The sequence below is a fragment of the Humulus lupulus genome, chromosome 5 (genome assembly GCF_963169125.1).
Source record: "Humulus lupulus chromosome 5, drHumLupu1.1, whole genome shotgun sequence".
In the NCBI taxonomy this organism is placed as follows: domain Eukaryota; kingdom Viridiplantae; phylum Streptophyta; class Magnoliopsida; order Rosales; family Cannabaceae; genus Humulus; species Humulus lupulus.
In genome coordinates, this window is record NC_084797.1 from 6,039,022 (window position 1) to 6,111,110 (window position 72,089).

Sequence of the window (72,089 nt, forward strand, 5' to 3'; positions counted from 1 at the left end):
AAAATTATCATAGATCCAATAAACTGTTGTATTACACATAAGTTTATGAATATATACAATCTTGGTCTTACTCAACATTATTAATTAGTGTTATCGATCATATGATCGAATATTATTCTTTTGTTAATATATATATATATGTACGTTTCATTATTGATAATTTCTTGAAACAATAAATAATTATTCATTTTTTGAGGAACAAATAGATAGTTGATCATACCACTGATCTTTTATTATCATCAACAAGAATTTAAAGTAATTTTATTTAATGTGTAAATAGATAAGCTCTTGTGATATATATAGGGTAGGTTCTATGTAATCAATTTTCATCAATTTTTAGATACATTTACTATTTTATTATTAATTATGAACATTATAAACAGTTCGATTAAACCGTAACTGTTAAAATATTCTAAATGTTAAGTAGTACTGCTAGTTAACATATTTTGTTGGCAGTGCCTGTTTCGATCTCGTTCAATATAATACCCGAAAAATAAGTTAAGCATATCAATTTTTAGATATATTTAGTATTTATTAGTAATTATGGACATTATAAATAATTCGTTTAAACTGTAAGTGTTAAAATATTGGAAATGTTAAGCAGTATTGATAATTAACCTAGTTTGTTAGTAGTGCATGAATGTTTCGATCTCATTCGATATAATACTCGAAGTTAGTATTACGTTAAGCATTTGAATTATTATTTTTTTGTTTAGACAATAAAATGATTCAATTATTGTGTATGAATAATTGAAATAATTTTATTAATTAAACGAGAATATATATATATATTTTTGTCGGCGCAATAGTGTGCCGATGAAACAACTTTTGCTGGCGCGTTTGACGAAGTGCTTCGGCAAAAGTATAGCGAGAAAATTCTCGCCTTCGCATTTTAAAACGCATGTGGTAGGTGAAAACTTTTGTTGGCACGTTTCGTTGCGCCAGCAAAAGTCCACTTAAATGAAACGACATCGTTTTGTACTAGGGTAACAAAAGTGACTTTTGCTGGCGCAACGGAACGTGCCAGCAAAAGTTTAATGATATTTCCCCAGTCGCCCCTCCCTTCTTCCCCATTTCTCTTCCACGACTTCTCTCTCTCTCTCTCTCTCTCTCTCTCTCTCTCTCTTTGCCCCAGACGCTCCCCGACCACCACCCCACTTCGACGCCGCACTCCGAGCCCACCCCACCCCGACGACACCCCACCCGAGCCCCCACCCCACCCCGACGGCCACCACGAGCCCACCCCACCCCACCCCACCCGAGCCCCACCTCGACACCACCGCGAGCCCACCACTGTCATCCCCTCCTCCTCCAAGCTGCCCCCTAAGGTAAGTTTTATAATATAGTTTTGTAATTTATGTTATTTATGTATTGAACTTAATTTTTTTTTCTATGGAGTCCCCGAGCCACTACCGGAGCGGAGCCACTTCACCCACTGTAATATTTTAATTGTTGTAACTTCCCTGAAATAACGAGCTCGAAGTATTAGACGATCTCGAAAGCGTGTTAACCTTGTGTTTGAGGTCAGCAACGCTTTTTGCACATAACAGTTGTAGATCCCTATTCCTTAGGGATTTGTTGTTATCTGATATTAAATCTCGATTATCATGAGATATTATGTATTTAATGTATTTATTTACATTTATTTCAAATTAGAATAATTGGTTGTAACTTCTTTGAATCAGGGGAAGATATTCTCCCAACTAGGTTTATAAACAACCTGGTAATTTTTATTTGTATTGATGCACAAATTGGTACTGAGAATACCCTGTCAAATTTCTTTGAGAAAGCTGAGAATATTAAGATCAATAATATTGACTCGTGGACTAGGCAGATTTTAACTGCTGAACCACGTAAAAGTTCTGTTGTTCTTTTCTTCTTTCTTGAAATATTATTTAGTGCTCTTCAAATTCAAGTTGACGAAAAATCTTAATTAATTTAATTGTTGAAAATCAATTTGTATTGTGTACTAAATTTTTACAAATAATTAATTCTTGTATAATCATTAATTTTAGTTTATATATAATTAAAATATATGAAAAAAATGAAATACAATTATTAAAATATGAGATTTCTCTCTTTTTATTATTTTTCATTGTTTTCTCTTCTTTATCTCTATATTTCATTCAATTATTTTATTTTTTTATTTACTTTAGGTGAACAATATCTTTATTTTTTCATTCTACTTTTTTTTTTCTCTTCTCACCCCTTCATAATTAATTAATTATTTACAAATATAACATTGTATAAATTAACATAAATATCCTTATACAATTTTAAACTATAAACTTTACTTCTTAATATACCTCATTTCAACACATTAAATATAAATATTCACAAAAAATTAATTTATTAATTTGAAAAATCAAAATTATGCAAAGTATAAATATGGATAAAAAACTATAAATGTATTTAAAAAAAAATCTTAGAGGGCTAATTATTGTATTTAAAATTTTTTACGGGACTTTCTTACTATTAATTTTACATTAAATTTACTTTGCTGATTTATTATAATATAAAATTACATTGGAAAATTTTCGTGCGATAAAAATATATATAGAATAACACGTGTACCCTTAATTAATAGAGGTAAATCACAAAATTATCCTAAAAAATATACAAATTAAATTTAAAGACTAAACACTAGTTTAAAATTGTAAAAAAGTCATACTTACACATAATTTCCACTTATCCTTATAAATGACTCTCACTCATATATTTTTTTATTATTTTGTTTGAAAAGAAAAGGCTATAAATCTTATAATTCCTTCTTCTTTTTTTATGAGAATTGCTAAAGAGCATTGTACTTAACACAACAAATATGTGACATACTGCTATTAGTGCAATTTAATATCAGATCCCATTTATTTGAATTTAATAAATATTATGGAGTATCGTTAACCAATCATGTGGTGTTGGGCACCTTAACGTGCCAAATAACAACACTTATATATATCTTTATATATAATAAGTGTGTAGATAACAGAAATTCTTGGTTTTAACGGTTTTTAGTTTTTAAAGGTTAATTTTAATGGAATATTCTTATATTTAACAGAATATTCTTATATTTAACGATAGTTTGTAAACACTTAAACTTAAATAAAATAAATAAATAATTAACAAAATTAAAGTAAGATATTTTTGAGATATTTTACAATAATAAATATTTAAAAATAATAAATAATTAAACGAATTAATATATGATATTTTTGAGATATTTTATAATGATAATTATTTAAAAATAATAAAATCATATATTTTATAATTTCAATAAAATTTAATTAAACTTAAATTCACTTATTATAATAATAGTATATTAAACATATAATATAATCTACTATGAATTAGCAACAAATTGTTTTTTTTTTTAAAACTAGCAAGAAACTTAAATTTAAAATTTACATATAATATTTAATAATTACATTAAATATGTAATATATAATATATTATTGTCACTTCCATATACTTAAACAAAAACTAGAACAAACATAAACTTAAACAAAAATAAATAAATTATTTAATTAAAATAACATATTTATTTCAAATTTATATGGCATTAATATAAATTTGATAAAAATAATTAATAAATTCTATAAATTAAACTAAACAAACGTGTATATTGCACGTTATTTGTATCTAGTATATATATATATATATATATATATAAAGTTCACCACACTAAGAAATAAATAATAAAAAAAAAGGAGGAAAATAATTAGTGGATGGCTGTTGAAGAGGTCGCGTGGCTAAAGTGAGTCCATCCTAAGAAGCCAATGAAAGGCTATCTGGTGGCAATGCAACCATGTCCACAACTTCAAAAGCCACACTATCTAACACACTTCAACTCTCTCAAAAATCCCTCTTCTTCATTTCATAAAACAAAACAAAACTAGACAAACCATACTTAGTTCACTAAGACAAAGACAACAATGTCTTCCTCAGCTGTAGTTGCAGCAGGCTCATCCTCTTCATGTACCTTCAACAGGCACCACAACTCCATCAAAACTCCTCCAAAGCCCTCATCGATCCCCCACTTCACCCAGGTACGTATCTCAAAAAACCACATCACTTGTTCCACTAGTCACTTATTGTCACAAATTATTCTGACCCAAAATCTTGTCTTTCTCTTTTGGGTCTCCAGAAAACCAGTTTCCAGGGCTTGTCACTCAAAGAGGCCAAAAGGGGTGTGGCTGATTCCTTCATTAAAGCTGAGAGTGAGGTTGTTGGTTTGAGTAGCCTAAGAAGAGGGCTTAATGTCACAGCAAAAACAGCTGGGGCTGCAAAGTCCATTGAGGTCGAGGTTGACAAGCCTTTAGGCCTCACTTTGGGTCAAAAGCAAGGTGGTGGTGTTGTCATCACAGTAAGTCCTATATTTTCTTCTATGTGATATTTACTTGTAATGTTATTTGCAAAATGACCAAGTAATTTTTTTGAGTGTGTGTTGAGAAAACTGAATGTCCTATAAGTTAAATTGTGATTATGTCTTATGATTTAGGCAGTGGAAGGAGGTGGAAATGCAGCAAAGGCAGGACTAAAAGCAGGTGACCAAGTATTATATACAAGCAGCTTCTTTGGGGATGAATTATGGCCAGCAGACAAGCTTGGTTTCACCAAAACAGCCATCCAAGCTAAGCCTGACTCTGTCTACTTTGTTGTTAACAGGTTTTACTTCCTTTCTTTTCATTATCTTCATTTCAGAATGATATGAACTAAATACATACAATGTTAACAGACACAAAAACCTCAAGACCTAATGATCATAAGAACAATTATTTGGTTTGTTGATGCAGAGGTGGTGCTGATGTAGATGTAAAACGACTACCAAAGCGCCCAGCTCCTCCTCGTTTCGGAAGAAAATTAACCGACGCTCAAAAGGTACGAATACGAAACCCCAACACCATAAGTAGGTGGCATACCGCTATTAGTGCAATCTAATATCAGGTCTCACTTATTTGAATTTAATAAGTATTATAGGGTATTGTTAACCAATTTTGGGGTGCGGTGTTGGACACCTTAAAGTGTCAAATAGCAGCACTCAATTGATAATGGTTACGTCTCCACGGTGATTAGAGATGACTTATAAAGTTTTCTTTGTAAATATATGTTGTTGCAGGCTAGAGCAACACACATTTGCATTGACTGTGGATTCATATACACATTACAGAAACCTTTCGAAGAGCAGGTAACATAACAAAAACCAATCATTCTTGAAAATATCATATTATTATTATTGTTGGTGGTTAAAATGGTATTGTGTTTGTTGGTGCAGCCTGATGGATATGTATGCCCTCAATGTAGAGCACCCAAAAAGAGATTTGCTCGTTATGATGTGACCACAGGGAAGGCTATTGGTGGTGGTTTGCCTCCCATTGGTGTCATTATTGGCTTGCTCGTTGGTGTTGGTGGTGTTGCAGCATTGCTTTTGTATGGTCTTCAATGAGACAACATAAATACTAAATATATTCATTTCATTTATCTGAGCTTGTATCATAATAATAACAACCAAACTCCAACATTTTCGACTTTTCACATCGAAATATGTTCTTGAGAAAATTATCATATATCTTAACACTTTTTTCAAACAAAAATGCTTTTGTAGTCCGATGACCCAGTTGTCACAGGTATGAAATCATTACAATTAAGTTATCCAAATTATATTTACAAAAAATAAACAAAATTCTTTGCAACTGATTCCCACAAATTGTAGGACAAAGCTCTCACTATTTTAATTTCCTATCGGTTACTAACTCCAACGTGATATTTCATCTAAAAAAAAAAAAAAACTCCAACGTGATATACTAATGTTAATTAGTTTCAAGAAACTTAATACTTTGATACTTTTAAAAATATGTCTTATTGTTTTGATAACATTCGTAGCTTCATTACTTTAGTAATTTATTATTTTAATTTTACTTATATTTTAGTAACTTAATACTTTGATATTTTCCAAAAGGTAACTTATTATTTCAGTTACATTTTAGTTACTCTTTAGTAACTTATTGTATCCATTACTTTTCGAAACCTGCTTTGTTTTGGATATCATAATTTCATTACGTAGTACCAAATAAAGAAAAACAAACAAACAGAGTGATATGTCCAAATGTAAAAAAATAAAAACACATGTTGATTACTTCAAATGTGTTCATATATATATTATTGTACAGTTTGGTAAAAGATATATAATGTAGAAAACATGAAGAAGAAGAAACTATATAGATCATCCTAGTTTCTACACAAAACAATAACACAAAGAAAGATTATAACATCAAAACACAGTGAACTCAACAAAGCCTTTAAAACTTCCTCATCTCATTTCAGAGGAATATGATTGATTCCTGAGACTATTGCAAAGCATTTGAAATAGAATAAATAAAGTCCAAGAAGCCTGTTCCCTTGAGAATACCTTTACCAGTCAATAGCTCAAAATCCAACAACAGCAAGAACCCAATTACAGCTGCCTTCCCATTTATAATCTCATTCTTCCCTGTGAAACCAAACCCACCTGAGCTCTCATCAACCACCATCCTTACCTATCATGCACACCAGAATTTATAATCAATTTGCATGATGGCTTATGTATTTGATATTGCACCAAGTCTAGAAGCCATTTTACAAAATATCATCAAAACAGATCAGTTTGCAAGATAATATTACAAAAATATGTATATTCCCAAATCATATGAATATATTAATTGGTAAAAGTAAACTATTTTTTAATGTAACTTTCTTTGGCAAAATGACCTCAAGACAGTGTCAGGAATTTTTGACAAGGTTATGAAATGTGCCAAAAAAAATTGCTAAGCTAAGCTGGAGAAGGAGTGAAATGGCTTACCTCCTCAACATTGACATCAGAAGCAGTGACACCCGGCTGAGCTTTACCGCTAAACACAATTTCGGCAGAGACATCAGGTTTCACCATGCCCCCACTGATACTGATATATATATTTTGTTCATCAGTTTTCAATGGATATATATACAATTTCCTCAAAACCGGTGTTAGAACTCTCAGTACTGGGTTTTTGGGATACCATTCCTTCACTTCTCCAGTTCGAAGATCAAATGTGCTCTCAGTTGATGGGCAAACTATACAACCATCCTTTAAAACATACCCAAAAACAAAACAAAATTTATATATATAAACAACTAATATCGGAGTCAATTACTTGAAAGAATGAAAATTGGGGAACCTGGGTAAGCTTGGCATTGATCAAACCCTCACTGTAAGCACCCTCAGCAGGAGACCGGTTCTCAATGGCAAACAACTGGTTCTTATACCACAACAACAGAATGGTCTCCCCGTCTTGTATAATCACTCTTCTCTCCCCCTTTGGCAGCGCAGAGAGAGGTACCACTGGCACCCAGTTCTCTCCTCCGCCGCCCGAGGATGAGGACTCTTCTGCAACCGAAACCTCTGTAGCCTTGCACGTGAGTCTTCGGGGCTTTGCTGCAGCCACACCCCTTTTGGACTCTTTGAGTGAGAAGCCCTGGAAAGTGGTTTTCTGAAGACCCAAAAGAGAAAGAGAGGATAAGTGGGGGCAAGTGACTAGAACAAGTGATATGGTTTATGAGAAGAGATACGTACCTGGGTGAGGGTGAAGTGGGATAAGGGCTTTGGAGGAGTTTTGATGGAGTGGTGGTGGTGGTGTCTGTTGAACGTGGTAGTGGTACACGAAGAGGATGAGCTTGCTGCAACTACAGCTGAAGAAGACATTGTTAAGTATAGTTTTATCAGAAGCAGAAGAAAGAAGAAGAGGAAGAGAATTAAGTCGAAAGTGTGGATTTTGAAGCTGTGGACATGATTGCATTGCCACCAGATAGCCTTTCGTTGGCTTCTTACTTAGGATAGACTCGCTTTAGCCACGTGACCTCTTCAGCAAACTAGCCACTAAATATTTACTTTTTTAAAAAAAAATTTGTGTGGTCGACATTCTTAGTTATAGGACTAAAATAAAAATTAAGACTTGTATTCTGAGTTAGTCAATTATAAGCGTAAATGTGAAAAACAGTGCTATGTATTTTTTTCCAAGAATGAGTCTAGTACATAATACCACTCGGGTTGCAAAGTATTTTTCAAATGTAAATGTACTTGAATATGAATGAATAGTGGGAGTTTATGCTTTATAGAATTTATTATTTATTTATTTTTTTGGCTGATTTCTACCGAATGGCAATTTTATGCATATTTACTTGTCCAAGATTAAATGATGAGAGAGGTATTTGATCTTTCAAACTACCATAGAATACATCTTCTTCCAAGTTTCTTTCAAACCCACTTGAAAAATTCTTCTTTGTCTCTCTATATTTCTCCAACACTTAATGGTGAATTTTGTTTGAGTTAACTCATAGTAAGTTCTGGCTTTCTTTAGAAACTTCTCCCTTTCATTTTTCTTCTTATTGTTGTTAAAACTGTTTCATTTTTCCAAATATGGATTCGTCACATCAATTTTTTTTTTCCCCTATGAATATGAAGTGAGGCAAGTGATTCATGGTCATAATCATTTCACTGCAAATGGAGCATAAGTACCTACAAAAGACTCGAACCTCACTCTTTGTGGGAGCAAATCACATGTCTGATTGTTCCAGCTACTCCTCTCAGTCTCTTCAGAATGCCCTGGCCTCAGTTGCAGCATACCATGGATGAGATCCACTACATCTGGTTTTAAAATCTCGACCCTGTACATCGGTTGAGTAGACTAAAAAAGACCCCTAGAGCCGAATTCAGCTTCAAAAAATAAGTATTTGATATTCTTCTTACTATGTCTATCCAGTTTATAGTCTCAAAATCATCAAGGATATACAAACTAAAACAAGAGCATTTAGGAGCATTATTACATACTCTCATACAGACCCAGCTGAACAAAGGAAGAACTGCTTATATCAATTAAATAAACAACAACATATCTCAAACTTACAGTGTTTGACTGGGCTTGATAAGCAATGAATTGCAAGAGGGATTCCCCCACACTAAATATGAAATGAACAATAAAAAAATTTATCAATAAACAGAACACATCTATCTGTTTATGATTGTAAGGATCATAAGCAAAGTTGGCCAAAAATTAGCAACAGCACTCTCTTTTGTTTCTGCTTTTGGGATGTTCTTTCCTATAAAGAAAGAAAAAGGGATAGCATATAGGGTCCTTTTTAAAGAAAGAAAAATACATATATTATATTTTTCTATAAATACTTGTACAATGTATGGATTTTCTATATATTTTTCCAGAGAAAATGAGGAATGCTTTTGTCCAAATGGATCATCATAATACATGGATTTGGCTTACTTTTATTGTCTCACCAAACTTGTCAGAAGGCCAATCTGCATGTGAACAAATAATAATTTTCCCTTGGTCCTGAAAATGGCAAGTTCATAAGACAAACTGAAAAAAGATATTTCTTAAAGAAAAATATATCTACAGACAGTCAAACAAAGCTTTAGAGAAACATCTAAATCAGGTGTTTTAAATGAAGTTATTCAAAGGGTTTATACCTCAAAAGACAGTTCAGAGATTAGTAAGTTGTGCAAACATTAGCACATTTGGGTCGTAGCCACTAACTAGCATTTTCTTATAAACTGCGTAAGCCTGGTCTGGATTCCTTGATGTGCTGCAGGCTCAAATTGGAGCATTGTAGGTGAAAACATCAGGTTTAAGACCCTTAAGCTGAAGTTGTTCATAAACACTCACTGCTTGATTCACCATTCCCATGATCCCGAGATTGAGTATTAGTTTGTTGTATGTGCAAAGATTAGGAAAAATTTCTCTGCTCTGCATTTCTGTGTGTATTGAGATAGAGCTTCTTCTATCTATCCTTCTTGATCTTCCAAGTGCCTCAATCAAAAGTTCATAGCAAACTGAATTAAGACTAAGTCCAGTCTGCTTTAGTTCCTGCATCATCAATAGTAGAAATTGATAGCCTCATCAACACTTTTAAATTTCACTAAACTGGAAATGATCATATTATATGTGACTTTGTTAGGCTTGTAATTGGAAGAGTTCATTGATTTTATATGCCAAGGAAACTGGGACCTCATCATTTTCACAGAGGCAATCCAGGATAGTGTTGAAAATTCTTGTGTTTGGAGGACAACCGTGCTCTACCGTACTCACAAATATGTCAAATGATTTTCGGACTTGACCTTCTTTCATTAAACCAACAAGTAACGTGTTGAAGATATCAACTGAGGGAGTGAGCTTCATGTCTTTCAATCTCTACCATTCTTGAAAAGCATGTCAATTAAAGAATTAGCTATGAATAAATTAGGCTCACACCCTTGTTTCACCATCTCAGAAAGTAACTTAATGGCATCATTATGTTGTTAGTCACCGAATCAGGAGAAAGCCCACTAACTTTGATCCCATTTAAAAACTCTTTTGCTTCTTGAACTCTCCCTGTTTCACCAAGACTATAGCTTTAATATTTGGAATAATGCCTTTACTTTTCATCTGCACAAAGGTCTCAATAGCTTTAACAGAATCACCAGACTTTCCATAGTAGTCAATGAAAATGGTGTACGAAGCAAAAACTTGTCTAAGTATTAATGATCATTCTTTCAATTTAAGTTGATTTTGGTAAGAACTTAGAACTGAAAATAGTATACTCTTTTAACGGTATAAAATCATTATGATGGCAGAGATTAAATAAACTACCAATTCGTTATACATAAAATCAAACCAAAAAGTGCCACTTGACATATGATCGAGATTCAAAACCATTGCAATATTGAGAATTTGGGAGCAAAAAGAGAACAGTTCTTTGAAAATGCCCAACTCAAAAGCCATTGCCTCGCCCTCTGCCATTAAACAAACTGAAAAGCTCTAACGAAAGATTTCTTTGATTATCTAAAAGTTTCACATCAAACTGAGCAAAGATTAACTTTTCGAGGATCCCTTAAGCCTCCCAGTACAAAATAATTCCACACCCACTACTAACCTCTCCTTTTCTATTTATTCTAGCTCAACAAACTAGAACATTCCTAACAAATTAAAATCTATATACATTAGAAAAAAACTGAGTCAAAATTAATAAATGGAAAAGTTGTTGTAGTTTCAACAATAAAAAATGAAAATAAAATAAAAATAATTTAAAGAAATAGAAATTTAAGCTTGATAGTCTAAGTTTGAAGCTTAGGTGGTAAGTATCCGAGTTCATCAAATATCTCAAATCTTAATAGTATCATTTTCTCCCAAACATTCAATCTTTTTCTTCTTCATCTTCATCTTCTTGGATTGTACGGTCATGTGGTTGGAGATACTGTGCGGTCTCATCCTTTACAAAGTCTTCAAGCTCTTCTTCTACGATGACGATATTTTAGATGTCGAGACCTCCGATTCCAATGCCCTCTTCTCTGTCGCCGATCGGTACTTCTCTCTCTCTCTCTGTAAATTTATATATATATATATATCTCTGTGTGTGTGTGTGTGTGTGTGTGTGTGTATGTATATATACAACAATTCGAACACCGATTCCCTTCCTTTTCAATTTGCTGCTTCTGGGTTTTTGTTTGCAGACTTGAAAAGCTTTATGGTGGGAAGGCCTATGTCGGCCTTCGGATACCCGATGCTGACACCGGCACTCGACAAAACATCGATCTGGTTCTCCTCACCAAAGGGTATGCAAATTTCTTTCCCAAAATTATAAATCATAAATAAAAACCTCATCTTTATGTTCTCAACAGTGCAACTACGATACTCTCAATATATAACCTTGTTTCATGAATAAGCACTATTTCTACTACCTATCCAGTACCTGTTATCTAGCTCAACATAATAGAAGAAGGGTCAAATTTGTCTACTTCAACTCAATTTGCTTTGTGTTTCTGCTTACTAACTTGTTACTTTTCTGTTTTTGGTGCAGAGGGGCAGTGGTTGTATCTGTCAAGAATCTTGTTGGATTTGTGTTGATCAATGCGGATGGTAGCTGGTCGTGTGAGACCAAAAACAAAACAGAACATCTTCCTAACCCAGTAAGTAGCTTTAAAAATCAATGCTTTCTGAATGGAGCTGTGAGGAAAAACAACCAGACCGAAGCACCTGCACACACAAGATTAGATAATACCCATACACACCAGCAATAGCTTTTGAATAAGAAGATAAGCTTTAAATGTAAAACAGAAAGATTTAAAAGAGATGAACACCACAGTTTACTTGGTTCAGACCAATTAATGGTCCTACATCCAAGGTTGGGAGTAAAACTCCCTAGTCTTTTCACTATGTAGAAAGTTCAAGTACAACTTAGTCTTCTCTAAGATCTCTCAAATACACCCCGGGACTTTTCCTTTCAGTACTACTCTGTTTCTCTCTTCTCAGCTTACACAAATTTTTGTTACAGCGTACAATAAGAACAAAAGCCTTTATATATAGGCTTGGAACAGAGAAAAGAAAGAAAAGGGTAAAACAATAAGACTAACTAATCTTTAAAACGGCAATAACTAACTATGTCTCAGTGAAATCAAGACACAAACTTCACAGGAGCTTTTTAATTTCAGTACTTTTATATATTAAATGCCTTTGCTTATTGCTGCACCCTTGATATGCTTGGATAAGTTATCTTTGGTTTAGTTTAGTTTGCTGTTCACTTTACTTAGTTGTTCATGTGATACTCATGGTATTTGACAGCAAAAGCAAAAGTAATGATTCAAATGGGGAAATAAATGATGTATAGTATTAAGTAATGTCATGGATATGCATGCATAACCAAATCTACAGATTCCAAGTGTTTTTGTCTGGAACTTGTTTCTTTCATATTGTTTATTTTTAGGTGGAGGAGACTAGAAAACAAGCTTCAATTCTTGAATCATATCTTGAACAAAGAGGAGTTGCTTTGCCTGAAGGATACTTGTCTTGCAAAGTTATACTTCCCAATCCGAAATGTTGGTATGCGATTAGTTTGAATGTTTCGTGATTCGACCTTTAGTATCTTTACTTCACAGATAAATCTGTAGCTTTTGTTATGGTGTTTAAATTTCGTAAACTTACATATTGCTTTTATGTATGTATACGCGTGCACATGTTCGTGCTTATGTACCTATGTTTATTAGGAACTAAAAATCTTTTTTAGAAAAGAGGCAAAGAACTTGGCTGAGGACTATGGATTTTCACCTAGCTACAAGAAAATAAAACAAAAAAACTTAAACCAAATTGTTTTAATTACACTACATTTGGTATTAAAAAAAAATAGAGGCAAAGAGCAGTGCTTCCTATTTCCTAAATACTTGGTGGAGGAAACCATGAAGAGACAACTGTAAATGTTCTCTCTCTCTCTGAAAACCTTGACTACAAAAACACAAGATCTTCTTGCCAACTCTAACAAAGCTCCTAGAAAATGGCCAAAACCAGGAATCCCTACAACACCCTCTCTGGTAGCTCCTTTGACTTACTGGAACCAAAGTCTCAAAGCCAAAGAACAATGCATGAACAATTGATCTATGTTCTCATCATTCCTTTCACATAGGATGCTGAAACTATAACTTAAAGCCAGAAGGACATTTCTTTTGCAACCTATCCCAGGTATTAACCATATCACATGAGCAATATATTTTGACTTTACTGAGCGCGGCAGACTTCCAAGTTCCCAGAGAAGGCTTAAAAATCCACACAATAGGTTGTCAAATCGACGAGTCAATGACCATACCCTTTTACCATCTAATTTAACTCTCAACTGAAACCCCTCAAGAAGATTTAACAATGAGGAAAACGCAGTAGTGAATCATAGAAAGTTTAGAAATATTATCACCCCAAGATAAGAAAATACCAGGGAAAGAGATTTTAAAAGGAGAAAAGCCCCTCCATTAAACTTCCCATAACCTAACTCTAAACACATTTCCCACTTCCAACTTAGAAAGAAAGAGAAACTTTGGGAGAATACGAGGAATAGCATGGGCTTCATAAAGGACCTCTAACAGCCATATTCACATTCTACTTGTTAATTTGGATGCCATACTTGCTGCCCTGTTGGTTACCTGGCACAGAGAAATTTTGATGTGTAAGAAATTGCAAAAGCTATTTACCCATCAATGCTATGTTTGTATTGAACTTTACAGAAAGGAATTAACCTTGCTAGGTTTTTAGAGAAGAAATAAATGGGGATAGAAGTTAGTACAAACTGTATCAAGGTAAGTCTCCACCTCTATGATGACCCCCTGGTTCCCGCACATCTAAGTTTTTACACTTTTTGAACTACTGGCTCCAAGATATTTGATTTGTTAGGATTGCCACACTCACTTGAGAAGCCAAGTCCCCACAACACAACCCTCAAACAATGTTAAAATTGTTCAATTGAGCTCTTATCTCAAGGCACAAAGCAGGAGACTGCAACAGTGAATGTGATAGACCCTGGATATTGATAGTATATAGGTTATTGTAGTGAGGGGGTAGTGGATGAGCTAGAATAAAGTAATTGAGTAGTATACATAGGCTAGTTAGAAAAATGAGGGAGCATCATGATAAATAATTTAACTATTTCCCTAGGGAGAGTTGAGGTCATGCAAATACCTCATGGTTCTTTTGTTCTAGTATGTTCTCATCAATATGTTCAATTAAACAACACTTAACAGATTGGCCTAATTTTCCATTTTCTTTGGCCCTCAATGTCTCTATGTTTCTACCTATTGTTATGGCTATTGAATCGAGGATCCCTACTTGGGGTCAATCAGAATGATATCTAGCAAGACTAGCATAATTTAGTAAGTACATTGCAACAATGAAAACATAATTATTTTGTATTCGAAGTGAATTAAAGAGTTATAATGCGGCCATTTTAAGTTAGACACTAAACCACTGCACATGCCTATCTCAGTGATTTTGTAGGTTTGTTTCACGTTGTAGTTGTTGTTGATAGTAACATCTGTGACATTTAGTTTGTCTTCCCTTTAATTTCGCCGAACTTCTTTTCTTGCAGTACCATTCAGCCAGGCTCTTTTCCACCTGAAGTCATTACCTATGACCAGTGGACTCAACAAAAACCAGAAACAAAACCTATGTTTTCTGGTTGGCTTAAGGGTGCATTTGGAGGTGGAAAGAAAGAGATGCAAGAATCTATACAGCAGAACCTCAATTTTATTCTCAGTACTGCTCCAATTTGGGATAGGTTTGTCATTTATCTATACTATCAAGTATAAATACTTATTTCCTTTTTAAGGTATAAGAGGTTGTTGGTTTAGTTGTCTGAACATTAATGAAGGAAGTATGAAGTCCTTATTTTTGAAGTCATTTCAAATGACATTTAGATACTGCTTTCCAATTGCAGTTTTTTATGCTTTGAACAAGTTTCTTAGTCTTCTTTAAAACTACCTGAGCATTATTATTGCTTTGTTAAGGAAAGGAGCAAATGCCATTTTTATTGAGGGAAAAAAGAATATTGTTTCTTATGTAATTTTGAAGAAAATTAAAGAAAAGGGGTTGTCAAATATAGTCCATTTGTTTCCATGAACTTTGTTCATTGGTTTCTCCCTTCTTTTTGTCTTAAATAGATTTTACTATTTTGTTTGCACACAGGGTGGAGCTCAAAGGTAATAAATATGTACTTGGAGAATTTCTGGAGTTCAAGGGAAAGCCAGAAGATCTCCATGCCTTGAGAAATATCAAAAGATCGAAAGTCAGTCGTCTGATTATCCAGAAGACGAGCATGCTTGGATTAGGTGAAAATCCATTTCCATTTCTGAATAAAAATTTGCTGTGGTTGAGACATCTAATCTACACACTAACCTTTGTATCTTTTTCTATTAACTTTTTTTTGAGTCTTCAGTTTCTCTAATTCATCATGTGCATTTTTCTTTCGAAATCACAGCGCATTCGACGCTCCAAGTTTTGTACTCGCCTAGGGATTATCGAAGCGAAGGAGCTTCAGCTTCGGAGTGGAAGGAGGTATGCGTGAGGTCGAGTACAGAGGTTGTCTTCCAGCCTCAGAATTCTACAAAAGTTCGCAAGTTCAAACTCTCTTCAGTGACTTCTATTTCACTCAGTGCCTGAACCTTAAATAATATTGGCTATGTTGAATAAGTAAGTACTCCATTCTCTCATCTATAGCCAAAATGGCATAAAACCATATGTCTAGATTATTGTTTATGTCAGACTATTTGTACATATGGATATGACAAATTAATTTCATATTAGAGACAGAGAGATCTCAAAATATGAAGATAACAACAATGCATATTATAGTATTGAGTATTTTTTAAGTATAATAATCTATAAAGGATATAGGTAGAAAAAATAATTATTTTATTATTAATTCATAAATGAGAATTTAAATTTCTAAATTTCATAAAGGATTTATTTAAGAAAATGAAACACCCTAAATTCTAGCTTTAATTGTAAAAAATAAAGACGTTGAACAATAAACGTACTAAATCGTAAAAAGTGTTGTCTTATTTATTTATAATTTAAAATAAACATAACCTGGGTTTAAGAAAAATAAATAATAATCTTTACAATAAAATTAAATTAAAACTAGGCAACATTTCATAAAGTTCATAATTTCCTAAGAAAATAACACACGGCTATATGGCCCCCACATACTCACACCAGTCTTGCTATTGGGAATATGCTCGCCAGTGGTCTTTTAAGGTTAACTTATTCTGCAAAATTAAAAGAAGGTTAACTTATTCTGCAAAAATAAAAGAAAAGAATGAGTTTTTAAGCCTAGCAAGGAAAATACACAGCAATTCTTACAAAAATCAATTATAAACTCACAACGAGTAATTTCACATGCAATACTATATTCATAACAGAAACCAAGGTCATAATCTATCCTATATCAGTGTCATACTAAAAATCACACATATACCTAGATCATAAATTATATCCCGCAATCATAACATTATTCATAAACACATCATAAATAACAAATCATATAATCACATAGTCATAACAATCATACCATCAGTTCATACAAGATTTCATAACAACATTAATTTATACTAATCTTACAAGATCAAAATATATCATAAGTCATAGGTCATAATCATAAATCATAAGTCATAAATAATAAGACAGATATAATAAAAAGATAAATGCTTATACAGGGGTGGTAATTAATAAGCCCCGGACATAAATCCGTCATATACTGGACATCAACTTAGGTCCATCATAAAATTTTGACATCCGAGCCTACTAGAGATAAGTCTGTCATATATCATTGGACACCTTAGGTCCAGCCACACTTACCCCTTTATTGTACCTAAAATGTTAGCTCATACAAAACATAAACTAGGTCATAAACTAAACTACCTAATTTTCCTTACCTTAAGTGTGGTGCACAGAAACTATACTTGAGTCATTTATATGCTAATCCCGCTTAGAACCCTGTTTCATAAACATGATACCATTATTAAAACATAAACTAATAGATCTAAAACTAAAAAACAATCAAAACTTGATTATACCTCAACCTTGATCTTGAGAGAGAGTGTGTGTGTGCTTGAGGGTCTCAAGAAGAGCAAGAGTGAATGAAAAAAAGAAGAAGGAATAGGCGCTATTTATAGGCTCTCAAAAATCATAATTTTATTCTAACTATAATTCAAATTTAAATTTAAATGAAATAGAATCCTAACTTCTATAAAAAATATCTCTAAATTATCTTATTAATATTTTTATTAAATAATTGAGGAATAATCTAACTTCTAACTTCCTAAATCTCGTAACTCTGGACTGATAGTAAAATCAACATAACTGAAGTTATAGAAGTCCGATTTAAAAAATCATTATATCGTTAGAAAGCTAATTCAATTATCTACAACTTTTTAGAAATATTACTTTTCCAAAATCATAATATAAATGAGTCAAAAACGGGTCCGAAGTTACAGTATCCTAAAAATTTTAAGGCTTTATGTAGACTCGATCCATAACAATTCTTAATAATACCATAATGAATTTATTCTTACACAATCTCCTATTTTCCCACAAACAAGGCTACTAATACCATAAATATATACTATGCTATAATAATTATAACCACTAAATATTTAAAAAAAACTAAATCTTATTCTATCACCACAACTCAAGTTAAATCTATTCTATAAAATAAAGACAACATATAATCACATAAATAGAGAGGTCTAAGAGAAAAGTAATCTCGGTTACTACATAAAAAGAGGGAGAATTTTGAGACAAAAAAAAAAGGAGTCTTAGCAATTAATTGCACAGTTATCAATATTATTATTAGCTTTTAAAAAAGAAATAATTAAAATTCTTTCATTTTTATAAGGAAAAAATAACAGGTTGACCTTGTGTTTTTTCCGAATACACGATTGGCTACTGTGTTTTGTTAAATAATATTTTGGATCTATGTTTTGCAAAATAAATCAAAATAAGACATTGAACCTGGTAAAAATTATTTTAAACAACTCATATAGATTGTCTTCTTATATGTTTTAGGATCTGTTAACTAAATCAACCTAGGGAGACAACAGGACAGTTAAATTTATTATCAACTGTCAATACAAACAACTCCTTCTACGAAGATGGATATGGGATTGATTGTATGTGCCAAGGATTTTGAATTAAGTTATGGGGTTATAGTCATATATATAGATATATATATATATATTCACTCAACAATCTATTTTTAATCATAAATACTAATACAAATGTATAGATTTTCCATAAAATTTTCCAGAGAAAATCAGGAATACTTTTTTGTCCAAATAGACAATCATAATACATGAATTTGGCTTACTTTTATGGTCTCACTAATGCCTATACAATGGAGGAAATTAGAGTAATTGTCTCATCAAATTTTTGTGGTTCACACTACAAAAAAATAAAATTCCCAATACAATCTACAAGAAAATTAGCACAATCCATCCATACGATATTCCTCTGGGAAAGTCACTAGATTTGGGTTACTTTTATTGTGTCACCAATTTCAATCATGATTCTTCATATTCAAGCTAAGCCAAAATCTTGGATTGGTAAAATAAAATGGAGGGAAAATTCGGCTAATTGTCTTATCAAATTTGTGTGGTTCATATAAATAATTTTGCTATCATAAAAATAAAATAAAAAAATCCCAAGAAAATTAGCATAATCCATTCATATAACCTTCCTCCATGCTTAAAAATTTGAAATGCGTGTTCTTAATTTGTTAAATTTTCAAAGAACAAACAGATAATTTGAAAATTTTCAGATAAATATATTAGTTACCGTGTTGTGGTCGAGTCGAGGCAGGTAGTGACTGAGTGGGGGAGAGAGATAGCTTCGCCGTCGAGGTATCTGAAACTGAGAGTGTCACCGTCGTCCGTCGTCGAGAGTGGTCTGAGTAAAATTGGGGTGACTGAGAGAGACGAGTGGGTCAGTTGGTACTCAGCAACTGTATGATTTAGGAAAATACCATATATATATGCATTTTAGCTAAATGTGATATATTTTTTTTACCATAATTTATCCAAATTAACATTCTATTTGATTTTAGTCGAAATTTTTATTTAAAGATATTTTGACAGTATTTTTGTAATAAGAATTTTTTTTAAAATTGTAACAAGTTTTGTAATAAGAATGATCAAAACTAAATATATAGTTACTTTTGTAAATGCTAATTCATAAAGTGGTATAAACCAACTAAAATGAGTAAGAACATAATGGGCCAAAATGAGCCTTTCACAAATGTAGATCAATATCCCTAAAGTCCATTCGATTAAAAATCTTACTAAAATCACCTTTTTTTTTTTAATTTATCTTTTGTTTTTTTATTATCTGTTTAGATTTTATATTTTAAAAATTTTATTTTTTGATTTTATATTTTATAAAATAGTTCAAATAAACTCATAAACTCAATTTTGATAAAGAAAAAATTAAATATAACAACACAATTTTTAAGCAGAATAATTTTATTTTTGTTCTGAATCGTTAGTTTGAAATTTTTTTTGACCAAAATCAAAATTTAGAATTTTATTTGAACAATTTTATAAAATATAGAATCTAAAAAGTAAATTATTAAAACACATGTCCAAAAGTAATGAGACAAACACAGGATCAAAAAAAAATATAATATTTTTTAAAATTATTTAATGTTTTTTTAAAATATCACCGGTTAACATTTCCCTAGTTCCAAATGTAGATATTATTCAATTTCCCAAGACAAAGTATCTGAGTGAGATGCTTTCTTATTAAATTATGAACATCTTTACATGAATCACCCTTTAACGCTCAATTATTATACTATTTTTTGACACTAATTAAAGCACAATAATAAAATAAAATAAATAAATAAATAACATGGATAAATAAATAACATGGACTTTTTGTCTTACCCAAAAAGATAGGCAATTGGGAAGAACTCTTCCCTCTCCCATCCACCGTCCATTTTTACGAAATTTTATTTTATTTTCATATAAAAATCAAAATATCAAAAATGGGTCAGTCCACGTAGGATTAGTAACTGTTTATTACACATTTTTTTTCTTCGGAAAACGGATATTCTAAGGCATTTTGGTATTTTTTTTATCCAATTAATTAAATATTCAAAAAGTCAACAAAGGAGCTCAATCGAGAATTCGGGAGTGTGACCGTCCTCAGTCACCACTCACCAGGGACAAAATGGTCATTCAACTTAAATTAATCGGCCATTCCCATGCAATGTTTTTTTAACGGCGTTTTCAATTCGATTAAGCAAAGGGACAAAATGGTCATTCCCCTCAATTCCATCGGCCATTCCCATGCAATGTTCGTTGGTTAGCAAAGGACAAAATGGTCATTTACTTTGATTCCATCGGCCATTCTCGTGCAATGTTGTTTTAACGGCGTTGCCAATTCCATCAACCAAGACAGGGACAAAATGGTCACTCGAGTTAAATTCATCGGCCATTCCCAACCCATGCAATTTTGTTTTTAACGGCGTTACGAATTCGATTAAATAAGCGGAATATTCCATTCCCATTTCATGTCCTTCAAACGGCACTGTCAGATTAAAGAAGCGGAGTATTCCATTCCGTGCTATCCCGTGTTCGCCTCGCGTACGGTACAGTTAAACGACCGTGAAAAAGGCATCTAAACGACGCCGTTTTATCAGTACTTGAATGCGTACGGGAGTTATTCTGGTTAGGTGAGGAACCAGGGAGCGAATTTCTTAGGCAGGTAATAGATAAAGACACCTTACTACTCATCTAGTCACCTCTTTCTCTCTCTATAAAAACTCTCCCAAAAATCATCACAAAGAGCCAACGCATTTTCTCGCTCTTACTTACGCACAGTTTCTCTCTCTCTAGATTTTCTCTCGCTCTTACACTACTGCTACAACTACTACTTCTCGTTCTCAGTCTCAATTGTATGGCCGCCAATTCGAGTAGCCGAGGGATCACCAACTTGGGGAAGCGATTCGTTGACCAGATCTGGACTCGCGATCCTTCTCGCCTCTCTGCTCCCGTTCTCAGGTATATTTCATTTTCTTTGGATTACTTTTCTTTTACATTTTCCCAGGAAATCGTTCACTCTGGATTCGATGAGCTATGAGTTCGTTGTTTTTTTATTTAACTTAAATTTGTGAGTGTACATATCTGTTGATAAGGTTTGTCTGTAACAGTTAATTAGTTTTCTTGATATATATATCATGATCCTGTTCCATTTCTTGCTTGTTCTTTGGAATTTAATTTGCTTGGATCAATTAGGGAAAATCATTTTGAGAAGATTTTGATCTGAGAATGAAATCATAAATTTATGATTCAGAATAGGTGTATGCGTAGTTTATTTGTTTTTCTTTGAGGAGATTGGTCTGTTTTATGGATGATTGTGACCGATCGGTGTCTGAATATAGACAAATTCGTTTTCAACTAATATTGTTTGGATGTTACGAAGATTTCTTTTTAGACGGTTGATATTTATTCATAGAAAGGGGGACCGTGGGATTTAGAGAAAAAGAAGACTTAGATTGCCGTTATTAGACAGTTGTACAGTACTCATTTATAATCAATCTCTTTCACCGAATTTTTTTTCTGAAACCATCGGCATATTTTTGTTGCAAGGTGTCACTCTATACTGCAAGAAATTTTCTTTTGTCTCATCAGCTACCTCTTTTGGTTTCTGTACAATTTTAAAAAAGTTAGTACTGTTACTTTTTTCAGGAATAAAGAGTAGTAAGCATATTAATTACAGGTGAATATAGCTTATTCCCCCAAAAGGGAAACAAATTTTGACTATCTTTGACTTGCATAGTGCATGTTTTGTTTATTTTAACCCCAACTTAACCTTCAAAGATTTACTTTGTTTAAGGGGTTTCTTTTAAGTTTTGATTGTGAATAACTTGCTTCTGTGATATATAATAGTTTACATTTGATAAGAACATTAGGAAATGATATTTGATGAGTTGGGTCCACAAATTAAAGTTATGATTGCCAGCTAACTTATATGTGTTTCATGTTATTTGGTAGCAGAGTCTAGATTTTATTTACTTTAGCATGGAAACATCTTAGTGAACATTTGTACTCTTACTAAAAGTGAAATAATCTAAGTTAAACAACAAATCTTTAGCAATGTTTTTTACTTGAAAAGTTCAAATGTTTCATGCTCTTGTAATTTTTTGTTAATATTCATGCTGACTTTTGCTTGTCATCAAAGTCTTTCTTGAATCTTGACCTTGAAAACAAAATAATATGGCCCATGTGATTAAATCTCTCTCTCTCCTTTAGTTTTCAAGTATATCTTTGTTTATTATTATTTTACTATTTAGCCAGTGTGACAAGCACAAGTAGTTAACTTTTCTTCAAAGCCGTCGCTTTTACAACACTATTGAAGATATTTTTCTTTTTCTTTGTCTTGAGCGAATGCATTCACCTTAATGTTAGCAACCTTTTATTCCATTGAGGCTTAAACTTTAGGATAAGGATGCTTATGTGCAGACAAGCAAGAAATCAGTGCCAAATAACTACATTGGCATTTAGCCTCTTGGATGTCCCAAAGTTTGTCTGGTAACCTCGTTTATTGAAAGCGTGGGCGCAACTAATAGTACTTGTTTTTTTTTTTTTTGGAAGAAAATGTTGGTTGAGTCAGTCGCCAGTCATTATAGTATCATGTCACGTATTACGCACGTGATCACCCATCTCATTCTGGTAGGGACTAGACACTTTCCACTTTGTATCTATATATAATTATATATTAGAGTATTGCAATTTGGCAACTTAAGTTCTTAAGTTGTCCAACAAGACCCTAAATTGGTTAGAGATTCCATATTGTATTGCAATTTTTTCTATATATTATGGTGATAGGTAACACCTAACCCATGGCCACGTGTAGGCATCTACCTTGATGGTTTGATAAATTAAATGACCTTTACGCTTTTGGTATTTGATTTTGATTTTGGATAAACATTATTGTCCACATTATTCAACTTGTTGGATAAGAAGGAAGCAGCAATGACAAGATGGTGGGGTGTCCCTGTATTGGTATAAATTAAATGATGGTTTACAATGAATAAACTAAACCATTAACATGGGCAATGGCCCACCTCTCATCATCACGATAGTCAGTTCAAAGTCCAAGTAGTGGGGTCTTATCTTATCATAGAGTTTCATAATTTACTTCCACTCCTTTTATTAGCTCTCTCTGGAAGGAAATTAGCTTTGCTAAACCATATCCATATGATTACTTTGTTTTTTTGTCTATTTTTTTTTCTTTCCATAAACCAACTTAATGATTTGTGAGCAGGAGTAGGAGAGCTGCACATACGTCAGCATACGACAAGAACCCGGATGAGCAGACACAGTCGAGCGTGGTTCCGGATGATCTGATCGAGCCGAAGTCAGACAAGTATTGGGCTCCACACCCCCAAACTGGGGTTTTTGGGCCTGCCACTGGGCACACTACGTTTGCTGGTGGGCGTGGCGCACAGGCCGCGCCTGCTGACGGTGGCGAGGGGTCTGTGCTGGAGCAGACGGCTTGGTTTCGTCCTACCAGCATTGAGGATTTGGAGAAGCCTGCTGCGCACTAAAGTCAAAGATCGGAATTATTAGATATAAATAAAATAAATTCTATACATATAGTGCGGTTGCTATCCTATTATATAGTCCGTAGTTTCTATATATAAACACATATAAGCTAAGTGGAAGTTGTTATATATTTTCATCTTTAGCTGTATTATGAACCCTGTTATGCGGTGGACTAAGATTCATCACTATCTTGTCACGGAGTTGCATATTATAATTAATGCTAGCGATTTCATATATAGTTGGCGTTATTTGAATTAATAGGAAACTAAATTAATTGTTTTTAGTTACTAAACTGGATTGTATCTGATTTCGTATTTAAAGGGCAGATCTTTTACCTCAAAATCAATCTCAAATCCTGACCTAAAAGAATGACCATGGTTTTTTTTAACTTTATTTATTTTTGTTTTTCTTTCACATCTAAACATTTCGACTCTTATAAAGATAACGATTGCATTTCAGTATAAAAGACTAGTACTAATAATCTATTTTTGAGAAACTCTTACTATGTAATTCATATCAGACATCTAACAATCATCAATTGACTAAACATATTGTTATATATATATTTTTTTGGAAAGTGGACACGTCCTCGATAAAACTTCTCATATAAGCAAATCCAAAAAAAAAATCATTAGATAAAATAAGAACCTAGCACATATTGTTACATTTGATTGCTTTGAAATAATCATAAAATTAAAAAGAAAAAAACTTGCAAAGAAATAGTCCATGTAGTTTTGGTTCAGCCCAACTTATTTGAACCGTACTTGTTCATGAGGTAGTAATGAGATCATGTAGTTTGTTGATGAATCCATCAATATAAGAGTCCTCAAGCCCTTCACTCAACAAAAACTCTCTCCATTTCTTGTGATTTGCCCTCACTTCCTTCCCCACATGGCCGTCCAACTCCATTACAGTCTCCACAGCTTTACAAACACCTTCTTTGGTAAACAACCCATCTTCATTCCCTTTCTCAACCTCAACTCCAACTTTAAGATCACCACTCATAATCCTAGCATTGACAACCTGATCTCCAACATTTGGTAGCAAAACCAGTTGACACTCATTCACCAAGCCCTCCAGCAACGACCCCGAACCACAATGAGTCACGAAGCACCCAACCGAGCCATGGCCTAGTATCAATTGCTGCTGGACCCAACCCCCATGGACCAACCCTCTACTCCCAACTCTCTCCGTAAACCCATCTGGCAAACCTGACTCCACTGTTTCGCACCCAAATGGGGCTTTCAGAGCCGCCATGAACGGTCGTCCTGTTAGCTCCAGACCCAGAACGAGTTCTTGAAACTGCTCTTTTTTCAGAACACATTCGCTTCCGAATGCGCAGTACACCACGCTTCCCTTCTCAAAACTCGAAAGAAACGCCGCCGTTTCACCCTCCAACACCGAATTCGGTGATTCAGGAACCACCGGCCCTGTCAGAAGGACTGTCTTCCCCCACTGTTCGGCAACGAAATCGGAGTAGACTCCTTCCATCTCTTTAGAAGTTTTGAAAGCTATGGCGTCGCAGTCGTTTAACGAGAGTTTCTGTCGTTTCATGAACGAGATCCCGCTCCCGAACTCATTCGTCGATACCTTGGCCAAATCTCGAGCTTCGTGAGCCCGGAACGTAATGGCCGACAATGGGAAACCGGGTGGAGGCTCCATCAAATCATGGGCTTGGTCAGATTCACTCCTCTCGGGACTGATCAGGTATCCGAGTGTTGCAGGGCTGATGGTGCAGAAATGGATGGACTTGATCCGGAAACGACGGACGGCTTCAGGTACCCAATGGGTGAAATCGAAGAAGATGAGGTGGGGTTTGAGTTTTAGGAGAGAAGCTTCGAGCTGGGGACGAGTGAGATCCATGGCGGTCATGAGGAAGGTGAGGAGAGGGAATGGAACGTCGGCGGTGGTTTCGGCACCGAGAGGGAGGCCGTCCACGTGAGGCACGTGGATGGGGATGAAGGAGATGAGGTCTGGGTGGTGATTAAACGACATCAGTTTGGACTGCGTTTTGGTTGGTACGAAGAAGGAGATGTTGTGGCCTCTCAATGCTAACTTGTTGGAGATGTGGAGAAATGCTGTGAGGTGTCCCATGGCGAACCATGGATACATAGCTATGTGAAGCTTCTTGTTTTCTTCTTCCATTTCTGTGTTTTGCATGGCTCGACTCAATTTCTTTTTATACACTTTCGTGTAACGCAGGTAATCTATAAATAGATTTCAAAGCTACAAGTAAGCATATACAGAACACGTGGCAAAAAGACATTAATATATATATATATATATGAACCTTATTCATGGGATCTCCAATCACAAAGGTTGGGTTACTACCACCACTAATATCTTACCTTGGCTTAAGTCCCATTCCCCTCGAAGTTTCATGAATTAGTTCTCTACTTCAGCTTTATATGATGAAAACATAGTAAAAGCTTCATCTTTATTTCTAAGTAAATATACTCAGTGTATCTAAAAAAGTCACCAATAAAAGTCACGTAACATTTCTTACCGCCTCTTGTCATAGTTTGCTTTAAATCTCCCAAGTCATTGTGAATATTAAACTTAACAATTCAGTTTCTCTTTGAACGGATCTACAAGAATTTTTAGTTAATTTATTAGCTTCAACACAAATATCACATTTATTTAATCTCGTATTATTAATTCCAGAAACTAGACCAAGAGAACTGACACTTACATGATCTAGCATGCCACGAATCAGCAGAGTCAATCAAGTAAGAAAAAGAGGATGCATTATCATTAATAACATCAGAAAACATTGAGTACAAAAAGACCCTGATTATTACAATAGCCTTTCCCAACAAACACATTATTTTTTGTCATTACAATCTTGTCAGGTTCAAATGACAACTTAACTCCAACCTTTTCTAATAGCGCCACAAAAATTAAATTTGCTCTAATGTTGGGAATATGAAGTACTTCATTAAGAGCCAAAGTCTTGCCAGATGTGAGTTTGAGATCAACTTTCCCTTTACCAAGAACTTTTGCAAGTCGAGAATCACCAAGATACACATGTTCTTCTCCATCCCCTATTGGATTGTAGGAGGAAAAGGCATCTTTCACTACAAAAAAAATATAACTTTTTGTGACAACTTTTTAGTCACACAAAACTTTTTAGTCACAACATATATTTTGTGTGACTAAATGTTACTTTTAGTAATAACAAAAAATTACTTGTGACTAAAATGTCATACTTAATCACAAGTTGTCACTAATGTAGTTTTAGTCAGAACTTATTATTTTTAGTGATAAAGTTTGTTGTGACTAAAAATACATTTAGTGACAACAAATTGTGATTTTTGTGACTAATACTTTTAACCACGGACTTTTTAGTGATAACATAAAGTATGATGATTTTTTTTAGTCACAATTTTTTTGTTTTTAGTCACAAAATTTATTGTGACTAAAACTAAGATTTTTTGTAGTGTTTGTTCGCACAAATATGCCTGGTAGCAACCTGAATCTACCACCCATTCTTTCACATTGGCCACAAGATAGGCTTGAGAAATGACCGCAACTATTATATTATCTGCTTCAACCAAATTTGCTTTTGGATTAGGAGGATTATCATTGGTCACATTTTTCCTGCACTGAGTTAGTTACTTAGTTAGTTCTAAGTTTGGTAAAGTTGTTAATCTGTTTTATTGTTACTTAATAGCGTTGTTAGCTCTGTTAGTTTCCAACTACTCCTCTGTATAAAAGGTGTTGATTCCTCTTAATCAGTAACAATCAATATACAAGTTTACTTCTAGCTATTCTTTCTTTCTCTCAAAACTTAATATGGTATCAGTGCCCTTTCTTTGAACTTTGTTGTTCTCTTCGATCCTTCTTCTTCTTCATCAATGACCCAATCTTCTGATGCCACTAATGGTGGTTCTTATTCTTCCCAAGCTTCTTCCGCAACGTTTTCCCTTCCAAGAACAAGTCCTATTCATTTTTCACACACTCTTTCGATTCGATTGGATGAGCATAACTATTTCCCATGGAAACATCAAGTCTTTCACGCCATCAGAGGAAATTGATTACATAAATTCCTGGATGATTTGAATATTACAGTAAAGTTCTTGACTGAAGCAAATCGCACAGCAAATCGGCTCAACCCAGAGTTTCAAGATTGGGAGCAACAAGATAGCTTGCTCATTTATTGGCTTCTTTCTTCCATGTCCGAAAAGATGATCAATCACATGATTGGGAGAGACTCTACTGCTCAGATCTGGTCAGCTCTTGCAGACTACTACACATCACAAAATCGTGCAAAGATAAGTCAATTTTGTACTCTTCTTCGAAATACCAAAATGATTGGTTCTTTGAGTGAATATCTACTCAAAATCAAAACTATTGCTGACACCCTTGCTTCCATAGGCCATGTGACCTCTGAACAAGATCAAATTGAAGCTATTTTTAATGGCTTACCCAAAGAATATGAAGTATTTATCACTTCTGTCACAGATCCCTATACATTGGCTGATATTGAGGCTCTTTTGATAGCTCAAGAGGTTAGAATTGACAAAGGGGCAAAAGAATTGGACATTGTTGTTGTTGAAGCTAATCTTGCTTCTCACAACCGGTTCACTAACTTAAGGGGTGCCTATCCTACTGGTGGTTCTCGTGGTGACTATTCTAGAGGCAATTTCCCACCTGAAAGCCACAATGCTCCTTCGACACCTTCATTCTCTACTAACAATCACTACTACAAAAAATGCTTTTTAGCGAGCCTTAAGAGTCCTCTATTTGAGAGCCTTAAAACTTAGATTTTTTAGGATTCACGTTGCGAGTCCTAAAAGAATATTTTTAGGGCTCACAATGGACGCAGGCCCTAAAAGAATGGCCAGAGTAAGTGGCATCGCCACCACTCCACAGTGGCCATTGGGTCTTAATTTTTTAGTGGGTTTTGAAGCCCAAGATGCAAGGAATATGGTGGTGGTGGTGGTGGTGGTTGCGGTTCATCTCGTGGAGCCCGAAAACTGGTTGGAAAGTTTGGGAAAACCCAAAATCGTAGAAAATTCGACAAGCATTTTGAGGGCCATAGGCCGGGCGTGAGGGGCTGAGCTCTAGGGGTTGGAGGTTTCGGGGGGTGGTGCGTCGATTGGGGTGGCACGTGGAATTCGGCGGCGACGACCATGCAGTTTTTTGGCCTTGGCAGATACAAGCTAGAAAGAAAGAGGGGGAGCTTCGGGAGAGAGAGAGAACCGAGGAGAGAGAGATTGATTATTTGAGTGATTTTTGTGTTTTATTTATATTATTGAGTGATTTGAGGGATTGGAGGGAATTTGTGATTTTTTAAAATTCAAACTTTTAGGACACACATAAGTTTTTAGGGCCTGCACCTCGTGTCCTAAAAAAATTCTTTAAGGACTCGCAATGAGTGTCTTAAAAAGTCCAGGAGGTGTTTGTTAAAAAAAAATTCAAACTTTTAGGACACATAATTTTTAGGACTCGCTCTGCGAGCCCTAAAAAGTCCAGGGGTTGTTTTTAGGGCTTGCATATAGGTGAGTATCCTAAAAATGTGTTTTTGTAGTAGTGAGTGGCCGACCAACATACCATACTCGTGGTGCTCCAACTGTTCCATTTGGCACCTCCAGAAATTTTCCAACTGCTGGTCATGGTTCATATATGTCTTGGGGTCAGAAATAGCAGTGCCAACTTTGCCATAAATAAGGACATTATGTCAAGCAGTGTTTTAACAGATTTGACGAGTCCTTCCATGGTCCTGAATCTTTTCAGTCTTTCTCTTCCAATTCCTCAAGTGGTGATATGCAGGCCAAGTTAGCTACTCCACAGACTGTCGTTGACAACAACTGGTAACCAGAAGTGCTACACATCATTTGACTCCGGACCACACTAATCTCATGCATACTTCAGAGTACTTTGGTGAAGAGCAGATTCACATGGGTAATGGTACAAATTTGGAAATTAAAAATGTTGGGCAATCTTCTTTTCTAACTCATTTTCACTCTAAACCTTTTTATCTTCGCAATCTTCTTTATATCCCTAATATTACTAAAAATCTTCTTAGTGTGGGTCAATTTGCTGAAGATAACAATGTTTTCTTTGAGTTTCACTCTGGTTTTTGTTGTGTGAAGGAACCAATTTCAGGGAAGGTTTTGCTGGTTGGGAGGTGCCACAAGGGTCTTTACTAGTTTGACCCAACTCAGCTCAGTCTCATTTCTCATTCCTCACGAACTGAGCCATCCACTGCCTTCACACCTCAGTCTCATTTTCACACACTATCTGATATTACTTGTTTGAGCAGTACATCTGATGTATTTTTTGATGTGTTTCGTCTATGGCACAATCGCCTAGGACATTCTTCAGCTAAGATTGTAAAATTTGTACTTAATTCTTGTAACATCTCTTATCATAATAAAAAATACTTCAGAATTGTGTAACGCTTGTTGTCTTGGCAAACATTAGAAACTCCCATTTCCTCTCTCTACCATTGTCTATTCTACTCCATTACAACTCATACATACGAATCTATGGGGTCCCGCCCCTGTTGTATCCTCCAATGGTGATAGATATTACATTAGCTTTGTTGATACCTTTTCTAGGCACACTTGGATTTACTTACTAAGAACCAAAGATGAGGCTTTTCCAACGTTTGTCAAATTTAAAACACAAGTAGAGTTACAACTTGGTTTCACAATAAATGCTATACAATCAGAGTGGGGGGTGAGTACCGCTCGCTCACTAATTTTTTAGACACACATGACATTCTACATAGACTTTCATGTCCCCATACACAAGAACAAAATGGTATTACCGAACGAAAACATAGACATATAGTGGAGAGTGGTCTAACATTGTTAGCTCAATCATCTTTACCGTTGAAATATTAGGATGAAGCCTGCAGAACAAAAATTCTTTTGATTAATAGAATGCCTACTTCTGTTCTATCTAATGTCTCTCCTATTGAAGTATTATTTCAGGTGAAACCAGATTATTTTATGCTAAAAGTATTTGGCTGTCTTTGCTTTCCAAATCTAAGGCCTTACAACAAAAACAAACTCAACTATATAGGTCCACTCCATGTACTTTTCTTGGCTATAAATTGACACACAAAGGCTACAAGTGTTTATCAAAGGAGGGTCGTTTATATCTCTCGCAAGATGTTTTGTTTCAGGAAAATGAGTTTCCTTTTGCCTCTACGTCGTCCCAGGCGCTTTACTAGGCCATGGGTTCGTGATCTTCACCGAGCGGGTGGATTTAGCACCCTAGGAGGGTCTTGCCCTAGCAGCCTGCACTCAATGTTTCTAATGCCGATCCCGACCCATTGCCGTTCTCGGCTTTCGTCGTTCCCGACCTTCACCATTCACTCACAAACATGCATAACATAGCATAATAATCACAAATATCCACACATACATTAAGCATAAAAAATAGGGTCGTGCCCTGAAACACAAACAATAGGGTCGTGCCCTTCTCACGGGAACAACAATTTTCTTACTTGTGTCCCGAGTTGATAATCCAATGCGATCCCGAGCACAGTCTCCTAATTCGAGCCTCGTTGATAACCTAGTCACAATGCATTCATAATAACCATCCATCAAGCCTTAATCTAGCCTCCGGGACTTTGGATTCTACTAGTCCGGGTAGTAGGTTCCTTCCCGAGCCTTAACATTTGGGTTCCCGAGCTAAAAAATCCTCAATTTCCCTTTTCTTTCCATTTTGGGACATGACATGCCCTCTAGAGCCGCAGCATGCCCACAAGTCAGAGAGCAGAACTCTCTCTGCTGAAGGACACGGGCTGCGGCATGTCCCCTTAGGGCCGCGACGCTTGGGAAAACCAGAGGCTCCTCTAGCCCCTTCGAACACGTAGGTCGCGACGCTTGAAGAACAGGGCTACAACTCGAGCCCTAGCAACCCAGAAATCCACCATTTTACTTATGTTTTCCCCGAGTCTAAATCCACAATTCATACCCCAAACATCAATTAAACCCAGCATTAAGCCCATATTCTCTCTCCATACAACCTAAGCATCCTAACCATCCCATGAACAACCTCATAACCTCTCCAAACAGTCAAAATCAAACAAAAATTCAGCTCACATGGAATTTCCAATTCCCAGCAGAATTAAGCAGAAATAACTCAAATTTAAACCCTTACCAAGCAACAATGAAAGGAAGAGAGAGCTGAGAATTCCTATTTTCCTTCCAAATGATTCTAGAGTTCCAGCTGCCCAAATGCTTAAGCCTATCCTTTAGCCAAAAAGTCCAAAATACCCTTAAGTCATTCTTAATCCTATAGTGCCACCAATAGCAATCCCGTCAATTGCCACATCCCGCTAAATCCTCAAGTGTTCCTATAGATCCTCATTTAATCCCGACATGTCAAAATAATTGGTAAATTACTACCCGTTACTTGGTAATTCCCGAACACATATCATATTCTCAAAATACCCCTAGGCTCCTCCCGATTAGGGTATTCGACCCCGTTGTGACTATTTAACTAAACTTCTCCCTAGGACCATCTCAGATCGTGCATTACAAATATATCATCACACTCTCGTGGTCTCAATCACAATACACACACATATCACATTTATGCCGTCAACGGGCTAAAATTATAAATATGCCCTTAATAACCAGATGGGGCCCACATGCATATTTAATTCACCTAACACATGTATTTCTAATCACATAATCATTGAATTCACATATTAGCACAATTAAATCGATTATTGCTCTCCTAACACGCTAATCATGACCCTAAGTCTTATTAGTAAATTTGGGATGCTACAGACTAATTTTATATATATATATTTAGTAAAGTTAAGCAAAGATAGTAATATGAAAAAAATGAAGATGGAAGAAGAACTACATTACTCAAATTTGTTTTACAATCAAAGCATGGTGAATCAAAATAACAAAATAACTTTACTTTATATTTGGTATCATACCTAACCTTCCAATAAAGATTAAACCATCATGCTCATCATTCTCACCAAATTCTAAAAAAAAATTGGAGAAGAAAAGAAAATATTAAAGACTTGAGAAAATGGTGAGATTCTGATTGATTCTTGGAAACGTGTTCAAATCAGGCAAGTTGTGAATGATGGAGCAGAGCTGTCAGTTCCACTTTGCACATGGGATTGAAAAAGATAATTTCGGAGCTGGCAAAAAAGCTGAGAAGAAATCTGAGCGGATTTGAATCAATAGCAAAAAGTGGCATTTTTGTCAACGTTTTGAAGAAAATTGTTATGGGCTTGGAATGTGAAAGAACTAGACTGGTCCGTTACTGTGCTAGCACGGAGCCCACTGGGCCCTTCTATCTGTTGCAGGTGAAATGGGCGAGACTGTAGCAGGCCAAAATTGGCCTGTATTCTTTCCATTCTCCTTCAATTTTACCACTTTTTTTTGTTTGTTTGTTTCTTTTCAGCTTTATTTCTTTTATTTTTCCTTGATTTTTCCCATGCAAAAATGCATTTTAGTTCCTTCAAAATAACAAAAAATTAAATAATAATGAAATATTTTCATTTATAAAATATATCATATTAATTTCATAAAAATATTAATTAAAACTAAATTTATTTTTCCAATTAAAATCAATAAATGTGCGCATCATGATTCTAGGCTATGGATCATTGTCGCTATACACTAAAATTTTAACTGCTCACTGGATTAAATGTCTCTATAGCGAGAGTGAAAACTGACAACCAACTTTTGGCAATCAAGTTCCATCTGTATCCTATAGCGACGACATATCGTCGCTATAGACAAAGATATTAATAACACAAATCTAGTAATCAAAACAATATTATATTCTTGAACACAGTAACATACGTGTACTATAACAACCTATAGGCAAGATTATTTTTGTATATTAATTAGATTTGTTGATTTCTATAATATTTATAATTTATTTCATCTTAAAATAAATTATAAATATTATAATTTGTTAGTTCAATGGGTAATAATGATTAAGTTTTTTTTTATACCATGACTACAACCGCGCAAACATTATTTATATTTTATTTACTAATTAGAGAAGTTGAAAGAGAAGTAATGGATAAAAAAACATTTGATAATTTATATAGTGACGCCATTGCATATTGTTGATACTTATATAACATTAATGGAAATGTTGTACAATATTATTGGCTAATGTGTGGTCAATGAAGGTAAATAATAACCAAACTATAATGTGCCATATATCATGACATCATCCATGTAGAACACATAATATAAGAATCAATTTCATTACACCCTACCTATTAAGAAAGTTAGTAAGTTGGAGCATCTCGCTCAATTCAAAAATCCAAGATTTAAATTAATGTCCTTTCATTAAGATTAAATCCTCTCAAATTGCAATGATCTACCCTAAAATTTCATTTCAATTGAAATTCGGTTATTCACCATGCACGATGATTCCCTTTATGCATTCATGGATGAATGGTTAAAATGTCCAACTCATCCTACTTGATGCATTATTCTAATTATATAGTAATTATAGTTATAAAGGTTGAACATTTGCTATTATATGTTTATTATATTATAATGTATAATGTACAATATTCCCTTGATAAAAAAAAAAACAAGTTGTCTACTTGAATTTTAAAATATTCTTATTTTTTATTATTGCAAATGGATAATAATCCCTGTCATCTATGTTAGGTGTTATATGAAAAGACACAAAAGGACAAAATAATTAGGCCAATGTACTCTACAAAGGACAACATATATGAACGAAAACAAAAGTGTGAGTGAGTGAGATTTTTATTATATACTAGATACAAGCAACATGCAATAATTAACGTATACTTAGTTTTATTTATAAGATTTGTTAATTATTTTAATTAAATTTATATTAATTTCATATAAATTTTGAAATAAATATCTTATTTTAATTAAATAATTTATTTATTTGTTTAAGTTTATTTTTGTTGTAGTTTTTGAATTTGACAATGACAACAAGAGATTATATATTATATGTTTAATGTAATATTAAATATTATACGTGGATTTTAAATTTAAGTTTCTTCCTAGTTTAAAAAAAAAAAAACAATTTGCTGCTAATTCACATTAGATTATATTATATGTTTAATATGATATTATTCTAATAAGTAAGTTTAAGTTTAATTAAATTTTATTTAAGTTATAAAACGTATGATTTTATTATTTTAAAATAATTATTATTAAAATATCTCAAATATATCATATTTTAATTTGTTTAATTATTGATTATTTTAAAATAATTATCATTGTAAAATATCTGAAAAATATCATATTTTAATTTGTTTAATTATTTATTATTTTTAAATAATCATCATTGTAAAATATCTCAAAATATCCTATTTTAATTTTTTTTAATTATTTATTTTATTTTATTTAAGTTTAAGTGTTATACCCAGATTTCGAGCCATGAGGATTGTGACCTCGAAAGCTGGATTCATAATGAATGAACTCGTAAAATCTGGAATATGTTCGAAATCTAAACAACGAGCCTACGAAACAGAGACGACTTCGGAGATGGTAGCCTCGAAATCCTCACGAGCTCGAAGGATAAGCCCCGAGGTGCATCTGTTTTCTGGGATGACCTCGGATCAGGGGCTCCGAGCCTGATGCGCTTACGAGATCGAAGCCGTGTGGCCTCGGGATATACTATAACTTGAAAGTCAGAAAGGAACCTGGGAGAATATGGCCTTGGTGATATGAGATGAAAATTTTGAATATCCTAATGAGTCATTAAGAACAGGACGTGGGGTGCATTTATTACTGAAATCTCCTACAATCAGGGGATATTATTCGATTAGTTATACGCCCCCTGGTCTTCAGGGGACGTTTCCTTTTACATCGGATTGCAGGCATTTAATGCCATTTAATCTATTTGCAAATATAGAGTAACTACCCGAAATATGTGGGATAGTATTCTGCATTCTTCTTTATAAATAGAGAGGTCATGCACCATTGTAAAAGGGGGGAATTTTTGTGATCTTGAGGAAAACTCTGGAGAATTCATCCTTGAGGGATTTTCAGAGATATTCTTAAGTCTTAATAAGAAAGACTCATAGACTAGGAAGATTTAACTGCTGAACCACGTAAAAAATCGTGTTTGTATTATAATATTTTAGTCGCCCATTATTGATTATTACTTACGTGCTCTTCTTTCACTGTTGACGAAAAACGGCGTCAACATTAAGTGTTTATAAACTACCGTTAAATATAAGAATATTATAAGAATATTCTGTTAAAGTTAACATTAAAAAAAATAAAAAATCATTAAAACCAAGAATTTCCGTTATCTACACACTTATTATATAGAAGAGATATATATTTTATATAATAAATGTGTAGATAACGGAAATTTTTAGTTTTAACAGTTTTTTTTTGTTAACTTTAACGTAATATTATGATATTTAACATAATATTCTTATATTTAACGGTAGTTTGTAAACACTTAAACTTAAATAAAATAAAATAAATAATTAAAAAAATTAAAATATGATATTTTTGACATATTTTACAATGATAATTATTTAAAAATAGTAAATAATTAAACAAATTAAAATAAGATATTTTTGAGATATATTACAATGATAATTATTTATAAATAATAAATAATTAAACAAACTAAAATATTATATTTTTTTAGATATTTTAAAATATGATAATTATTTTAAAATAATAAAATCATATGTTTTATAACTTAAATAAAATATAATTAAACTTAAACTCACTTATTAGAATAATATCACATTAAATATATAATATAATTTACTGTCAATTAGCAACAAATTACTTTAAAAAAAATAGCAAGAAACTTAAATTTAAAATCCACGTATAATATTTAATATTACATTTGTTATACCCAAATTTCGAGCCATGTTAAATGTGACCTTGAAAGGTGGATTCACAATGAAATTAACTCATAAAGTTTGAAGTATGCTCCAGGATTAAATATCGAGCCTACAAGACTGAGACGACCTCGAATGTGGTGACCTCGAAATATTCACGATCTCGAAGGGTAGCTCCCGAGATGCATCTATCCTCAGGGAAGACCTCGGATCAAGGGTTCCGAGCCTGACACTCGTATAGTCTCAAAGCCATGTGACTTCGGGAGATGTCATTAGCTCGAAAGCTGATGAGAAACCTGGGAGAATAAGGCTTTGGAGATATATGATAATGAGCTTGAATATCTACAAGTGTTGTCTATAAGGGACGTGTTCTGCATTTATTATTGTAAATCCCATAAAATCATGGGATATTATTCGATTAGTTATACGCCCCCTGGTCTTCAGGGGACGTTTCCTTTTATATCGGATTGCAGGCATTTAAAGCCATTTAATTTATTTACACAAAAAGAGTAACTATCCAAAATATGTGGGATAGAATTCTGCATCCTTCCCTATAAATGGAGAGGTCATGCACCATTGTAAAGGACCGAGATTCTGAATCTTGAGAGAAAACTCTGAAGAATTCATGCTTAAGAATTTTCAGAGACAATCTTGAGCTTAATAACAAAGACTCGTGGACTAGGCAGATTTAACTGCTGAACCACGTAAAAAATTGTGTGTTATATTGTCATATTTTAATTGGCCATCACTAGTTATTGTTTGCGTGCTCTTCTTTCACTGTTGACGAAAAACGGTGTCAACAGTTTGGTGCTTTCATTGAGAGCCTTAAGCATTCATTCCTGAAAAGTCATGGCCACCAATAATCAGAACACACTTGAAGAAAATTACCCAAGACGTCCTGGAAAACAACCAATGGAGAACCCGGATCTTGAGGAGAGAAGTGGGTCTTCTGATTCCCGGGGACCACCTCCTCCACCAAGAGATGAGGATATGTATTACAATCCTGAGCGGTATGTTCCTATTGTGGAACTTGAAAACTGGCAATTGAAGCAGTAGTTGGCAGAGGCCAACAGACGGAATGAGGAATTGGCAAGGATAGCCGCAGAGGCGCAGGTGGCTCAGCCCCCGCCTCCGCGCGAAAACCAAGTCCCTCCTCCAAGGGACGTGCATGTTCCTCCCCGTAGACCCCGTGGGCGTCCACGAAAAGACGCTGCCACAAGGAGGCCGACTCAACCTCCGGCACCAGCAGAGCCATCCGCTCCACCTAGGCCCCAGAGGAGTACTCGGACTCGGGCTCGGGCCCCGGCTAACCCGCCTGTGGAAGTGCCTGCAGGAACTGAGAATAACCGAACCCCTGCAGAGGCTCGGACTCAGATACTTGGGAGCGCACCAAATGCGATCGATCCATCTGGGGCAAATTCTGGACCCTCTAGGCCGCGACATGGGTTGCAGCCACCGTCACCTATAAGGTTCCCTCCATCACCCATAAGATATCCTTCGTCCCCCCGCAGGAACGCTCAACCCGTTCGAGATCAGGGCGAAGGGCGTGCGGGGGGAAGACAAGGAAACGGGGAGGCTTTCCAGGAGCGGAGGGGCGCCCCATCTGAGAAAAGTCAAATGTCTCGGTCTCGCACGGCGGAGACGAGGCGACGTGGGAAGAATCCGTCACGAAATAACCAAGCAACGAGTTTTACCAGTGACGATTCCGGAGATACCAGGTCGGTTAGTAAGCATGATCGAGGTCATAAGAATATTGGAAGCCGCAAAAATCGTCCCGACCTGCGAGATCACCTGAATCAAAGTCGGGGTAATGGTGACCAAACAAATCCGGACTTGAGGAATCGCTTGAATAGGCGTAGAGATCCCTTGCAGAGGCGCGAGCCTGGGATTGTGATCGATGACAGCCGATTCCAGACAGTGCCTCTTGCGGACCCAGTCCAAGAGAGAATTGACCAGCTTGAAAAGGCTTTTAAGATTTTGAAAAATGAGCAAAGGAATGATCGATATGAAGATTCAGACGAGGAGCTCGAACCGTTTGCTCCTCATATTTCCAATACTCCTTTTCCTCAAGGGTTTCGGATCCCTCATGTCCCAACATTTGAAGGAAAGACCGACCCGTGCAGTCACCTGAGCACGTTCAACACCATCATGAGAGCCAGTAACGTGGGTTACAAGCTTAGGTGCATGTTGTTTCCAGCATCATTGACAGGACCTGCCAAAAGTTGGTTCGAAAAATACAAGAGACACTTGATAAATTCTTGGGAGCAGTTGTCGAAAGACTTTAAGAAGCAGTTCAGAGCAATGATGGGAGTCAGACCAGAGGCATCAACCTTAACTAACGTTCGGCAACAGCCGGTCGAAACACTAAAAAGCTACTTAACAAGGTTTAATCTGGAAGTCGCCCGAGCTCGGGACGTTGATGACAGTGGGCACCTAATGGCTGTCCGAACCGGCGTAATGCCGGGAAGTGCCCTTTGGGAAGACATGCAGAGGAAACCAGTAAGGTCCATAACCGAGTTTAACAGATGAGCGCAGAGGTTTGTCAATGTAGAGGAAGCGAAGTCGACACTTAATGCGACTTCCCAGCCCGAAACTACAACGATAAACGTTAACTCTGCCTCAACCTCGGCGGACCTAGCAGCTCCAACACCTGTCACGGAGAACCCCTCCAAGAGGAAAAAGAGCGAAGGAAGTAACCCCGAAGCCGAGGGGGGAAAGAAAAAGAAGGGGGAAAGATATTTCTCTGTGTATAGAGTATACACCGAGCTCAATGAGTCTCGGGAGAACATATACCTGGCTAATGAGAACCAGGTCCCCTTTAGGCGTCTGGATCCGATGAGAAATCAAAAGTCCAAGAGGGACTCCAGTAAGTATTGCCGATTTCACAGAGACATCGGGCATACAACCGATGAATGTCGACAATTGAAGGACGAGATCGAAGGATTGATCTCGAGAGGTTACTTCCGGCAATATGTCAAAAACCAGAGTACTAGTCAGGCGGCCGCAAGCCAGAGAGTAGCCGCGCCTCCGACGACACAAAACAATAATTCCCGAGCTCGGGAAGAAGACAGGCCCCCGCCTATAGATGGAGAGGATGTAATAACCATCTCGGGAGGGCCTCATCTCGCAGGAGTGGGCAAGAACGCCCAAAAGAGATATGTTAACGAACTGAAAACTGGGGATGGATCACCTTATGAACCCGAACCTAAGGCCCCAAAAGCCAGAGGATTGAGACACAACCAATAACCTTCACTGAGGAAGACGCGTCCCATGTCCAGTTTCTTCACCATGATCCGCTCGTCATTACTCTTCAGCTGGCCAACAAAAGGGTCCACCGAGTTCTCATAGATAATGGGAGCTTAGTCAACATTCTTTACAAAGCAACCCTCGAGAAGATGGGACTCTCCCTTCGCGACCTGAAAGCGTGTGCAACTACTTTGTATGGCTTTTCAGGAGAAGGAACCGCCTGCATGGGATCCATCGAGCTCCCTGTGACCTTGGGAGACTACCCAGTCTCGGTAACCAAGATGATGGAGTTCGTGGTAGTAGACTTACCATCAGCCTACAATGTGCTGCTCGGGAGACCCGCCTTGGTCGGGCTGGGGGCATTTTCATCAGTAAGGCATCTGGCCCTTAAGTTCCCAACCCCTAGCGGGGTCGGAACATTGAAGGGAGATCAATTAGCAGGGAGGGAATGCTACATCATTTCTTTGAGAGGAAAGAAACAGACAAGCGCACAAGCACTCGCCATCATTCAAAACAAAGACGGAACGGTCTTAGAGATTGACGAAGAGATTGATCCAAGGATTGAGGAGAAAATTGACCTCGAACCTTTAGAGGAGCTTGAAGAAATTCAGCTCGAGGAAGCTGATCCCTCGAAGAAGGTGAAGGTCGGAAAACACCTCCAAGATGAGACAAAATAGCAATTAATTTGCTTTTTGAAGAAAAACCAGGATGTCTTCGCGTGGTCACACTCAGACATGGTGGGGATAAGCCTGAATATAGCAAGCCATGCACTGAACATAGATAAAAGCTTCCCCCCGAAGCAACAAAAGCAAAGACAGCTGGACGGAAACAGAAAGAAAGCACTAAAGGAGGAGGTTGACAGGTTAAAGGCAAACCGATTCATTAGGGATGCCTTTTACCCTGACTGGGTAGCCAATCCGGTGTTGGTCCCAAAGCCCAATGGGACGTGGCGAACCTGTATTGACTACTCAGACCTCAACAAAGCTTGCCCAAAAGACTGTTTTCCGTTACCAAGGATTGACCAGCTCGTGGATGCCACGGCGGGGCATGGCCTGATGTCGTTCATGGATGCTTATTCTGGATATAACCAGATTCCCATGCATGCCCCCGACCAAGAACATACGAGCTTCATCACGGATAAAGGGCTATATTGCTATAATGTCATGCCATTCGGGCTCAAGAATGCTGGAGCCACATACCAGCGGCTCGTAAACATGATGTTTTCAAAACAAATAGGGAACAACATGGTGGTTTATGTTGATGACATGCTTGTCAAGTCTCAACTCAACAAGAACCATGTTGATGACCTCGAAGAGTGCTTCGGCGTGCTCAGAAAGTATAACATGAAGCTAAATCCTCAGAAGTGCACTTTTGGGGTGTCTTCGGGAAAATTTCTGGGCTTTATTGTAAACTCTCGTGGAATCGAGGCTAACCCCGACAAGATAAAGGCCCTGATTGACATGCCCTCACCTCGGAGGCACAAAGATGTCCAAAGTTTGACTGGCAGGATGGCAACCCTAAGCAGATTCATCTCGAAATCTACGGATCGTGGTCTTCCATTTTTCAACTTATTAAGAGGAGGTAAGAAATTTGAATGGATGGAGGAATGCGAGCTGGCATTTCAGGAGCTCAAAAAGCACCTTGCAGAACCACCCATCCTGTCAAAACCTGAAATGGGAGAAATACTGTACCTATACCTTTCAACCACCGAACACGCGATAAGCGCGGTGCTCGTTCGAGAAGAAGAGAAGGTGCAAAGACCCGTTTACTACATCAGTAAAAGGTTACTGGGGGCAGAGTCAAGATACCCATTGATGGAGAAACTCGCGCTCAGTTTAATTCATTCATCTCGTAAACTCCGCCCCTACTTTTAGGCGCATCCCATCCATGTGTTGACTGATCAACCGCTTAGGCAAGTCTTGTCTAAACTGAAGCTTCAGGTCGTCTTCTTAAATGGGCTGTTGAGCTCGGACAGTTCGAGATCACCTACCACCCAAGAACGACCATTAAGGCACAGGCATTGGCGGACTTTATAGTGGAATGTACTGGAATAGCAGACGACGAGGTGATAACCACGGCCCACGAGCTGTGGAAACTTTACGTCGATGGCTCATCAAATGAAAATGGAGCGGGGGCAGGTGTCATTTTGGTTACCCCCGCAGGGAGCAGATTTCATTCTGCCTTAAGATTTGGCTTTAAAGCGTCGAATAATGAGGCCGAATACGAGGCTTTACTCCCAGGACTTCGTATAGCAATAGAGCTCAAAGCTAGAGCTATACATTGCTACAGTGACTCCCAGCTCGTGGTTAATCAAATCCTAGGAGAATACCAGGCTCGTGGTACAAGAATGGCAGCTTATCTGGAGAAGGCAAAATCCACATTGGAGTGTTTCGAGTTTTACGCAATCGAATAGGTTCCACGAGAATGGAACTCAAATGCAGATGCCTTAGCTCGACTCGCCACATCCACCGAAAATGAAGAGCTGAATGTTGTGCCCATAGAACACCTATCAGCACCTAGCATTAACGAGCCAGAAGAGGAAGATGTGTGTATGATCGAAACAGAGCCGACCTGGATGACCCCAATAGTTGATTATCTCGAAAATGGAGTCCTTCCAAAGGATCGGAATCAGGCTCGAAAGTTGATGTATCAACTTCCCCGTTACACCATTTTGGACGGGAGGCTATACAGAAGGGGATGTTCCATGCCGTTACTTAGGTGCGTAACCCCTCTCGAAGCTAAGAAGATCATTGAAGAAATTCATGAAGGATTTTGCGGAGATCATACCGGGGGGCATAGCCTGTCCAAGAAGATCATACGCCAAGGATATTTTTGGCCAACCATTAAAACAGATTCTTTCGAGTACGTGAAGAAATGCGACAAGTGCCAGAGATTCGCCACGATACCCCGAGCTCCACCATCCGAGCTGACCATGTTAACTTCTCCATGGCCCTTCTCGGTATGGGGCATCGGCCTCATAGGCTCTCTCCCGACTGGCAAAGGCGGAGTAAAATATGCTGCAGTCGCTGTGGATTACTTCACAAAATGGACGGAAGCTGAACCATTGGAAACTATAACCTCAAAAAGATCCTTGATTTCGTGGTAAAAAGCATCGTGTGCCGATATGGGGTACCAAGGAAGATCGTATCCGACAACGGAACCCAGTTCGATTGCGACTTGTTCACCAACTTTTGTGATAAGAACGGCATAATAAAGAGTTTTTCGTCAGTAGCCCACCCTCAAGCGAATGGCCAGGTCGAGGCTGTAAACAAAACTCTCAAAAGTTCTCTGAAGAAAAAGTTGGAGGAGGCGAAGGGACGATGGCCCGAAGAATTTCCCCAAGTCCTTTGGGGATATAGGACCACAGCTCGAACATCAACAGGGCATACCCCGTTCTCTCTAGCATACGGCTGCGAGGCAATGTTGCCCATCGAGGTCGAAATCCCAACGATCCGAACTCAGATTTACGATCAAAGTTAAAACCACACTCAGCTCGAGGAAACCTTAGACTTGATTGAAGAAAAGATAGAAGAAGCTCAGCTGAGAAACGCTGCTTACCAGCAACGAAATACTAGGTATTTCAACAAGAGGGTTCGAGATCGAAAGTTCGGAATGGGAGATCTGGTGTTGAGACGCGTATTCTTGGCAACACAAGATCCAGCAGCTGGAGTGCTCGGGCCGACTTGGGAAGGACCATACCAGATAGCGTCAATCATCCGTCCCGGTGTGTACAAACTTGCGAGATTGGACGGGAGCCTGGTACCACGAGCATGGAATGGCGAACACCTTAGACCTTACTATCAGTAGTGTAGGAAAAGTGTTGCCTATAACCATGATTTTCTATCTGTGTTAGTTTGTTTGCTTTCGAATTCCATCAAATAAAGATCTATTTCGTTCAATATATTATCTCTTTTTATTTTTGCAATCTCTCTTAATTTAATAACCTATGGTCACACTCATAGGATATTAAGGGGGCATCGTTGGTATATATACCATCAGCTTAAAAAATAAAAAATAAAAATATAAAACATAAAGTATTTGGATATAACCAGATACGCGAGCTTAGATGGTTCGGTTGATATAACCAGATACGCGAGCTTAGATAGTTCGGACATAACCGAATTATCAAAAACAGAAAACGTTTGGAGTTAACCAGATGTGCAAACTTAACAGGTTTGGAACAAACCAGCCAAAAAACTAATCGACGATAAGTAGGAACCTAAAACTACTTCGGGACAAGTCGAGATCGAGGCTGGAATATCTTAAAGAAAAAATAGTTTCGAACTCTTAACCTTGGAGTAAAAACCGAGGACGAGGAAAAGTAACTAAGCAAAAAAGATATAACCAAACCATTCACATTACATACCATGTAAGTACTTACGGGTTCATGGTTAAAGTAATATCCGACTTTGATGAATAACGAGGTCGAAAGCAGATAATTCGAACAAACTATGCATGAATGCATCGAGTTTCGAGCCTAAATCCACACTATGTTTGTATGAATAAATAAACATAAATGATTCATCAATATAAAATGTGCAAACTATTTCGAGCAAAGAAATGTAAAGCATATATAGGTCAATAATAAAAGAAATTGTATCAGCCCCGTGGGCATAAATTAAAATAATTACAAAAATAAGGGGACGCAACCCCAAGATAAGATTTCCTCGAAATCAGATTCAAGAAGGAGGAGTCTCCTTGGCCTTCTCAGCATCAGCAACACCGGACCCCTCAGGACAAATAGCATGACTATCCTTATGAGCAGCTTCGGAGGCGGCCTCCCGAGCAGCCTCTTCCACCTCGAGCTGAGCATTCCACTTATCCAGAAGCTTCACCTCAAGAGGGCCTAAGAAGCTGGTGTCCAGGTCTTCGTTGTTGGCCCACATTCTATACATGGCCGAATCAACCGCCTGATCCTTCTTCTCTATAACCTCGTCTATCTGACGGCGATAATGGGCTCGAATATCCTCCTGTTCGCGCGCAAGCTCGTACTCCCGAATTCGGCGTTGATTTCGAGCGAACAACGACTCCGGGCTCGGGTTTTTTGGCGAGTAAGGGATTGCCAGCAATGACCCCCATCGTCTTTCCAGATTCTGTGACATCTAGCGAGAAAGAAAAAATGGTGAAGGCCATGCATGCAAGAGTTCAAAGGTTACGAGCTTGACAGGACAATCTCTGGTCTTGTGGACGAAACGAGCTCGATACTAAAACCCTATAAAAGAATCAGAACGTGTATTCTACGGGAAAAAGGAGGAGAGTGGACATAATTTTTTGAAAATCCCGAAATATCAGGGAAAAAAGATGGCGGTTATTCAGAAAAGGTAACGTGGGATATCGTGCATTCTTTAAAAACCAAGATTGTGTACCCAAATATCTTGGTGTGCAAGATACGCTTTTTAAATTTTGAAAACCCAAAAATGAAGAGACCATGTTTGGGTTTGTTCTACACAAAAACTGGATTTGAAACCAGAGATTCAACACCTAGTATGGGAACGTAAATGTAGAAGCCTATTGATCAAAAACTTCCCAGCATATAATACTAAGGAAATATATCAGCATTTTCCCAGAAATAACAAGAACACAATGGAGAGAAACTGGCATAAAGAAAAATAAAAATTGCACACTTACACAATAATGGCGATTGCAGAGAGATCGCTGATTGAAGGAGAGGCTGCAAATATGAGCTCACGGACTCAAATAAACCGGAGGTTCTTTGTTTTTTCGGTTGAGAAAACATGCACGAGAAAGAGGTCCTCTGGGATGGCTTCTGCTTTCGTCCTTTCCTTTTCTTTGTTTCTGATGCGTGTAAAATGAGAGGAAGAAGAAGACCTTGGGTATATAAAGGGAGAGAAGTGATAAAGAGGATTAATCTGAGCCATTGGCTAGAATCCTCATAAAATCCAACGGTCAGGGGTCAATGACATGATGGAACCGAAAAGATGGCAGACGAATGATCGTGGGCATGTTTCCAAGGTACTCAAGTGCCATAAATGAGCAATACCCAACTGACGCGTGTCCATTTTTAAGTGTATGACGACACGGTTCCCGAAGAAAGTAGTTCAAAAGTTTCTTTCTCTTAGGATTCGAACAAATACTTTTGAGGGGGCAAGATGTTATACCCAGATTTCGAGCCATGTAAATGTGACCTTGAAAGGTGGATTCACAATGAAATTAACTCATAAAGTTTGAAGTATGCTCTAGGATTAAATATCGAGCCTACAAGACTGAGACGACCTCGAATGTGGTGACCTCGAAATATTCACGATCTCGAAGGGTAGCTCCCGAGATGCATCTATCCTCAGGGAAGACCTCGGATCAAGGGTTCCGAGCCTGACACTCGTATAGTCTCAAAGCCATGTGACTTCGGGAGATGTCATTAGCTCGAAAGCTGATGAGAAACCTGGGAGAATAAGGCTTTGGAGATATATGATAATGATCTTGAATATCTACAAGTGTTGTCTATAAGGGACGTGTTCTGCATTTATTATTGTAAATCCCATAAAATCATGGGATATTATTCGATTAGTTATACGCCCCCTGGTCTTCAGGGGACGTTTCCTTTTATATCGGATTGCAAGCATTTAAAGCCATTTAATTTATTTACACAAAAAGAGTAACTATCCAAAATATGTGGGATAGAATTCTGCATCCTTCCCTATAAATGGAGAGGTCATGCACCATTGTAAAGGACCGAGATTTTGAATCTTGAGAGAAAACTCTGAAGAATTCATTCTTAAGAATTTTCAGAGACAATCTTGAGCTTAATAACAAAGACTCGTGGACTAGGCAGATTTAACTGCTGAACCACGTAAAAAATTGTGTGTTATATTGTCATATTTTAATTGGCCATCACTAGTTATTGTTTGCGTGCTCTTCTTTCACTGTTGACGAAAAACGGCGTCAACAACATTAAACATATAATATATAATCTCTTGTTGTCACTCCCAAATTAAAAAATAAATAAATTATTTAATTAAAATAAGATATTTATTTGAAATTTATATGACATTAATATAAATTTAATAAAAATAATTAATAAATTTTATAAATAAAACTAAACAAACGTATATATTGCACGTCATTTATATCTAGTATATATATATAAATATATATATATATATATATGTGTGTGATAGTGAATTAGTAATGGTTTCTTTTTTTCTTAATGAGAATAATAACTAGATTCTTTTTAATCATACATATACTTATAATTTGTTTATTTTTGGTTTTATTTCACATCGAAACATTACCACTCTTATGATAGTAAAATTTTCATTTCAATAAAAAGATTATTAATAAAAATTTTTAGAGAAAGAAACTCTTATTATGCATGTAATGGAAGACATGAATATATTGTTAGATTATATATATTTAGCACAAAAAATAAGTAAATAATATATTTGATTTAATATTTATAATTATTCTTTCATATATAAAATGAATTAATTCAAAAGGTCAATGTAATAATTAATGGTGGTCATAATTTTAATTTTTATTGATCAATATACAAAAATGATTTTCTTTTACGTTCATCTTTTTATTGTCCAAATAATAGACTCAAATATATTTAATTTTCATCATTGCGTGCATTTAAAGAGTTAATTAATCATTAATTTTCAATCAATAAATCATCATAATTAGTATTATAATAATATGATAAATAAATAAAATAGTAAATAAATTTAGTGTAGTGTTGCGCCAAATTATATTATATTTTGGGCAAAATTTTGTACATCTTTTAGAGTATTGCTAAGGGGCATTTCAGTGGTGCCCAACATAACACGAGGGGACATATTGTTATTTGTATAATCTCATGTGGTATTAGACAGGTTAAAGTGTTAAATAAACTCATTCAAACTTTTAGTATGTACCAAATTTAGCACTTTTTAGAACATCATTGAATTGTTTTATTTTTTTAAAAAAGATTTAACTAAAATACAACAATATATGCTACTCTTTTAGAACTTTATTGAATATACTCTTTTATATATATATATGTATATATTGGAGAATTTTCCTATAAGGGCTTCACTTTAAGCCCTACCGATGAGGCTCTTAGTATTCTCGACCCGTGAACAGTTTTCGGCGCGATTTTTTTTATGACCGTGTATATTGTAGCTATTTAGAGGATCCTGCAAATTTTCAAAAAATTCCGAATACTGTACAGTACCAAAAACTAAGTTCAAACATGTTGCTGCACGCGTGACTAATTTTTTTTATACACGTGGAAAGCGACATGTTTGAACCTAGTTTTCAGTACTGTAAACTATTCGGAATTTTCTGAAAATTTGCAGGATGCTCTAAATAGCTACAATATACACGGTCATAAAAAAAATTGCTGCGAAAACTGTTCACGGGTCGAGAAACACTGAAAGCCCCACCGATTGGACTTAAAGTGAAGCCCCTATAGAAAAATTGTCCTATATATATTTATGTGTGTATATATTGGCCTTATAATTAAAACTTCTCAAAAGCGAAACCCCAATAGAAAAAAAGTTCATCAAGGAAATAAAAAATACGAAAAAATTTCATTAATTAATTTCAACAACCAAAATACACAACACTAGAAGAAATGAAGATAGGAAACAAATCTTACCAAAAGAAAATTTCATATTTCACTAAAAAACAAAAAGAGAAATGCTAAGAGACACAACACCACAAGGAGGTCACATATCGTTATATTAGTGCAATCCAATATCGGGTCTCACACATTTGAATTTAATAAGTATTATAAGGTATCGCCAACCAAACATAGGGTGTCAACACTCATGTAGTGTTAGTAAGTGTCAAATATCAACCCTCAAACAAAAAACATAAAATAATAAAAAAGAAAAAACTACTTGCAAAGAAATAGTCCTTGTAGTTCGATCTTGGGATTATTTTGGTAGTACTTGTTCATGAGGTAGTGAGGAGATCATGAAGTTTATTGATAAATCCATCAATATAAGAGTCTTCAAGCCCTCCACTCAACAAAAACTCTCCCCATTTCTTGTGATTTGCCCTCACTTCCTTCCCCACATGGCTGTCCAACTCCATTACAGTCTCCACAGCTTTACAAACACCTTCTTTGGTAAACAACCCATCTTCATTCCCTTTCTCAACCTCAACTCCAACTTTAAGATCACCACTCATAATCCTAGCATTGACTACCTGATCTCCAACATTTGGTAGCAAAACCAGTTGACACTCATTCACCAAGCCCTCCAGCAATGACCTTGAACCACAATGAGTCACGAAGCACCCAACCGAGCCAGGGCCTAGTATCAATTGCTGCTGGACCCGACCCCCATGAACCAACCCTCTACTCCCAACTCTCTCCGTAAACCCATTTGGCAAACCTGACTCCACTGTTTCGCACCCAAATGGGGCTTTCAGCGCAGCCATGAATGGTCGACCTGTTAGCTCAAGACCCAGAACGAGTTCTTGAAACTGCTCTTTTTTCAGAACACATCCGCTTCCGAATGCGCAGTACACCACGCTTCCCTTCTCAAAACTCGAAAGAAACGCCACTGTTTCACCTTCCAACACTGACTTCGGTGGTTTAGGAACCACCGACCCTGTCAGAAGGACTGCTTCCCCCACTGTTCGGCAACGAAATCGGAGTAGACTCCTTCCATCTCTTTAGAGGTTTTGAAAGCTATGGCGTCGCAGTCGTTTAACGAGAGTTTCTGTCGTTTCATGAATGAGATCTTGCTCCCGAACTCATTCGTCGATACCTTGGCCAAATCTCGAGCTTCGTGAGCCCGGAACGTAATTGTCGACGATGAGAAACTGGGTGGAGGCTCCATCAAATCATGGGCTTGGTCAGATTCACTCCTCTCGGGACTGATCAGGTATCCGAGTGTTGCAGGGCTGGTGGTGCAGAAATGGATGGACTTGATCCGGAAAGGACGGACGGCTTCAGGTACCCAATGGGTGAAATCGAAGAAAATGAAGTGGGGTTTGAGTGTTAGAAGAGAAGCTTCGAGCTGGGAACGAGTGAGATCCATGGCGGTCATCAGGAAGGTGAGGAGAGGGAATGGAACATCGGCGGTGGTTTCGGCACCGAGAGGGAGGCCGTCCACGTGAGGCACGTGGATGGGGATGAAGAAGATGAGGTCTGGGTGGTGATTAAACGACATCAGTTTGGACTGCGTTTTGGTTGGTACGAAGAAGGAGATGTTGTGGCCTCTCAATGCTAACTTGTTGGAGATGTGGAGAAATGCTGTGAGGTATCCCATGGCGAACCATGGATACATGGCTATGTGAAGCTTCTTGCTTTCTTCTTCCATTTCTGTGTTTTGCATGGCTCGACTAAATTTCTATTTATACACTTTCTTGTAACGTAGGTAATCTATAAATAGATTTCAAAGCTACAAGTAAGCATATACAGAACACGTGGCTAAAAGTCATTAATATATATATATATTCATGGGATCTCCAATCACAAAGGTTGGGTTACTACCACCACTAATATCTTACATTGGCTTAAGTCCCATTCCCCTCGAAATTTCATGAATTAATTTCCTTCCCAAAGGTGTAGTAAGAGGATTGACCAAATTCACTTCTGACTTCACATAATCAATGGATATAATTCCATCCTTTAGCAGCTACTTAATCACTTCATGTCTTAGACGTATATGTCTATTATTTCCATTGAATGTCTTATTCTTTGCAATTGTAATTGGTGCTCGGCAATCGCAATGCAAGGACACAGAAGGTGTTGGTTTTATGCCCAATGAAATATTTGCTAATAAAATTTTCAACCGCTCAGCCTCATTCGCAGCCAACTCCAAAGCTACAAATTCAAACTCTATGGTAAATTTCACAATAATAGTGTGTTTGGTTGATTTCCAACAAATAGCACCTCCACCAAGAGTGAATACATAACCACTTGTGGATTTTGTCTCATCGGAGTCTGATATCCAGTTAGCATCACTGTATCCTTCTAATACAGCGTGAAATCCACTCTATTGGATGCCATAGTTCATCAATCTGACTATTGTGCAGCCCAATGATCACAATTGGGATTGTGTGCATACAAAGATTTTACCAATTTACATACTTTATTTACTTGACCAGAAATAACACACCCTTTAGGTTGTATCATATAAATTTCTTCCTCTAAGTCACCATTTAAAAAAACAGTTTAAAATCTATTTGATGAATGAAAAGATTATGGACTGAAGCGAAAGCAATTAAAACACGAATTGAAGCAATTCTAGCAATAGGAGCAAAGGTGTCAAAATAGTCAGCATTTTCCTTTCGAGTAAAACATTTGCAACTATTCTAGTTTTATATTTATCGATAAATCCATCAGGATTTTACTTTCTTTTGAAAATCCATTTGCTACCAATAGGTTTAGTCCCAGGAGGTAAGTCAACCAAAATCCAAATTTTATTTTAAATAGTATAATCTATTTCAGTTTTGATTGATTCTTTCAAAAATAAAAACTCAGAAGAAGAAATAGCTTCAGAATAAGTTAAAGGATCATTTTCAACAAGATAAAGTATAAAAATCATTTCCAAAAGAAGTTTTTTTTCTTTGCCTTTTACTTTTCCTAAGCTCCTCACAAGAGTTTTCAAAATTATTTTCAATAGGTGCATTAGAAATTGAATAAATTTAAAGGAAATATATTTTCAAACGATTCAGCATTCTTTGTTTCAATAGTATTACAATCAAGCACATCATTTTTCACGAAATCTATATGCAGCACTGTAACGCCCCAAACTCCAGGGACCGTTACGGTGTGCCTTGTAAACAGTACTAAACTCGCTAATCGAGTCATTTGGCCAAAATCGTGTATCTAAGTATGATTAGCGGTTTAGGGACTAAAATTTTTGGTTAAGATGTAACGTTTCATTAGAATGCTTACTATATACATTGGGATCCCAAAAATATAATTTAAAGGTCTATTACAAGAAAATATTTACAACCAGTCGATCTAAGCGGCAAAACAGGGTTTAACCCTAATTTCTCTTCAAACCTCGGCCATGGAGGTCGAGTAGCTGCATATGTACACATTGTCACCTAAGCTCTCCAACTCAAGGATGGTCCAGCTTTATTTTGCCTTTACCTGCACCACATAGCACTCGTGAGCCGAAGCCCAGCAAGAAAACTCAATATGCTCATGAACAGTTATAACATGTCATCAAATCATAAGGCACACGCCTAGCAAATATAGCCCTAGTCAAGCAAGCAAATGAATTCACGTATTGTTGAGTATAACACATCAACCAATGGTCATAATAATCGTACAGGGCTTTTAGCCCCAAATAGAAGAGTGACAGTTGTAATAGTCACTAAGGTGGGTTTATTCCCAATAGCCATGTGACGATAGGGTCACCGGGGCTTTATAGATAAGTGAACATTTCACTAGCTTAAACAGGATAGGTGCATGATGACTAGTCACCAACATAACATTCCTCATGACTCTAGAGTCATAACTATGAAACTCTGTTCCCTAGCCATGTGACAAGCAGTCACCTAGGCCTTAGGCCCTGACTCTGAATAACTAGCTTAGACTAGTCAAGCCCTTATAAGATTCATCAACCTTAGGGTCGGTCCAGCATTAATGCCCTAGAGTCATTCAACGCTGATATCGATTAGATCTATTCTTTTAATCGCCCTACGTTCATGACGCTATGCCGTTCTCGGCTGTTAGGTCTGTGATACTCGACCAGCGCCGACCCTGACTAGTCAGTGCCATACACAAGTAAGCAATGCCACCAAACATATATCATATGTCAAATATCCAGATACAGGGCATTCAACATGCTTACTCAATAATTACTAGCACAATTAGAATCATGCATAAACATAGAGGCTCAAGCTCTAAACAACCTCATATTCAATATTCACGGCATGCCCTAATCACATGTTTCTCGTGCATCATATGCATTACATTTAAACATCCAACATACATCAAGAATAACCATGCATGTAACATATACACAGGGTGCAGTTTTCTTACCTCAGGTTCGAGCAAGAACTAATAAAAGAACGACCTTTGAGAATGATCAATCCTTTGATCCTTTAGCGGTCACCTAGTCATAACCAAATATGGAATCCCATTAATAAATAAATCATAAAAAGGTTTATAATCTAATACCACACTCCCGGGATCCATCCCGCACTCTTAGGACTCTCAATCTACCCAAACGGGGTAAAGGAACCAACCCCCGAGCCTTAAAAGTCATCCCGAGCCCTAAAAATAGGTTGCTGGAAAAAGCACTAGCGCTGGGGCGCTGCCCCAAAGTCAGAGAGGCCCAAAATCTGCTCTGCCTAGCACTGGGGCGCCAGGAATGGCGCTGGGGCGCCATCAGCAAACCAGAGAAAATTCTGGTCTTCTCCCCTGCGATTTCCCTTGAAAAACAAACCTCCAAACCAATCCCAAACATAATCAAAACATCAAATTCAACCCCGAAACTTCATCTACATCACACCCTCATCAAAACCCAAGCAACCAAACTCAAGAACTTCCATTAATTACCAACTAACACATCAAAATCCTCAACTAAAAACTTATTAGAAAAATAGGGTATAACAAGACTTTCGTGGCTGAATTTCTTACCTCAATCTTGATTTAGATCCTCTTCAATGGATGAACTAAGTTTCTAAGCTCCCACCTTTGATCTCCTAGCTTGTTTCTTCAAGTTGGCTTCAAAAATTCCAAAGGATGAAATAGGAGAAATGGTGTACGGGTGAGGGAGAGAGAAGAGGATGATAATGCTCTATTTTTCTCTAACATTCTACAACATTAAGGATTGGTATATATCATAGGGGTGAAAAGACCATTGTGCCCCTAGGTCAAATAAAGGCTTCTAAAGACTCCCAAGGGTAAAACTGTCCATTCCTATCTATCTCGTTAATTATAATTAACACCCTCCAATTCCCGCTATTCTCGATATTCTCAAATACCAATAATTCATATCCTGTTACCCTTTAATTCCCGGCAATGTTCTAATCACCAAATTACCCCGAGACTCACTCCAAGCCCCGAACTTAATCCCGTTATGACTAGACCGAAAACTTGCATTCCATGATCGTCTCATGCCGAATGGCTAGAATCAATCCACATACAATGTGGTATTATTTATAATCTCAAACATGCACCAAAATACACAATTATGCCCTCAACGGGCCAAATTATGAAAATGCCCTTATAATTAAATGTGAACTCATATGCATGCATTTATCATCATATAGTAATATAATTAACATAAACACGCATATAATCATTAAATATCATAATAAATCAATTATGCCCCTCCCGGCCTCCTAATCAAGGTCCTAATCCTTATTAGGAAATTTGGGGCATTACAACTATCCCCTCCTTACAGAAATTTCAGCCTCGAAATTTATCTATACAGTCCGGAATAAGAATTCCGCACAATTGATTCCAGTTTCCCAGGTCGTTTCCTTGACCTCACTGTTTTGTAACATACCTTAACCCACAGTATAATTTTGTTCCTCAAAACCTTATTCTTTCTATCTCATATTTGGACTGGCTACTCTTTACAGGATAACTTAGCTTTAATTCCCAGATTCACATAACTCAACTCATGAGTTTCCTTTAACCCATGTCCTCAGCATGGAAATACAAAATACACTGTATATACATGGCAGTACCAAAGATAAGGTCGAACCAAAATTAACCTAACCAGTCCTATCTAAGACTCAAACTGTTATGTTACTTTAGGGCTCAACTTGCCCTTAACTCCTCACCCTTTCCATGGTGATACTTTTAAGGAAGATACAATCTCCTACTTGGAACTTCATGTTCCTACTTTTCAATTCAGTAACACTTTTCCATTTACTCTGAGAAGTGAGTACCCAAGGTCTAACCTCTAATAATCTCAATGGTCTCCTGAACCATCACATGATCCAAAATCAACACCTCACCCATCTCATTCCAATGAACTAGTGCTAAACATCCTCTGTCATACCTTATCTCATAAGATACCTTTCCAACACTGGATAACTTTCTTTCTCTCACAAGGAGATCTGAATACTGAGCAACTGTGTTATTTATCCTTACTGACAAAAATAAACTCACTTGGACTACTGGTCCATAATGACTCCATGCCAACTCATACTGATCCTCTAACCTGGGCAATCCCACCGCGAAACCCATCACGATGCTCTCTTATTTCCATTAAAAATACTCAAGGCTGCAATGACCTTACTGATTCCTGATGCTCTATCTTGACCTGCTAATAGGTTAAGAACTTGACCACACATCCCATTACACCGCTCTCCATCTCAGGCCACCATTATAAAGTTTTCATATCCTGTTACATTTCCATGATGCCTGAATGAAGAGAATACAAAAGAGCAGCATGAGATTCATTCAGAATCTCCCAATCAATCTTAGTGTCCATCGGATCCCAAGTCCGATCCTTATACTCCAATCAATTCATATCTGACACTGTTTAAATCCTTAGCTAATCCAGCCAATACTTTCCACTCAATCTTTCCTATTTGTGGTTCACTTAGTCATCTTTCCTTTTTATTTTCTTTGAGATAGTAATCTCAAACATAAAACTGGCCACCTGGCCCACCAAAAAATCTATTCCAGTTCTGGTCAAATCCTTTAACCAACATGTTGCATAAGCAATCCTTTTTCCCTATCACTGAGGTGTCATAACAGCCTACTAACTGATTCTGATCTGCAAAAAGTCTAAGAACCTTTCCCAAGGCACCTGTAATATCCTTACCACCCAAGGACACTCCTGCCCCTAAGGCGTTCCTTAACCTTGGCAAATCTCTGCAAAGAAAATACCACAATACCATCGTCCAAGACGATCACAAATCCCATTAAGATAAAACTTTGAATGCTCTATCCATCTTACTCAACAAGGCAACTCAACATTAGTTACCCTCTTAGATAACTCAGCACTCCCATTGCTCTTATCTAATACAAACACAGTCTTTTATATAACTTTCTCCCTGATCTCTAACTGGTCCTAACCAGATCCAAAATCCACCTTAAAGAATACCATCTTACTCACTAACTGATCCTTTAATTCCTACAACGCTGCTGAGCCATTCAAAAAAATGCCCTAGATCTGAATCCATTCCTGGCACCAATCAATTCACCATTCTATTCTCTTCACACAAAGGAAACCATGGCAGATCCCCTGGAAGCACATCCAGAAACTCACAGACTAATCCAGTCTGTCCTGACCCCAACTGGTACAATCTAAGTGATATTCACCACACTAGCTAAGAGTTCTATGCATTCCCCTGCAATAAAACTCTAGCTCTCAATACAGATGTCATCAACACATCAAATCCATGCACAGTGCCAACTGTCACGAGGCGTTACACTCTCAAGCTCAAGAGTTACTATACTTCCCTTACCATTTAGCATTGCCCCATAATTACTTAACCAATCCATATCCCAGATCATACCAAAGCCAGTTAGTCATAACCAACTCATTAAAACTATAAAAAAAACTAACCTACCACCCCTGAGGAACTAGTCTCAGTCTCAAACTCTGAATGCCTCGGAATAAACACTCGAGCTGGAGTCGAGCTGTCTATCCTCTTTTGCTCTTCCTCTCTTAGCCCTGGGAAATTCTTCACGATATGCCATACCATATATCACATGCGAAACATGCCTTTGCTCGGCATTCTCCCGGATGACACTTCTTGCACCGAGTGCAGATTGGATAAATTTTCTTCCAGCTTTCATTCTTACTTGCTCCAATAAGTGGAGATACCACTATCTGAGCTCCGTGCTCTCTGGCACTCTTCTTCTCATTTGTTATGCCCTCAACAGCAAGAGCCTTCTCTACCACCTGAGCATAGGTAGAGACTTCATACACTGGGGCGACTCTAATGCCCCGAGCTATTCCAGGATTCAATCCCTGAACAAATCTTTCATTCCGAGCCACATTGGTGGGTACCATGTCTAAAGCAAACTTGGCCAACCCATAAAATTTGCTAACATACTCGGTTATTGCTGCTTTTCCCTGAACGAGATTCAGAAACTCATTTATCTTAGCAGTCTTAGCTGTATCACAGTAATATTTTTCATTAAACAGCTACCTAAATTTTTTCCAATCCATCACAGTTGTGTCTCGTGTCTGGGATACTACCTCCCACCATGTCCGGGCATCATCCCGCAAAACAAATGTCGCACAAGCCACCCTATCATGACCTACCAGCCCCATACTATCAAGAATGGAACTGATCATGCCCATCTATTGCTCAGCTTTGAATGGATTTAGGCCTCCCTCGAAGACTGAAGGGTAATATTCCTGGAATCTTCCACAGAGAAATTCCCACCTGCTCTCAACCCTAGGTTGAGCCAAAGCTGATGCCACTCCTAGCATAACCAAGGAAGAAGTGCCCCCAAACAGATTCCGTTGTTGTTTCAGACACCTGATCTCTTCCTCATGCCTCTGCAATCTTGATTGCAAATCTGTGAACATCTGCTAAAAATTCATAGGAGCAGATGAAGAACTAAAACCCTGGCTGTAATTCCCAACCTCAGTATAACCACCACCAGGCCTCATTATCTGCAGTCAATATCTTGACCCATTAAACATGATGAGCATATCAAGAGCTTTCACCCACGAAATAAATCTTACCACACCACATTCATTAACCACTTGCAGTGCTATGAACATGCCCATGGCATTCATACATAAACTATAATCCCTACTCTTCCAATATTCATACCATGCCTCCAAATCCAGCATCAACTGGGGGCATACACAACATACAATGCCTAAAACTTGTATTCATACCGAAGCCATGTCTCCAGCATCAACTAGGGGCTTATACCATACACAATGCCAAGACCCATTCATACATATAAGCAGCCTAAGCATATTGTATTCAACCCGAAGCCATGCAAATGATGATCAGAATGATCATACAGAGCTTATAGCCCTGAACAGATGAGTGAATATCACTTTGTGGTTCTGTTAACCATACTGAATGACTGACAAGAAAGTCACTATGAGGCTCGGTGCCCATAGCGAGCCAAGGTTTATGGTTCCTGAAGACCAGCTGGACATGTACACTCGTCACTGAAGATAGCTTCACTCAGGGAATGGTAACTATTTCTGTAGTTATGTGCTTAACTACTTAAATAGAATGTAAATGCTTTACCTGCACATTGTATTAGGGAGCATGAGATTTTGATAGAGCCTGGCTCTTGACTATATGATTATATGCTCTGTGAATATATAAATGAATGTGATTATACGATTACCTGCTCTATGAATATATAATTGTGATATATGCATGCTGGAGTTGGAGGCATGGTTTGAATATTGGAAGAGCAGGGATTATAGTTGATGTATGAATGCCATGGACATGTCTTTAGCATTGTAAGTGGTTTATGAATGTGGTGTGGTAAGATTTTTCCTGTGGGGAAAGCTCTTGATATGCTCATCATGATTAATGGGGTAAGTTATTGACTGCAGATTCAATCAATAAGTTTATAGCCAAGGCAGATAATGAGGCCTGGTGGTGGTTATACAGAGGCTGGAAATTACAGCCAGGGTATCAGTTCTTCATCTGCTCCTATGAATTTTCAGTAGATGTTTACAGATTTTCAATCAAGGTTGCAGAGGCATGAGGAAGAGATTAGGAGTTTGAAGCAACAACAGAATCTGTTGGGGAGCACCTCTTCCTTTGTTGTGCCAGGAGTGGCACCAGTTTTGGCTCAGCCTAGGGTTGAGAGCAGGTGGGAATTTCTCTGTGGAAGATTCCAGGAATACTACCCTTCAGTCTTCGAGGGACCTAGATCCATTCAAAGCTGAGCAATGGATGCGCATGATAAGTACCATTCTTGACAATATGGGGCTAGTAGGTCACGATAGAGTGGCTTGTGCGACATTTGTTTTGCGGGATGATGCCCAGAAGTGGTGGGAAGTAGTGTCCCAGACACGAGATACAGCTGTGATGGATTGGAAAGAATTTAGGCAGCTGTTTAATGAAATATATTATTGTGATGAAGCTAAGACTGCTAAGATGAATGAGTTTGTGAATCTCGTTCAGGGAAAAGCATCAGTAACCGAGTATGTTAACATATTTGATGGGTTGGCCAAGTTTGCTTTAGACATGGTACCCACAGATGTAGCTTGGAAGGAAAATTTTGTTCAAGGATTGAATCCTGGAATAGCTCGGGGCATTAGAGTTGCCCGAGTGCATGAAATCTTTACCTTTGCTCAGGTGGTAGAGAAAGCTCTTGTTGTTGAGAGCATAAAAGATGAGAAGAGTGCTAGGGAGCACGGAGCTCGGATAGCGGTACCTCCACTTATTGGAGTAAGCAAGAGTGAAAGCTGGAAGACTCGTCCAATATGCACTCGGTGCAAGAGGCGTCATCTGGGAGAATGTCGAGCAAAGGCATGTTTCACATGTGGCATGGTTGGGCATATTGTGAAGAATTGCTCAATGCTAAGAGAGGATGAGAAAAAGGGGATGGACAGCTCGACTCCAGCTCGAGTGTTTATTCCGAGGTAGTCAGAGTCTGATTCTAAGACTAGTTTCTCAGGGGTGGCAGGTCAGTTTTCTAGTTCTGATCTTTGAGTTATGCTGACTGGTTTCTGTGCCATACTGTTCCTTTGGTTGTTTCATATTGTTAGGGTCATTTTAGGTTTGTTTTAGAGATCGTTTTAGGTTGTGTTTTTAGTTATTTAGGATTGTTTAGTGCAGATTTATGCTTGTTTTCTTTTTGTTTCAGGTTTTAATGGTCAATTACATAATATGGAGTGAAATGAGAAGAAACATGTTAAATATGATAAATACGATGGATTTTGTGTTGATTGTGGAGTTTCATGACATTATGTGTGGAAAATACTACATTGAAGATGCTCAACACACGTCATTTATGCTCTATAACGCAAGTCTGAAACTTCAAGCCGCATTTTTACCATGATGTATTCACTTTCTGGAAACACTTATAGACATAGAAGTTGTAGATATTTCTCTTAGCTTTCCATATCTTTTTGAATCATTCAATTCAGAGTTATATCGAAGGAGTTATGATCAAAATATGATAAGCTGACGTTGCAGGCTGTTCGAACCGAGTTTTGTCGATTCTGACTTTAGCGCTACAGCGCCATAATAAGAGCGCTACAGCGCTAGTGCACCAGATTTTGAGGTATTTTGCCACTGTTAATAGCACTACAGCGCTCCAGAAGTAGCGCTACAGCGCTAGAGACGCGATTTTCACAGATTTGATCATTTTTTGATGGGCAATTTGGTCCTTTCACTTGGAATTTGGTAGGGATTTTTGGAGAAACATAGGGTGCGACTGAAGTAGGTCTGAACAGGGTACGACGGCTGGGAGTAAGGATACCATCTTGGAGGATTGATTGCTGTGTTTTTCATCTTTTTCTTCAACTTTTTATGTTTGTAATTGAATTATCTTATGGCTAGAATGAATATCATGGGCTAAATCCCTTTTTTAGGGCTTTTATGTGAATCTTTTGGAAACCCTCTTTATGATTTAATGCAAAATTGATGTTCTTCTTCATCTCTTTCAATTCCTTATAATCTATGTTATTTGTGCGATTATTGATTGACCACCTTTAATTGCTATTTTATGAATCAAATTGAAATCTGAAAAGTGAAATTTGATATGATTTGATTGTTTGGATGCAAATTTAATTTAGAACGAAAGTATCTAGATTATTTGCCTATTTTTCTGAGTTGCGTGGCTAATGCCTTCTACATGATTCAACTTACCATAGAAATATAGGAAGTTGTCATTTAGATTGAATTTCATAAATCTTGACTAGATTATGAATTGTTTTTGCAACTTATTCTTGAATAGGGAGAAGGGGATATAAATGCTTGCATTAGGAAATAAGAGGGTGGAAAATAGAGGATCATAATTGTCCTAATTGTATTTTCTCTGTTAATTTGTTTAATTCTTCATTGTGCTTCGTTAGTATTTTTCTTAGTTTAAAATCTCTGAAAATTGTTTAATCAAATAGAATTAAAAGATTGATTGATTGGTAATTGATAAATCAGTCCTTGAGGACGATACTTGGTTTTTACCATTTTATTACGAATTGCGACTGTGTGCACTTGCATAGCAAAAATATCGCAACACATATAGATGGGCATAAAGATGATATACAGATCACATGGTTATGTTGTGATGGGAGAGTGATATAGTATTGGTGATTTAAGAGATGAGTTGGATTGTGGTAAAAATGACTCATCAGTTGATATGATAAGGTTGGTTATGATTGATTTTTGAGATGATCATGGATATGGACGGGTTAAGTAAGTGTGGGGAAATTTTAAATGGTAAGGAAATGATAGTAACTCTTGAGCTTAAGAGTGGAAAGCCTTGTGACAATTGGCATGGTGTATGGATTTGATATGTTTATGACATTTGTAGTGAGAGCTAGAGTTTTATGGCAAAGGGGTGCATGGTACTCTTAGCTAGTGGGGTCAGGACATAGTGGATTAGTCTGTGAGTTCTGGATGGGCTTCCAGGGGGTTTTCCAGGGTTCCTTTTATATGGAGAGATAGTATAGTGATTGGATTGGTGCTAGGGATGGATTCAGGTTTTAGGGCACTGTTTTGAATGGCTCAGCAGAGTTGTAAGAATTAAAGGCTCAGTTAGTGAGTAAGATGGTATTCTCCAAGGTGGATCTTGGATCTGGTTATTACCAGCTAGAGTCAGGGAGAATAATATGCAAAAGATTGTTTTTAATAGATAAGGGCACTGGGAGTGGTGAGTGATGATTTGGGAGTTTGACTAATGTTGAGTTATCTTGTTGAATCAGATGAATAGAGCATTCAAAGGTTTATTTGAATGGGATTTTTGATCGTCTTGGACGACGGTATTATGATGTATTCTGCGGAAAATTTCCAAGGTCAAGGAACGCCTTGGTAGGCAAGAGTTTCCTTGGATGGGTAGGATATTATATGTGCCTTGGGAAAGAGTTCTGAGTCTTCTTACAGATCAGAATCAGCTTGTTAGTGGTTATGACACCTCAGTGACAGGGAAAAGTGATTGCTTATGCAACATGTTGGTTAAAGTATCTGACCAGAACTAAAGTAGAGTTTTTGGTGGGCCAGGTGGCCAGATTTATGCTTGAGACGGCTATCTCAGAAGGATTAAAAAAAAAAAGAAAACAATTAAGTGAACCACAGATAGAAAAATTGAGGAGAATGTCTTAGCTAGATTAGCTAAGGGTTTTGCAGTGTCAGATATGAATTTATTATGGTATAAGGATCGGACTTGGGATCCGATGGACATTAAGATTAATTGGAAGATTCTGGATGAATCTCATGTTACTCTTTTATTCTCTTCATTCAGACATCATGATAGTGTATTAGAGTTTGAAAGCCTTATAGTGATGGCCTGAGATGGAGAGGGGCATAATGGAATGCGTGGTAAAGTTCTTAACCTGTTAGTAGGTCAGATCAGAGTATCAGAAATCGGTGAGGCCATTGTAGCCTTTGAGTATTATATAATGGAAATAAGAAAGCATCGCGATGGGTTTCGCGGTGGGATTGCTCAGGTTAGTGGGCCAGTATGAGTTGGCATTGGGTCATTAAGAACCAGTTATCCAAGTGAGTTTATTTCTATCAGTAAGAGTAAGAAAACTGCACCCTGTGTATATGTGACATGTATGGTTATTCTTGATGCATGTTGGATGTCTAAATGTGATGCATGTAATGCACGAGAAACATATGATTAGGGTATGCTATGAATATTGAGTATGAGATTGTTCAGAGCTTGAGCCTCTGTGTTTATGCATGATCCTAATTGTGCTAGTAATTATTGAGTAAGCATGCTGAATGCCCTGTATTTGGATATTTGACATATGCTATTTTTTTGGCGGCATTGTTTACTTGTATATGGTACTGACTAGTCAGGGATACTGACTTAAGAGTCAGAAACGACATAAGGGTCCTGAATGCAGGGCCGAATGAAGATTAGATCTACTCGATATCAGTGTTGAATGACTCTAAGGCATTAACACTGGACCGACCCTAAGGTCGATGAATCTTATAAGCACTTGTCTAGTCTAAGACTAATTACTCAGAGCCAAGGCCTAAGGCCTAGGTGACTGCTTGTCACATGGCTAGGGAGCAGTGTTCCATGGTTATGGCTCTAGGGTCATGAGGAAGGTTATGTTGGTGACTAATCATCATGCACCTATCCTGTTTAAGCTAGTGAAAGGAGCACTTATTTGTATTGGGAACAGAACCCACTTTAGTGACTTGTACCATTGTCACTCTTTTATTCAGGGCTATCAGCCCGGTATGGTTACCGGAACCACCAGTGTTAAATCACTTATCTGATTGAGACTGACTTGATAGTCGTCCACTTAGGAGGGCTGGATTCTTTATCCTTGATACCCATTGTTACGTGAATTTGTTTGCCTGCTTGACTAGGGCTATATCTGCTAGGCGTGTGCCTTATGATTTGATGACATGTTATTACTGTTCATGAGCATATTAAATTTTCTTGCTGGGCTTCGACTCCCGGGTGCTATGTGGTGCAAGTAAAGGCAAAAGAAAGCTGGACCATCCTTGAGTTGGAGAGCTTAGGTGACGATGTGTACATATGCAGCTGCTCGACCGCCACGACCGAGGGGTTTGAAGAGGAACTAGGGTTAAACCCTATTTTGCCGCTTAGATCGGCTGGTTGTAAATATTTTCTTGTAATAGACCTTTAAATTATATTTTTGGGATCCCAGTGTATATAATAAACATTCTAATGAAATGTTATATCTTAACCAAAAATTTTAATCCCTAAACCGCTAATCATACTTAGTTACACGATTTTGGCCAAATGACTCGATTCGCGAGTTTAGCACTGTTTACAAGGCACATCGTAACGGTCCCTGGAGATTAGGGCGTTACAACTTGGAGGTCTCACGATCGAAACCTGGCTCTGATACCAAAGTTGTAACGCACCAAACTCCAGGGACCATTACGGTGTGCCTTATAAACCGTGCTAAACTTGCTAATCGAGTTATTTGGCCAAATCGTGTATCTAAGTATGATTAGCAGTTTAGGGATTAAAAATTTTGGTTAAGATATAACGTTTCATTAGAACGTTTATTATATACATTGGGATCCCAAAAATAGAATTTAAAGGTCTATTACAAGAAAATATTTATAATCAGCCAGTCTAAGCGGCAAAACAGGGTTTAACCCTAGTTCCCCTTCAAACCTCGGCCGTGGCGGTCGAGCAGCCGCATTTGTACAATTCGTCACCTAAGCTCTCAAACTCAAGGATGGTCCAGCTTTCTTTTGCCTTTACCTGCACCACATAGCACCCGTGAGCCGAAGCCCAGCAAGAAAACCCAATATGCTCATGAACAGTCATATCATGATATCAAATCATATCTGACATGCCTAGCAAACATAGATCTATTCAAGCATGCAAATAAATTCAAACAATGCTGGGGAATCGAGGATAAGAAATCCTGCCCTCCTGATTGGTTGACTATCAAGTCAATCCTAATCAGATGAGTGATTTAACACTTGAGGTTCTGGTAAACCATATTGAGTGACCGACAAGCAAGTCACTACGGGGATCAGCACCCAAAGCAATGCAAATGATGATCAGAATGATCATACAGAGCTTACATCCCTAAACAGATGAGTGAATATCACTTTGAGGTTCTGTTAACCATACTGAGTGACTGACAAGCAAGTCACTATAGGGCTCGATGCCCATAGCCTCCTCATCTCTTTCTCTCCCGTACCAATTCTTCCCTCCTTCATCCTTTCAATTTTTGAAGCCAACTTGAAGAAACAAGCTAGGAGATCAAAGGTGGGAGCTTAGAAACTTAGTTCATCCATTGAAGAGGATCTAAATCAAGATTGAGGTAAGAAATTCAGCCATGAAAGCCTTGTTATACCCTGTTTTTCTAATAAGTTTTTAGTTGAGGATTTTGATGTGTTAGTTGGGAATTAATGGAAGTTCTTGAGTTTGGTTGCTTGGGTTTTGATGAGGGTGTGATGTAGATGAGGTTTGGGGGTTGAATTTGATGTTTTGATGATGTTTGGGATTGGTTTGGAGGTTTGTTTTTCAAGGGAAATCGCAGGGGAGAAGACCAGAATTTTCTCTGGTTTGCTGATGGCGCCCCAGCACTAGGCAGGGAAAATTCTAGGCTTATTTAACTTTGGGGTAGCGCCCAGCGCCACTAGGCAGCACCCCAGCGCTAGTGCTTTTTCCAGCAACCTATTTTTAGGGCTCGGGATGACTTTTAAGGCTCGGGGGTTGGTTCCTTTACCCTGTTTGGGTAGATTGAGAGTCCCGAGAGTGCGGGATGGATCCCGGGAGCGTGGTTTTAGATTATAAACATTTTTATGATTTATTTTATTGATGGGATTCCATATTTGGTTATGACTAGGTGACCGTTAAAGGATCAAAGGATTGATCGTTCTCAAGGGTCGTTCTTTTACTAGTTCTTGCTCGAACCTGAGGTAAGAAAATTGCACCCTGTGTATATGTGACATGCATGGTTATTCTTGATGTATGTTGGATGTTTAAATGTAATGCATATGATGCACGAGAAACATGTGATTAGGGCATGTCATGAATATTGAATATGAGGTTGTTCAGAGCTTGAGCCTCTGTGTTTATGCATGATTCTAATTGTGCTAGTAATTATTGAGTAAGCATGTTGAATGCCCTGTATCTGGATATTTGACATATGATATATGTTTGGTGGCATTGCTTACTTGTGTATGGCACTGACTAGTTAGGGTCGGCACTGGTCGAGTATCACAGACCTAACAGCCGAGAACGGCATAGCATCATGAACGCAGGGCCGATTAAAAGATTAGATCTAATCGATATCAGCGTTGAATGACTCTAGGGCATTAATGCTGAACGACCCTAAGGTCGATGAATCTTATAAGCGCTTGACTAGTCTAAGCTAGTTATTCAGAGCCAGGGCCTTAGGCCTAGGTGACTGCTTGTCACATGGCTAGGGAACAGAGTTCCATAGTTATGACTCTAGAGTCATGAGGAAGGTTATGTTGGTGACTAGTCATCATGCACATATCCTGTTTAAGCTAGTGAAAGGTTCACTTATCTATAAAGCCCCGGTGACCCTATCGTCACATGGCTATTGGGAATAAACCCACCTTACTGACTATTACAACTGTCACTCTTCTATTTGGGGCTAAAAGCCCTGGATGATTATTATGATCATTGGTTGATGTGTTATACTCAACAATACGTGAATTCATTTGCCTACTTGACTAGGCCTATATCTGCTAGGCGTGTGCCTTATGATTTGATGACATGTTATAATTATTCATGAGCATATTGAGTTTTCTTGCTGGGCTTCGGCTCACGGGTGCTATGTGGTGCAAGTAAAGGCAAAAGAAAGCTGGACCATCCTTGAGTTGGAGAGCTTAGGTGACGATGTGTACATATGCAGCTGCTCGACCACCACAGCTGAGGTTTGAAGATGAACTAGGGTTAAACCCTGTTTTGCCGCTTAGATCGGCTGGTTGTAAATATTTTCTTGTAATAGACCTTTAAATTATATTTTTGGGATCCCAATGTATATAGTAAACGTTCTAATGAAACGTTACATCTTAACCAAAATTTTTAATCCCTAAACCGCTAATCATACTTAGATACACGATTTTTCCCAAATGACTCGATTAGCGAGTTTAGCACTGTTTACAAGGCACACCGTAACGTTCCCTGGAGTTTGGGGCATTACAAGCACTATGTTCAGCATATATATATCCAATAAAAATGCAATCAGAAGTTTTAGAACCTAATTTTCTTTTCTTTGGGTCAGGTAACATAACTTTTGCAGGATACCCCCCACACTCTTAAATATTTTAAATTAGGTTGATATCCTTTCCAAAGCTCATAAGTTGTCTTACCTCTTTTCTTATACGGTATTCTATTTTTGTAAGTGACAGGCAGACAAAATAGCTTCACCTCCACTACTACAAAAACACCATTTTACGATACTTTTTTAGAGCTCTCACCTAGAAACGAGCTCTTAAAGAATTTCTTTTAGGGCTCGCGGAGCGAGTCCTACAAATTGTGTGCCCTAAAAGTTTGAATTTTTTTTTAACAAACACCTCATGGACTTTTTAGGACACTCTTTATGAGTCCTTAAAGAATTTCTTTTAGGGCTCGCGGAGCGAGTCCTAAAAACTATGTGTGTCCTAAAAGTTTGAATTTTTTTTAACAAACACCTCCTGGACTTTTTAGGACACTCATTGTGAGTTCTTAAAGAACTTTTTTTAGGATACACAGTGCAAGCCCTAAAAACTTATGTGTCCTAAATGTTTGAATTTTAAAAAACATTATAAAAAACACAAAAATCACTCAAATCACACACCACACTCTCTCTCTCCTCGGTTCTCTCTCTCTTTTTCTCTCTCTCTCTCTCCTGAAGCTCCCTCTCTCTTTCTAGCTCGCCTCTACCATGGCCGAACGGTCGCCTTGCCATCATCGCCGAACACCACACGCTGCCCCCAAAACCTTTAACCCCCGGAGCTTATCCCCTCACGCGCGGCCTAAGGCCCTCAAAGTGCTTGTCGAAGTTTATGCGATTTTGGGTTTTCCCAAACTTTTCGACCACTTTCCAGCCACCTCGAGCCACCACGAGATGAACCACCACCACCACCATATTCCTTGCATCTTGGGCTTCAAAACCCACTAAAAAATTAGACCCAATGGCCACCGTGGAGTGGTGGCATCGCCAAGGGTATATTTAAAATTAATTACACATTATCCATTTGAAAACTTGTGATTCAATATAGGGAACCAAATGCAAGTGGAATTGATGACGTATATTGCACATACCATGTCCTATATGTTTTTGATCTTCGATCATGCACAACTTGTCAAATACGCCTCCCGCATTATATTTCTATCGTGAAGTGTGTTCACTACAACGAGGACACTGTTATCATAGGATACGGAACCGAGGTAAATAGCAACCGAGGTAATAGGGTTCAAATGAAGGAGGATCATGTAGTGCTTGTCTCAATTAGACCACTTACTCCAATGAAATATTATCAATTGCCAGTTCAAAGAAACAGTATTCACAACACAGGCATCTCAAGTGTTTGTTACATCAATGGTAAAGTCTTCGTTGTTAACGAGGTAGTTCTCTATGAGGATATGAGATACACCCAACATGACGACAAAAACTAGACAGTCATAAGCGAAGAAGTTAGCAAATGCGACATTTTTGAAGGCGAACTTCTCTTTTCACCTAATATTTCATCAAGTGACTATGACGTGCTTGTAACGTCAACAAACGGCAAACCATTATGGTACTGTGCGTAACTTTACTCAACATGTCAGTTGAGAGCTGCAACAACATTTTAAACTCCAAGGAACCCTATTAGGTTAAAAACTACTATGCACTACTTCGTTAGTATTATCCTTTAATTACTAGAATATTCCTCTTTGTTTCTGGAACAATATAAAGTTGTGGGGTTATTCAAACTTGATCACATATTGACTATGAAAACTTGCTTATTATTCCTAACATACTCTTATATCTATTCGATGAACAAATTTAATTTGTTAATGACGAATCTTTATCACCCTTTAAGTGTAATATGTAAATGGAACTCAATTCAAACTCAAAAAATTAATAACACAAACCCAAGAAACATAATCGGGTTAAAATAAAAATGAAAAAGTACTGTGAATCATATTGGATTAACTGTGCAAAATAATCAATAAAACTGTGCTTCATAGTATCTTTAGTGTGCATTGTTCTTTCACATTCCTTGTCTTGGTTTAAAAAGCATTGCACCAAGTTTAGATAAATTACCGAATTGACCATAAAGAATACATTAAAAATTCAACTACTATCCAAAATTACATAAATACCCTCATTTAGCTATATATTTTTTATTCTAAATATATAAATTGGTGACAATAACCAGCTACATCAAGTTATTTATTGAATTTTTTAAGTTTATTTGGATCATTACCCTATACACATTTTTCAGACAAATACACATTATTGTACAACAAAATCAGACCTTCTCATTTTTTTTAATATATAAACAGGGGTGTTACCCAAACCGCCATAGTACGGTTTGGAATCCAAATCCATATATAGATGGTAGATGTTTATATATAATTAAATAAACAAATATGATAGTTACATAATTAAGGCGGTGTGTCCTAGTCTTCTTATCAATGTGACAGACCAAAACCACACATTTTCGTTTAAAAAATATGATTTTTTTTTAATAAGTCTCGGGAAACATATATAGTCAATGATGACAGTCAACTAAAACAATAGATAATATTTCCTCTTTTTTAGATTATTGCTTTGTTTTTTTGGCTGTCCCACCTTTGACTTATTATTAATTAAAAGAGAAAATGTGAATTAATTTGTCATTATTTGGTATGATGTTTCCTAGCAATTCGGATTAGCTTCCAACTAATCAGTTTTGTCCTTGTTGTTCTCGGGTCTCTCAATGTTTGTTTACCATCTCAAACCATTGGTCAACACTTACTTCTTTGCAGGACCACAGACGTCTAAATAATATTGACATTTAATTTTTCTATTTTTAATGGTTTTGTGATTTGGAAGTTCATATTTATGAGATTTTTTTTTTATAAATTTAAAAAAATATATAATAATGTTATATTTTTTTTATCATAATTATATTTTTTTAATTTTAAGAGTAATTTTATTTTATTTTTAATTTGTTCTTTTATTTTTTATTACTTTTTCAGTTTTCTTTTTTTTTTTTCCTTTATTTTTTCTTCCATTTTTTTTTGGTTAGTAAGTAAATCATATTGCTAAAACTGTGAGTACAAAGAGCAGCACCTTAATCAGGCTTGAACCCAAACACCTCCCTAATTTTGATCACAAATACAATAAAACTAATATGTGTCTGTTTTAGTTGTATTCCCAGGTATAATGCTTAAAACTCTACTTTTAACATCATGCTTTATCTTTTTTACAATTGTATTAATAGTATCTACCTTGTGCATCCTATAACACTCATTCCCAACTCTCCAAATCTGATAAACTAGAGCAGGAACAGTAGCATAGAAAACTAGCTTCCTGAACTGCTTCATCTTAGCTCTAGAGATCCATCTCAATAACACCAGTAATGAGTTTGTATTAGCATACCTGTTATACCCAGATTTCGAGTCATGAAAATTGTGACCTCGAAATCCGGATTCATAATGAATGAACTCGTAAAGTCTGGAATATGTGCGAAATCTAAACATCGAGCCTGCGAAATAGAGACGACTTCGAAGATGGTAGCCTCGAAATCATCACAAGCTCGAAAGGTAGACCCCGAGGTGTATCTGTTCTCGAGGATGATCTCGGATCAGGGGCTCCGAACCTGACACGCGTACGAGCTCGAAGTCATGTGGCCTCGGGATATGTTATGGCTTGAAAGTCAGTAAGAAATCTGGGAGAATATGGCCTTGGTGATATAGGGTAATAACTTTGAATATCCTAATGAGTCATCTATAAAGAGACGCGGTCTACATTTATTACTGTAAATCCCCTACAATCAAGGGATATTATTTGATTAGTTATACGCCTCCTGGTCTTCAGGGGACGTTCCCTTTTATATCGGATTGCAGGCATTTAATGCCATTTAATTTATTTGCAAATATAGAGTAACTACCCGAAATATGTGGGATAGCATTATGAAATCTTCTCTATAAATAGAGAGGTCTTGCACCATTGTAATGGACCGAATTTTGATGATCTTGAGAGAAAACTCTGAAGAATTCGTCTTTGAAGAATTTTAAGAGATAATCTTGAGCTTAATAACAAAGACTCGTGGACTAGGTAGATTTAACTGCTAAACCACGTAAAAATCTCATTTGTATTATTGTATTTTTATTGGCCATTAATGATTATTGTTTTCGTGCTCTTCTTTCACTATTGACGAAAAACGGCGTCAACAGTTTGGTGCTTTCATTGAGAGCCTTAAGCATTCATTCCTGAATAAGTCATGGCCACTAATAATCAGAATGCACCTGAAGAGAATTACCCAAGACGTCCTGGGAAACAGCCGATGGAAAACCCATATGTCGAAGAAAGGAGTGGGTCCTCCGATTCTAGGGAACCACCTCCTCCACCAAGAGACGAGGATATGTATCACAATCCTGAGAGATATGTTCCTATTGTGGAACTTGAGAACCGACAACTGAAACAGCAGTTGGCAGAGGCCAACAAACGGAATGAGGAGTTAGCTAGGATAGCCGCAGAGGCGCAGGTGGCTCAACCCTCGCCTCCGCGTGAAAACCAAGCTCCTCCTCCTAGGGATGTGCATGTTCCTCCCCGTAGGCCCCGCGGGCGTCCACGGAAAAATGCTGCCCCAAGAAATGCTCGAGCTAGGGCCCCGTCACAACCCTCGGCACCAGCAGAGCCATCCGCTCCTCCTAGGCCCCAGAGAAGTACTCGGGCTAGGGATCCGGTTAATCCACATATGGAAGTGCCTGGGGAAACTGAGAACAACCGAGCCCTTGCAGAGGCTCGGACTCAAATCCCTAGGAGCGCACCAAATGCAACCAACCGATCTCGGGCAAACTCCGGACCTTCTAGGCCGCGAAATGGATGGCAGCCACCGTCACCCATACGGTTCCCTCCATCATCAATAAGATATCCTTCGCCCCCTCGCAGGAATGCTCAACCAGTTCGAGATCAGGGCGAAAGGCGTGCGGGAGGGAGACAAGGTAACGGGGAAGCTTTCCAGGAGCGAAGAGGCGCCCCATCAAAAAGAAGCCAAACATCCCGGTCTCGCACGGCGGAGACGAGGCGGCATGGAAGAAATCCATCTCGAAATAACTATGCGACGAGTTTTACCAGTGACGACTGTGGAGATACCAGGTCGGTCAGAAAGCATGACCGAGGTCATAAGAATACTGGGAGCCGCAGAAATCGCCCCGACCTGCGAGAACATCTGAATCAGAGTCGGGGCAATGTCGACCTGATAAATCCGGACCTGAGGGATCGCTTGAATAGGCGTAAAGATCCCTTACGGAGACGCGAGCCTGGAATTGTGATCGACGACAACCGGTTCCAAACTTTGCCTCTCGCAGACCCAGTCCAAGAGAGAATCGATCAACAGGAAAAGGCATTCAGGCTTTTGAAAAATGACCAAGAACATGATCGATATGAAGATTCTGATGAGGAGCTCGAACCGTTTGCT

At 37.2% G+C, this 72,089-nt stretch overlaps 5 protein-coding genes and 1 pseudogene across 5 annotated transcripts; 3 read left to right on the forward strand and 3 right to left on the reverse strand.

The window, feature by feature from the left end:
* Positions 1–3,828: 3,828 nt before the first annotated feature.
* LOC133834293 (uncharacterized) lies at positions 3,829–5,588 on the forward strand. The gene is made up of 6 exons (XM_062263863.1): positions 3,829–4,043; positions 4,142–4,360; positions 4,496–4,662; positions 4,791–4,875; positions 5,114–5,182; positions 5,270–5,588. Exons 1-6 carry the CDS (start codon positions 3,930–3,932, stop codon positions 5,438–5,440), a joined length of 825 nt encoding a protein of 274 aa, XP_062119847.1. The 5' UTR covers positions 3,829–3,929; the 3' UTR covers positions 5,441–5,588.
* Positions 5,589–6,103: 515 nt separating this feature from the next.
* Positions 6,104–7,798, reverse strand: LOC133834292 (uncharacterized). Its single transcript, XM_062263862.1, has 4 exons — positions 7,583–7,798; positions 7,188–7,499; positions 6,833–7,096; positions 6,104–6,530 (listed from the first exon to the last, which is right to left on the reverse strand). The coding sequence occupies exons 1-4, from the start codon at positions 7,709–7,711 to the stop codon at positions 6,342–6,344; spliced, it is 894 nt and encodes a 297-aa protein (XP_062119846.1). The 5' UTR covers positions 7,712–7,798; the 3' UTR covers positions 6,104–6,341.
* A 3,203-nt stretch (positions 7,799–11,001) lies between these two features.
* LOC133834294 (uncharacterized) lies at positions 11,002–16,166 on the forward strand. Its single transcript, XM_062263864.1, has 7 exons — positions 11,002–11,357; positions 11,507–11,608; positions 11,854–11,962; positions 12,757–12,872; positions 14,896–15,084; positions 15,492–15,634; positions 15,784–16,166. The coding sequence occupies exons 1-7, from the start codon at positions 11,236–11,238 to the stop codon at positions 15,963–15,965; spliced, it is 963 nt and encodes a 320-aa protein (XP_062119848.1). The 5' UTR covers positions 11,002–11,235; the 3' UTR covers positions 15,966–16,166.
* A 4,966-nt stretch (positions 16,167–21,132) lies between these two features.
* On the forward strand, positions 21,133–24,145 carry LOC133834296 (late embryogenesis abundant protein At5g17165). Its single transcript, XM_062263866.1, has 2 exons — positions 21,133–21,364; positions 23,631–24,145. Exons 1-2 carry the CDS (start codon positions 21,261–21,263, stop codon positions 23,911–23,913), a joined length of 387 nt encoding a protein of 128 aa, XP_062119850.1. The 5' UTR covers positions 21,133–21,260; the 3' UTR covers positions 23,914–24,145.
* Positions 24,146–24,418: 273 nt separating this feature from the next.
* Positions 24,419–26,152, reverse strand: LOC133834295 (cyanidin 3-O-galactoside 2''-O-xylosyltransferase FGGT1-like). Its single transcript, XM_062263865.1, has one exon. It carries the CDS (start codon positions 26,069–26,071, stop codon positions 24,680–24,682), a length of 1,392 nt encoding a protein of 463 aa, XP_062119849.1. The 5' UTR covers positions 26,072–26,152; the 3' UTR covers positions 24,419–24,679.
* A 22,648-nt stretch (positions 26,153–48,800) lies between these two features.
* LOC133780222 (cyanidin 3-O-galactoside 2''-O-xylosyltransferase FGGT1-like) lies at positions 48,801–50,236 on the reverse strand (annotated as a pseudogene).
* Between the last annotated feature and the right edge of the window lie 21,853 nt (positions 50,237–72,089).

What these genes read in the sequence shown, in the direction of transcription:
- LOC133834293 (XM_062263863.1), top strand. Translation starts at nt 3,930, where the DNA reads ATGTCTTCCTCAGCTGTAGTTGCAGCAGGCTCATCCTCTTCATGTACC. An exon ending in GTCTACTTTGTTGTTAACAG is followed by an intron (nt 4,663 to 4,790) that starts GTTTTACTTCCT and finishes TTGTTGATGCAG; the next exon opens with AGGTGGTGCTGATGTAGATG. An exon ending in AATTAACCGACGCTCAAAAG is followed by an intron (nt 4,876 to 5,113) that starts GTACGAATACGA and finishes ATGTTGTTGCAG; the next exon opens with GCTAGAGCAACACACATTTG.
- LOC133834292 (XM_062263862.1), bottom strand. Translation starts at nt 7,711, where the DNA reads ATGTCTTCTTCAGCTGTAGTTGCAGCAAGCTCATCCTCTTCGTGTACC. An exon ending in CCCACTTCACCCTCACCCAG is followed by an intron (nt 7,500 to 7,582) that starts GTACGTATCTCT and finishes TTGGGTCTTCAG; the next exon opens with AAAACCACTTTCCAGGGCTT. An exon ending in TCAATGCCAAGCTTACCCAG is followed by an intron (nt 7,097 to 7,187) that starts GTTCCCCAATTT and finishes TATGTTTTAAAG; the next exon opens with GATGGTTGTATAGTTTGCCC.
- LOC133834294 (XM_062263864.1), top strand. Translation starts at nt 11,236, where the DNA reads ATGTGGTTGGAGATACTGTGCGGTCTCATCCTTTACAAAGTCTTCAAG. An exon ending in CTCTTCTCTGTCGCCGATCG is followed by an intron (nt 11,358 to 11,506) that starts GTACTTCTCTCT and finishes TTTTGTTTGCAG; the next exon opens with ACTTGAAAAGCTTTATGGTG. An exon ending in CTGGTTCTCCTCACCAAAGG is followed by an intron (nt 11,609 to 11,853) that starts GTATGCAAATTT and finishes TTTTTGGTGCAG; the next exon opens with AGGGGCAGTGGTTGTATCTG.
- LOC133834296 (XM_062263866.1), top strand. Translation starts at nt 21,261, where the DNA reads ATGGCCGCCAATTCGAGTAGCCGAGGGATCACCAACTTGGGGAAGCGA. An exon ending in CTCTCTGCTCCCGTTCTCAG is followed by an intron (nt 21,365 to 23,630) that starts GTATATTTCATT and finishes ATTTGTGAGCAG; the next exon opens with GAGTAGGAGAGCTGCACATA.
- LOC133834295 (XM_062263865.1), bottom strand. Translation starts at nt 26,071, where the DNA reads ATGCAAAACACAGAAATGGAAGAAGAAAACAAGAAGCTTCACATAGCT.